Genomic DNA, 71711 nt, shown 5'->3' with positions numbered 1-71711 from the left:
AACGAGGTCGCCCTGACCGGCTGCTCTTTTGCAATGCCAGAATAAACAAGTTGTTCTGTTGCCAGTCGACTCATCCTTTGCCGGGACCGTCGGATGTTTCCAGCTGTGCCCCAGGCCGCCAGGCCAAAGCTACCCTTGGGGCTTGCAACCCATTTGCAACAACTGGTTACCAGCGGTGGGATCGCGACAACGGAGGCCAGCAGCGAAGATATGCGGTCAACTGTATGCTGAGCAGCACAACGACCATCCGGGAGCAGTGCAACGAGCCCTGTGTGATGACTGGTTGCCTGCAGCGGAACGACTGCGCTGAATTCTTGGCTGCGAGGTTTGGTGAGTGCGGGACTTTCTTCTTCTGAGCTTTGCGAGGCTTTTGTTAGTGTCAGAAACAGAGCTGGTAATTGTGGTTGTCGTTGCTGCCGGGTTAGTTTGCGGCAAGACAATAGTAGGCAGTAGAGAAAGCAGCATTCGGAGCAGCCATGGATTTGAAGTCGTTGCGCAAACCGAAATTGCTGGAGCTTGCAAGAGAGTTGGGTCTGGATGTCTCAGACAAACTCAGAAAACCAGAACTGCTAAGGGCTATTCTTGAGTTGGAGGCTGAGGATGACGAGCTGTCGGAATGCCTTGAGACCATTGAGGAGAGGGAGCAAAAAGAGGAGCGCGAACGTAAAGAGCAAAAAGAGGAGCGCGAACGTAACGAGCAAAAAGAGAAAGACGAGCGCGAACGTAAAGAACAAAAAGATAAAGACGAGCGCGACCGTCAACACGCTTTGGAAATGAAGCGTCTCGAGGTAGAGATGGAACGCGCTCGTAATGGAAGTCAGGCACACGGTGCAGGAGAACGGGTATCGTTCAAAATGACTGACCTGATGCGGCCGTTTAAGCTTGGAGAGGACATTGGTTTGTTCCTGGTTAACTTTGAGCGAACGTGCGAGAAGCAGGGGTTCTCTCGGGAAACGTGGCCACAGCGCTTGCTCACTTTGTTACACGGCGAGGCGGCCGACGTAGTCGCTCGCTTGAAGAGAGAGGAGGCAGAGGATTTCGACCAAGTGAAATCGAGTCTGCTAAAAAAGTACAGGCTGTCAGCGGAGGCGTTCCGTCGGAAGTTTCGGGAAAATGAAAAAGGCAGAAGTGAGTCATATACAGAGTTTGCCTACAGGCTTATGTCAAACATGCAGGAGTGGCTCAAAGAAGAGAAAGCGTTTGGTGACCACGAGAAAATTCTGCAGTGTTTCGGGCTGGAACAGTTTTATAGTCGGTTACTTGAGAACGTGCGGTACTGGGTCTTGGATAGGCCAGACGTTAGTACAGTGGCTAAAGCCGCCGAGCTAGCCGAGGAGTTTGTGACGCGTCGGGCTCGCGGAGGTAAGGACGGTCAAAAGGGTGAATTTGGCTCCAAGTCTGAGAGGCCGAAGTTCACACCCATGAGAGCAAGGGGGGACACACGTAGTGCGGATGCGAGTGAAAGCAGTCCGACCGAACGTAAGGAGACGGCGGCAGCCGAAGCCGAACGCAGAAAGCGGTTCGAGAGGAGGCAAGCGCGCGTGTGTTATACGTGCCAGAAGCCGGGTCAATTTTCGGCGCAGTGTCCAGAAACAAAAAGAAAAGTCGTGTGTTTGTCATTATGTAGCACTGACGAGAACATGAAGCTTCTCGAGCCTTACATGCGAGACTTCCTCGTGAACGGGAAAGAGTGCCGGGTGCTTCGTGATTCCGCAGCTACAATGGATGTAGTTCACCCCTCTTACGTAGAACCCGATATGTTCACGGGCGAGTGCGCATGGATCAAGTAAGCCGTGGAAGCTCGTAGCGTGTGTCTGCCCGTAGCAAAAGTGCTTATTGAAGGACCTTTCGGAGCACTTGAGACGGAGGCCGTAGTGTCATCTATGCTGCCCCCCCCCCCAGTACCCGTACCTATTTTCGAACAGGTCCGATCACCTCCTGCGCGAGAAGGGGCTTTTGTTTGGTGAGGCTAGCGTTCAGGCCTTAACCAGATCGAGAGTTCGGGAGCTCGCTGCAAAGGCGGTAGTTGCGGGGCCGACGTTGTCGAACAATGAAAAAGGGTCGGAGGCGCAGCAAGCTGATATTCAGAGCACGTCCGAACTGAATAAAATTGAGCCTGTAGCGTTGAAGGCACCAGGTACTGGAGAGGAAATGCCCGACACGGGAAAGTTAGAAGAGCTACCGGTCGAGCTTCCGGGACTAGGCTCAGTGACGAACAGGGAAGACACTGATCAGGTCATTAGTGACTTAATCATTAAAGCACCGCTGTCGGCTGAGCAGAAAACCGAACTACACCAACTCTTACAAGAGTTTCAAGGTCAGTTCTCTGAGAGGCCTGGTAGGACTTCTGTCCTTACTCATGATATAGAACTTACCTCCCCAGAGCCAGTACGATCCAAGGCGTACCGGGTGTCACCCCGCCAGCGCGATATTATGGAGGCTGAGGTAAAGAAAATGCTACAGCTCGGTGTTGTTGAGGCGAGTGAGAGTGATTATACCTCCCCTTTGATTTTAGTTGAGGTACCGGGCAAGGAACCTCGTCCTTGCGTCGACTACCGCAGGCTTAATTCCATCACTAAGGATCAAATTTATCCGATCCCTAACATCGAGGAGCGCCTTGAGAAAGTTAGTAGCGCTCAGTTTATTTCCACCATAGATCTTGTCAGGGGTTATTGGCAGGTTCCACTTACAGAAGAGGCTAGTAGGTATGCGGCGTTCATTTCACCAATGGGAACATTCCGTCCTAAAGTTTTGAGTTTTGGTTTGAAGAACGCGCCATACTGCTTTTCAAGCCTCATGGACAAAGTGTTGCGGGGACAGGAAGAATTCGCTTTACCGTATTTAGACGACGTAGCGATATTCTCCGCATCCTGGTCTGAGCATATGGCACACTTGCGGGCAGTGCTAACCCGCCTGCGCGAAGCGGGCTTGACAGTCAAGGCTCCCAAGTGCCAATTAGCACAGGCCGAGGTTGTCTACCTCGGTCACGTGATTGGACAGGGTCGTCGCCGCCCCTCTGAAATAAAGGTTGCCGCTGTGCGAGACTTCCCGCAACCGCGCACGAAGACCGATATTCGGTCGTTCTTAGGTGTCGCCGGCTACTATCAGAGGTACATCCCCAGGTACTCCGATATCGCGGCTCCCCTGACGGACGCTCTAAGAAAAACAGAGCCCCAAACAGTCGTCTGGAGCGAGACAAAGGAAAGAGCTTTTAGCGCCCTAAAGAGCGCCCTAACAAGCCAGCCTGTGCTACGATCGCCAGACTACACAAAAGGGTTCGTTGTTCAGTGCGATGCTAGTGAGCGAGGCATGGGCGTTGTACTGTGCCAACGGGAAAATGGAGAAGTGGAACACCCCGTCCTTTATGCTAGTCGTAAGCTGAACTGTCGTGAGCAGGCGTACAGCGCCACCGAGAAAGAGTGTGCGTGTCTCGTGTGGGCCGTTCAGAAATTGTCATGCTACCTAGCCGGCTCGAGGTTTATCATTGAGACGGATCACTGCCCTCTCCAATGGCTGCAGACCATCTCTCCCAAAAATGGCCGCCTCCTGCGCTGGAGCCTCGCTTTGCAACAATATTCCTTTGAGGTGCGTTACAAAAAGGGGAGTCTCAACGGTAACGCCGATGGCTTAAGTCGAAGCCCCTAACGTAGGAATCCGCCTCAAAGTTGTTTGTTACTGATGTTTTCTTCCTGAGGCAGGGTTTTTAACATATTGCTTTTGTTTAGTGTTTCAAAGTGATTATGTGCTTTCTAGTGCAATTTTACAATTTGTGGACGCGTTCTGAGTGCTGCTTGACTACTGTAAGGAACTAGGCAGTAGTATAAAAGGGGAAAGAGCCTGGCAGAGCTTAGTGAGGGTTGTCTCGTGCTTGCTGACTGAGCGGTTGTGTTTCGGCGTAGTTCTAACGCTTGCTGGGAACGAGCACAAAAATGGCAACTCTCCCGAAGTCACTTTGCAGTGTCCTGTGTGATCCTGAACCTGAGAACGAGGCCTTCTCTGTGCGCTGCGCTCAAGCAACGTCGAGGGACGACCGGTTTCGATTACGAGCACCATCGAGCGACATCCCTCCGGACAGCGGATGCAGTCCCCTGACCATCGGGATCTCCTTCTCCCGGCGGGGCGGTCTGTTACGTTTCGTCTACGACGCGCGGTATAGCCGGCGCGGATGCAACGGACGCCGGGGCTTCGTTCAAAGTGGCGGTCATTTGGACCCGTTTAGTGCTGCCGTAACGCCTCCCGCCAAGCGCGTCCAGGCAGGTTTCAATGCCACGTATCGTCGTGCGTGCGTGTGTGTGTGTGTGCATGTTGGTGCCCACGCTTGTCAAAGCGCGGCAGCCGGGGAGAGGAGCTCCCCAACTCGGAGGCGAGGAGGTCTGACCGGCGCCGGCCCGGCGGACGCGTCACTTCACGTCTCAACATGACCGTGCGTCGCCGTCTAGTGCGACTCATCCCGAGCGGTTCCTTCTTGCCCTCGACTCCGTGGGTATAAAAGCAGCTGCCCCGGACGCCAAAAGGAGACTTCGATTTCTTCCTTCGAGTAACGAGGTCGCCCTGACCGGCTGCTCTTTTGCAATGCCAGAATAAACAAGTTGTTCTGTTGCCAGTCGACTCATCCTTTGCCGGGACCTTCGGATGTTTCCAGCTGTGCCCCAGGCCGCCAGGCCAACGCTACCCTTGGGGCTTGCAACCCATTTGCAACAACCTCATAAACCAAACCAATCATTTTTTTTTCTGACCACTTCAGAACTTCCTTCTCGCTGTTCCTCGCATACGACACTACCGCATACGGCCCTACTCGCTGCCCTGCTCTCTAGCACTCAGGCTCTTCACAGCTCCCCTTGGTCATCGGGTACTGCCTTTTAGCTTCTTCGGGTGCCTGTCAATATTGTCGCGTTAATTCGACGCAGCACTTTGCTCGCTAGGCGCTTATGAAAGCTGCATTGCAAAAACCCGTCAAAATATATTCCGGCCTTCGAGGTATCCTTAAACGGAGATTAGTGCCTTATCATTGGAACACAGTTACGTCTAAACTGAAGGCTACGGCTACTTTTGCAAAGCTTTAGGCAACAAAGAATCATCAGGCTAGGACTGCGACGGTACGGCGCAGTGGACACGCAGGGAATTGAATGAGGCTGCTCTGGCACCCCCCAATAGGACACTCGCATCTGCCACTTTCCGAGCGCTGCACGGAATCTGGCCACCAGACTCGTCACTGGCCAATATTCCTCGCGACCCTGTTCGCTCTTGCCTTAGCTTCTCGGGCGCGGGCCTCTGTTATTGCGTATACGGCCACGCGCGGTGCCTTCGCCTTTCTCCTGTTTGCTCGGGCCGGACGTGCGGGCGACGGACGTCCCTTTGTGTTGACACCGACCCCTCGCGCCAGCTGACCACCGTCGACCAGGCGGAGCAGATATCGAGGCGCCTTCCCGGTATACGTGTGTCTGCCTGTCTGCCCGTTCCTGCCTCCCGAGCCCACGGTGCCGCTTTCTTGTTGTTCGTGTGTGCCCACGTCCGTTGGCATGCGCATTTATTCTTGGGATATAAGCAGCAGCAGCAGCGAAAGAGACGTGGCTGCCTACCTAGATCCACTTTGTGCTTGCGGACGAGCGTGCGCATGCGCAGTTTCAATGAGTCGGTGGTCCACATTGGAAGCCGTCGGCTGTCAGCGAACGTCACCTCGCCACTCCTATTTTTTGCCGCGTCGCGCTTCTGCCCCGAGGAGCGTGCACAGACGGGGCCGAGTGATTGTCAGCTCGTCATTTTGGCCGTCATCGACCTTGTGTTCCCCAGTCGGAGGGAGGGCGGTTCCTGGAATGACGCAGGCTATTCTCGTTTGGAGTGGCTGCTCATCGCCTCGTTGTTGGCGGCTCGATGCCGGAAAGTCTTATTGCTCTCCGCCCGAACCGAGCAGCTTGCTAGTGGGGCAGAGGTGGGTGCCACAATAGCAAGAGCGAGCCGATACCGTATCGATCTTTCTTTAGCAAACGACACTCCACACTGTTTGAAGGAGTGGACCATTGGACAGAGAAACACTCTCAGAAGAACGCTTACTCTTCTCTCCCTCTCTGCCTTTCATGACTCGGCCCGACCTTGTGGACTTCATCCATCGTCAACGAGAAACTTATTTCAAGTGGACATCATAACGTATAAAGCCCAAAACTTCCGATAGTTGCTGACTTACATCTCATTCGGTCCTTTGCTTCAACGTTTCTTATATGATGTGGCAGAATATACGCCTGTCTGCAGAGCAATAATTTACATTTCTGTTCATTGACATATTACTTCGGCTGCTAAACTGAACATCGAGAATGTAAACTTTGACACACACAAGCAGTGAATACTGCTAATTATCAACTTCTAGGGAATACAAATGCCGAAAACAACCAGAAAACTTGTCAGTAAATGTCTCTGCGTGGCCATGCGTGGCAGTTGCTTCGGTGATTCGAAACCACGCGGCAAATCGAGTCTGAGCAGCAGGCAGAACGGAATGAACGCATGAAAAACAATTGCACGCTTCGGGGATGTGCATCCCTACGCAAAATGATTTCGTTATATTGAAAAAGTAACGATAGCTTTAACAAGATGAAAAGTTGGGCTGGTTAGTGCAGGATCTTGTGGCGAAAAACGGCGCCTATACAGAGAGAGAAGAGAGAGGGGACACGACGCTGATTAACAACCAGATTTAAAGGAACGCTCGTCCCGTTCTTGTTCGTACAAGAAAGGAAAGGCAAGATAAACAAATACGTAGAAACACATGAGGTGTAAACGTGGTATAAGATTATGACGCCGCATGCAGATAATAAATTTCGCTGTCGCGAAGTGCTATCGAAGTTACGCGGACGCATACGTCACTCTTGCCAAATGCTGATGGCGCTTCTTCAGTTTCCCGGGTCCGTTGATCCATGTATGATGAGATGACATTGGTGTTGCTAAATTGGGGAACACATGCATGCTCTAGGCAGCGTTTAGCTAGTTCACTGTTGATGGCACCCTTGAGGGATCTCTTGTGCTCTAAGAGCCATTCGTTAAAACAGCGCCCTGTTTGACCGATGCAGGTGTGCCCGCACGAAAGTGGTATTTCATACAGCTCATTCTTTACACACTTCACGTGCTTGGTCTGGTGCTTTTTTGGCATTTATTTCTTCTTCTTCGCTCTCTCTGCTGACCTTGGTGCACAGGCTGCTGAACTTGTCAGGCGCTGACAAGAGCGCTTTTACGCCAGTTCTAGCTTCTATCTTCTTGAGGTTGTGGGAAATGCCGTGAAGGTATGGAATCACTGCAAACGGCTTCCTTTTTTTCTGATGGGTTCATCATATTTTTCCCGCTTTTAAGTTCTTGTAGTAGCACTTCTGCGACACTGGATAAACGTCGGGTAGCCTGCTGCTTTCATCTGACAGTTCTGGGCGTCGCAGCTGGATTGAACATCATGGTGGCGCGATATTGTCAATGTGGCTCTCATTACTGCTTAAAATTACTATTCCCCGCTTGATGATCTTGACGCGCGCCGAGGGGAATGGGAGCAGTACCTTCTTGCTTCGTGGTCCGTACCGCAAGCATACATGACTGTCTAAAGAGGTAAGCGACGAGTCAAGAAACCACGTAACATTGTTTCCCTGGAGGTCGCTCCTTATTTCCAGTCCTTTCAGTTCTTCTTTGGAAATGTCAATGATCTCGCCAGCGTGCTGTCGCTATCGTTCTGTCTTGTCCACTTTGCAGAGTACAATATAGGCATCCACGTAGCGGAACACCTTAACGATGCTTGTCACTTCAATAGCAGTCATTAGACGTCTGTCAATACGCGCAAGAAATAAGTCACTTGGAATAAGGGCGAGCGAAGACGCGATGCATATTCACTCCCATTGAATGTACAGTCTCCCTCTATGGCTGATGACGATGGAATGCAAATAGCTGGCTAGTAATTCCATAAAAAACTTCGTTCGACAGGCCACTAGAGTTTTGAAATTTCTCTACGTCGTGTCGGCCAATTCATTTTTCGACTTCTCTGCACACCATGTTCTGTGGAGGACAGTAGTATAAGTTTTTCGCATCTATCGAAAAGCCAATCACGTGGGGCGGATAGGCTCCTTGAAGAAAGTCGGCCACACTTTGAGGCTTGCGTATGGGTAACGGGTCATATACGAAGAGATCGGATAGGGCCCTTTGTAGAAAACCGCCCACAATCCGCTGCCAGGTTCCTCTTTCTGACACAATGGCGGTCAATGGACACTTTGTGGATTTTGGCTGTAACCTGGCTCTTAGTCAGCCCCCTGTCCCCTGTGTCCTCTGTCTCGTGCAAGCTCTGTTTTTGGCCACAAGACCGCTAACTTGCCTGACATATTGACATGTCACCCTAGAGAAACAGAATAAAAGCTCTCCGCAGTACGCAGGAGCAAGACACCGGACAACACAAAATGGCATACGCCAGAGCCCTGCAAGTTAGTAGTATTAGAGGTTTACTGAAAGCAAATATAAAAAGGAAGAGATGCTGCCGGCTGCGGAAATTTTATTTATTTAGTGGATGCATCGCCTTGATGGCATAAAAGCCCGGAGAGAAAATTCAGACACACCTGTTCAATGAACATAATGCGCCAACAAGGACATACGTGCATACTTTGCTAAATTAGGCGCTCAACGCTTGGAAAAATGAATTGTTCGATAAGGTTGAAACAATTTCAAGCGATAAAGAATTCCATTCACGAATTCCTAGATCGAAAATCAGATAACGCAAAGTCTCACACTTAAATGAAAAGTCCTTGACTTTGAAGACGTGGTGTGTTCTCTGTGATACGTTTGAATGGTTTAATATACTAATCTCGATCTATACCTGTTTGGCAACCGCAAATACAATGAATGTACTTGAGGCGAAGATGTTGTTGTCGTCGATCCTCTAAGTGAGGTCAGCCGAGTGCCTGTTTGGTATTAGTCATAATTAGTCGCCCGCCATAGCTACCAGATGCAAACCGGAAAACCTTATCTTGAATTTCTTGCAAGATACTGACATGCAGAGGTGGGCAACCTCATGAGGTTGACCTCAAGCTCAAAATTACCTCAACCTCACGTCGTGAGGTGAGGTTGAGGTGAGGTTGTCGACGGCTCGAAATTTTGTGAGTGAGGTCAGCAAATCTGACCTCAACCTCACGCGTGAGTTTGAGGTTGAGTGAGGTCGTCATTAAATGAGGTCTAAATTTTGAGGTCGAGACTTTTTGAAGTTGCCACTTCTTACTCTGACGAGTGCCGCTTCCGAAGCGGAGTTGCAGCGCATCACCGCATTGTTCATGCAATGACGCTTGGTGTTCGGTTTCTCCTGTTGAATTGGACAACCGGATGCCACGACATATTTTATTCCGCTAGCAGATACAGAGCAGCATGTTAATGGCGCACGTTACTTTCCAGCCTATTCAACATGCCTTGTCTAAATATTTGCTTATCCAAGGAATCGATGTCGGCACAGAAACTATTTTCCTGAGCTCCTTGATAACCTCGTGAATGCCTTGTGAAGTATCTGGTCATTCACCGCTGCTGTGAAAAGGCGACATGACGGGGAAGACACTCATTACTAACTATCAGAACACATGAGGGGAAATATTACGCGCGCAAGGAAATAATAAATGCAAGAATCATGAGGCTGAACGCTGCGAGCAATGCCCCTGTTAACAAACAGTCCTCACTGCTCTGGTGTGGCAGTACGTGTCTTAAAGGGCACGTTTGCCGAGGCCCCAAATAACTCTAGAAGACCTGCAAAAAAAAAGTGCGAGATGCCGACAAGTTCGGCGCGTCCCCGTAAGTTACTCTGCGTATATCTCTGAAGTTTGGCCCATGACTCCCTTTCCGACACGCTTTTCATTTCGACTAGCCTTTTGTTTATAACCTCATTCCCTGGGCTCTTGCTTCGGTAGAGCTGAAATTCACTCTGCTCCCAGCATTACAATTTGTGACGATAGACACGGAGCAAAATAAAAATAAGAGAACAGGAGAGATCCAATGTTGCTAGCATTTACAATAGCCACTCGAGTCTTTTTCCTTTGCCGCTGTTTTGTTGCTAACCTCGTTATCACCTTGCTGGCAGCCTGCAGGGACGCTGACGGTGCCAGGTGGCCTGCTGCGATTGCAATCGGATCGCAGGGCTTGTGGGGAAAGACGCTCCTGAATCGGGAGCAACCAGGGGAAGCATCAGAGGGAAAGCGGCGTCCGCCGACCCTCTCTGTTGCTGAGGGCCTGGTTTTGCCGAAGCTGGCACAGGCGATGGGGCGAGCCTTGCTATGAAGTATCCTTCTTTGCAGGAGGGGAAGAGGATTGACGGGATAGCGCATTCTGTTCTCCCTTACTTTACGTTGTCATCTTTTTCTGCTGTCCTGTCGGAGGCAGCATTAAGCCCTGTTTGGCTACAATTTCATACATACATACATACATACATACATACATACATACATACATACATACATACATACATACATACATACATACATACATACATACATACATACATACATACATACATACATACATACATACATACATACATACATACATACATACATACATACATACATACATACATACATACATACATACATACATACATACATACATACATGCAACCACAACCATTTAACACAGTGCGTGGGCTGTTTGGTCGAACTACGACATGTGTTTTTTCTTGCATTCGAATCAACGCAACAATCAACTTTCAAAGCTCCCAGTTCATCCTCATCACCAGTTTGACTACACCCACTTCAGGGCAAAGGCCTCTCCCATATCTCTCCAATTAACCTTGCCCTGTGCCAGCGGCGGCCACTGTATTCCTGGAAACCTTTTTAATCTCATCCGCCCACCTAACATTCTGCGGCTCCCTGCTACGCTTGCCTTATGTTTTTCTGAAGCTACCTGTTCTCGTACTGCATTGTTTGAATTGAATTTTCATAACATCAGTAGATAAAGAAGCTAATATGGGATTATCGAAAAAGGCTTACAAATATAATGTACGTAAAATGCGCTTACACGATCCACTCTCGCTTTGGCAGGTATTCCATTTTCGCGACAAAACCTCCACTAATACCATGAGCATCGCCATCGCCAAACATGCTATACGTCCGCTCTAGACAAAGGCCTCTCACACTGTCCCGCATTATCGCTTACCTTTCGCCAGCGGCGGCAACATTTTATACTGCAAATTTCGTGTCGTCGTTGTAATATCACAAGCCGCTAGGAAATAGCTTTTATTTTTACAGCGACAGCTGTTATACGGAGTCATACTCGATAAATTCTGAGGAATATCCCGTGTACATGCGCTCATGGGTCCTATCGTGACACACATATACGGTCACGTGACCCCCAAGGACTTGGAACCTTCAACTTTTGGCCACTGGAAGCTTCGAACCTTGGAGAGATTTGAAATGTCAGCGTTTCCAAATCCCTTAGCGGTCAGAACGCTCTAGTTCTCACCCCTATGGATTTATGGACTTCCATGTGCGATGCAAGCATCTCCATAAGCGTCTTACAAGCAAATGTGAACACTCAGGGTGAGGAAATAAAAGTGGACGAATAATAGAAAAAAAACAGTACACGAGTCCCGTTGTTGTTGTCCTCGATATATAATGGCACATACTACACGAGGGCTATACACCACACAGAACATTTTTATTCTCGTCTTCATCCTTGTGGCTAGCTGCGCTGTGAAGGTTTACATAGATTTCGAACTAGCCCGAGCCCTCATACCACCAAATTACAAGCAAATAATGGTTCTTTTTTTACAGAGGGAAATCTTAGTACTACTACCACTGGATTCGTCTGCGGGGTGTGCGACGAAGCAATGACACGACTGCCATTATTTTTGCTTTCTTTGGTACCGGAAGGTTGCCTTTTTGTCGTGATCCATCCATAGGTAGACCAACGCAGCGTTCGAGGTGCACGCTTGTGCTCGTGCACAAGCGGCAACGAACTTCTTGAAAATGAATGACAGTGGCGACAAGGTATGCGCAAACTTTCACCACAAAATAGAACAGATGCGGAAGCGTCTTATCAGAACGTTGTCAGAAGTGATCGCTGGGAATATTAGGGACCAGAAAACGCTGATTGCTGCCTCTCACAATGAATGCAGCAGTGCGCAAGAAATACTATTCATTCGCGCACCGTCAGGGTTGTTTCATTTACTTTCAGAGTGCTCGTGGCGCACAAACATCGAAGACTGCATGTCGAGGGGTGTAGCTTCTGCTCTAACCCTTCTTCTCACGCTCACTTCGCGATTTTTCTGCTGCCGCGGTTACGCGATAACACGGTAACCTCTTGTTCTCGAACAGGTCCACCGATAGCATGGGTGCTGCTTAAGTTTGTCAAACGAAGCCCACCTATATATTACCTGATTTGTACCGTTGGCGCCTCGATTAAATTCCGTCTATGATGACAGGAAAGTGGCAAGTTGTTCGCCGGCAACGGGCAATGAAAATTTCATTTCATGTGGCCAGTGAGCGCCGCAAGGTTTTGAGGAAGTGAGCTAAATTTTGCAACACACAGGTAGTGCTGTTTATTAATCCTTAACGACAATGCTACATTACCACATTAGCCACGTTAATGAATGTGGGTTTACCGGCCAATGCAAAATTCGTTTACTTACATTTCCGCAATTTTTTGGTTCCATTGAATGTCACTAACACTTACGGTCTGTTCATTTTATACTGTACCTTGTATGTAGTTCTATGTATGTATGCCAGCATGAATCAACATATATACTCTACTGCTTACCATGTATCCTATAGTCCCACTCAAGCCGCCGCGGTGGCTGAGTGGTTATGGTGCTGGGCTGCTGTCTCGGAAGACGCGGGTTCGATCCCGGCCGTGGCAGTCGAATTTCTATGGAGGCGAAATTCTAGAGGCCCGTGTACTGTGCTATGTAAGTGCACGTTAACGAACCCCAGGTGGTAGATATTCCCGGAGCCGCTCACTACGGCGTCTCCCATAGACTTAGTCGCTTTGGGACGTTAAACCCCCATAAACCCTATAGCCCCACTCCTGTGATAGCCGCATGTGGGGCTGCAGTATAAATAAAGAAATGTGAAGCTGTAAAGTTAATAGAGAATACGGTGTGCTCTAAATATTCCCACTCCTATAGGTGGCTCAGAGGCGAAAGTACATCAGAAGATCGCCACCAGACCTTGTTTGTCTTTGCTCTCCGACGCTTTATCTTTTTTCCTAACCCTTGCGCACCAGGAACCTTCACGCGACCCGTTATATGTTACACGGTCCTCTTTCAACTTCGGCAACATATAGTTCGTAATGGCCACGGTTTTTTTCTTTTCTGCCGTCGGTGCTGTGTCTCAACGCTTCCAGCTTCCTCCCCTATCTCGCGTGCCAGCGCCCCGAGGGGAGCGAATCCCCGGAGCCTAAGCCCTAATCCCCTCTTTCTGTCTCCCCTGTTGGCTGCCGTTAAGACCGGGGGCTCAGGCGGGAGCCAAAGCCCTCGTGTATGTGGCAGCGGCTCAGGCAAGGATGGCAGTCGGGGATGTATCGGTAGGTAGAATATCCGAGCATCCTACGCCATCACCCCCATCCTTCTCCCGCCTTTCGCCCTCTCTGCTGCACCCCAGTGAGCTGTGCCCGTCCCCAAACACGACGCGCTCTGGCGTTGCATTTTCGGGACCTGGACACGCGGATAAAAAAAATGAAGCAAGAGGAAGAGAGCGAAGAAAAGAAAGAAAAAGAAAGAAGGAAGAAAAGACCGCGACGGCGTCCCTTGTAGTCACGAAAGGGGTCGACCCAGTGGGACTGTGTTCGCTCAACACTCCCGCGTTGTTGCCTTTCGCAACTCCCTTTATTACTTCATTACTACTTTTTTTTTAGCGAGGGGATCACAGTGGGGGACATGGTCCCCTTTCGTCCCCTGATCATCGCTAGCCGCGAAAAACTTTCTGTAGCCTCGTGATGTGGCCCATGGCGCTACGCCTACCGTGTTTTCCACTGTATTATAGAAACTGCTTCTGATTTTCGTCTAGAGAATCCACGTACAGTTGTGGCCAGAATAATATGAACCACGATTACTGCCAAATAAGCATCTCACCATTTTTCAGTAAGGTCATTGAAAGGCTATAATACATGCTTAAGAAATAATCTGCGTTCAATATTCTCTCCTTGTCTCTTTATGGTTTTCGGCCTGGTTGTTCCACCGATGTTGCTTTCATCTGCTTCAATGATATTTTGAAGAAAGCTATTGAAGTATGTTTCGGCGGTTTGTTTTTTATTGATCTTAGCAGAACATTCGATAAAATGAATTATAACCTATTGTTTTTGAAATTGTATGCTTCAGGTATAACTGGCCCAACACTAATCTTATACTGGAGTTCTCTGCAAGGTTAGCTTAATGTAATTAAAATTTGAATGTTGCCTTTGAAGCTAATGTTACTAATCTAGAAGTCTCATAATGTTCCATCTCTGGATCTTTACTATTTTCGATTTACATAATCGATTTGCCGGACTATTTGCTGCCTGACAATTTGCCTCCATGACTAAATATTGACGGAGATAAGGATACAAATTGGTGTTATAATAAGAATCATTATTATTCATAAGAAAAAAAAAAACAGGTTTATGGTGTTCAAGCTGACCCAAAAATCACCTCGTTTGATTCCAGCGCTTAATCTGGGTTTTCATGTAATCCCTGCTAGCGCACATTACTCATTTTTATAGGAGTTAAATTGAGCCGTAACATCCCTATTTCATTGCCATGTCCCTAGTATTGAAAAAAAAAAATTTGCGGTACGGTATTTGTTTGCTAAATAAATCCCACCAATACCTCAACAGTGGAGCACATCTCTTTCGCTATATTACGATATTATTTATTCTCACTTTAACTACTGCATAAAGTATCAGGGGAATACATACCATGCTCGCGTTAGTTTAATTCATTAATTAAAAGAGTAGAGCATGTAACGAGGACACAGATATAGAAGACAGGACGAGCGCTAAGCATCAACTGAGGTTTTACTGCGACAAAAAGGTACATGAATGCACTTCGGTGGCGCACGCGCACACTGGGTCGTAACAATACAAGCACCGACGAATCAAAATGTGGCAAACTGTTCCTGAGGTACATTTCTTCTCTTTTGGACAAGGCAAGTGAAGTCGTGCTTACACAGTTATCACCTTCCCTGTTAATGTGATAGGCCTCACACATCTCACGGTCTAACCTTGTTCCTCCCCTACCAAGAACACACGTCCCGCACCGCTTACAATGCTTGGCCAAATGGCCGCTCCCCGCCAACGAATCTACCAGCGTGCGGTGCTCCCGTAGCAGTTCGCTTAAGCAGCGTCCAGACTGCCCCACGTAGCATCTACCCCAGGAGAGGTGTATGCGGTATACGACGCCAGCAGTGCAAGGTACAAACTTGCACTCGTGTTTTATGGTGCAGAGAGGTTTTTCTTTTCATTGACGGCTTTGCACATGCGCACCAGCTTTTCGGGGGCTGGGAACATCACGTCCACGGCGCACTTCTCTCCAACTTTTCTCAGCCGGTGCGATAACTGGTGCCCGCACGGTACAGCTGTTCTCCTCAGCCTTTTGCAGCTTTCTTCGGCTGCTACGCCAGGGCGGCCACCTGCCCTGATTTAATGATGACACACCAACTAGCCCAGCTTTCCGCCTTGATCGCATTGAAGTTTAATTCCGTGTGCACAAAACTAAGCTATCTGAATAGTCATATCTAGGAGCTATAATGCTACGACCATTAAGTTACTACATACGAGCCGCATTCTGTCTGTCAGAGAGGCTGATTATAGCCTAGGCACGAAAGCAAATTGCCGGCACTGCATAGTGTTGCATGGAAAGAAGAAAGGGAGAGGTGTCGTAAAAGCATGCAGCGCCTGCGGTATAATCCAGTGTTAAACAACCAACTAGCCCGAACACAAGCTATACATGACCTCGGCATATCTATTTCTAGGTTAATCATTAATCAAGGTCCTTCTGTCTATAATTCCAAAACATCTCTGGTAAGCAGTAATGTCACCAGATTTGAGTGAAGAGTAATTTTATTTTAGCCAAAGTACACATCTACGGTAAAGAAACGCTTAATTTTTGAACATTTTATAATTGAAATACGGTACCACGCTGTATAAAAACATTCCCCTCCAACATCCGAATTCCAAAAAGAATGAAAGTATTTTATCGCAACCACGCATGATTAGTACTCATTGCTTTTTACTTGTACTACTGTTTTAAATACTGCCTTTTTTATGGAGGATTTTGTGTAGCCTTGTAAACCTTTTCTGGGTTGTTTATGTAGTGCCGTGTGAATTCTCTCCTTCTATTTCAATTGGTCCGTTCAGCTTCGAATTTCTGTTATTCTTTGCGTTTGCATTATGTTTTCTGATTATGAAAAAAAAAATGACAGCTCCAACTCATGCAACCTCAGAACGAGAAGCAGCACACTATATAGGCAGAAACGCTGATTTTTTGTAAACACGAACTTGCCGCCACAGTTCCGACCGCATTAATTTTCCCAGCCTTTTAACGTGTCACCAAGACGGCTTAGCGGGTCCGAATGGAGCACTTACTTCTTTTGCTATGAACCCTTTGCAGATACAGAAGGCGTAGCGTATTTCCCGGCATGTTGCGTCCACGATTTATTGAATCAGGACGCACCAACTCACCCAGAAACACGTTTTAATGAATCATAATGTTTTCTGAACTAGATGATATCATCACTTCTAAACACACAATTTTCTCGTCTTTATTTTGTATGCTGCGATGTCCTTCCTTTTTTTCCCTATTTTGTGTGGCTGAAATGCGTCGCTGCTTGTTTTATTAAATGGTTATTTACAAGTAGCAGGAGGTCCCGATAGTCAGTGACTCTGGGGACTTCTTTCGAGTACAATTTTTGTAACCATGTAACTGTGTTATGAATGGAACCATTAAATTATTTTACATAATTCTGCAATTCCAGCTGTCGCACCCCATTGCAGAGCGGAATTAGAAAGGTCTGTTACCATTACGCGCAAGTGTACCAGCCGCATAGACTTATGTATCTAACGCTCATTAAATTTCTCTAGGTAACGCATGAGGAGAGTATGACCGCCGAAGAAAAATACATTTTATTCTGTCCGCGAATTTAAGTACGTATGTATAAACTGTTCATCCAAAACATGGTATTTGGATGAAACATGGTATTAGGGTGAAACAGGGTATACTGGGGTTAAAAATCCACTCTTCAATGAGCGAGAATTAAAGCTTAGCAGTGACCTAGTAGTAATCTTGGCGGTCACAAAGTTCAGAAGCAAGAGCGTATCTTCATTTTATCAGTAAAGATTGATCGTATGTACTTGCTGAGAAAACGTGAACGGCTTCAATTTGATCGCTGAAAAGCGTCACGAGAAAAACTTAACACTTCAGTCAGCGACAAACAAGCCCAGCCTACTTATTAACTTTAGGCCAACTATTAGGCTAACCATGCGAGAACCCAAAAGTGCTCGGAATTAAGGGTGCGTGGTCTCGCTGATAATCATAGCCAGAATGGACGCATCAGGGGATAATATGAGCATCCATTGGAAGCCAACGGTAGCTGCTGCAGCCAAGCACGGTAAATGCTACAGAAAACGAACATAGGCGGAGAAAGAAGAACCAGCGCTTGTCCTTGTTCCCTGAGTTCGTCTTTTATTGTGCTCAGCATGTAAAGAGGAAAAAAAGAAGCGGTTGGTTGCAGACTAAAAGCTCGCAATGAAAATGGGATGAAAGACACGTCAAAGACAGACAGTTGAGCAAAACGCACCTATCAGTCCTGGACAAAACCAATTTTCAACGGGAAATTGTTTATGAAAGCAGTTTTTCATGCATTAAAACATCTCACTATAACAATATCTCTGCAGGCCTCCCCTTTGTAGGCGTGCATTTTTTGTGGAGAAAGCTACCCTGGCCACGAACTTGCGATTTCGCTGAGGCGGTGCTCCGAGAAGGCACACAGACAGACCTTGAGCCGTTGCCTAGCAACCGCCGCAGCTTGGCAGATGCCGCGCGCTCGCCGCGCCATCTGGTATGACGTCACACCGCGTGCCTTGCCGCGGAGCCGCCCTTACCGTTACCCGCCCTTACGCGCTTAAGCGCTAATCAGCGTATTCGGTGGCGGCATCAATGAGAGCCACTGAAACCCTCGCACACTCACTTAATAAAAAAGGAAACCTGTGTCGAGGCTGGCAATCGAACCAGGGCCTTCGGCGTTTGAGGCGGAGACGCTGCCACTCCGCCACGACGGCTATTTCTTTTTCTTCGTTGCATGGAAATAGTGCCGAAAAGGAAAGTCGAAGCACGCTTACGCCACAAAACAGCAGGCCACAATATTCCTGCATGACCCCTCCTTCCGCCACGACGACTCAAGGTTTAATTATGAATAAAGGTGCATCTAGTCAATGCACGGGTTTCATATAATAACTTTTCCGATCCAGAAGTCTCCGCGTTTTTGCTACGTATATCCTGCCCTAACAGAGATAGGCTATCAGGAATTTTTTCCTGTTAACGTTTATGCTGAAAAACGTTGCCCATTGGTTTTCCGTGACAGTGTTAATCGCTGAATACGAGCGATGGAGAAACGTTAAAAAAAAGTTTTGCTACGCGTCGCAAGACTGCACCATTACCTGCAATATATCCATAACAGTGCCATACAGTATTCCATTATTAAAAATTGGGTCCAAGAATGCTGGACTCGAAATCATTTTCGACTTTCAGCTCCCAGGATTTGTGGATTTCGAATGTATATGTGCCAGATAAATTTAAACGCTCCTATTTAGGTAAATGCTAGTGGTGACATTTAGCCTGCACTTCATTCGGCGCTTTGGCCCCTTTTCTCAGGCTTTAACAAGCGACGGCGTCAGCTCGGCGTGCGCCGACAGCGCACGTCGACGAGAGCACCAGACACAGCGAGGAAGAAAGAATTAAACGCGGGAAGGGTAACTAGGAGCTTTTGATTGGCTTAACTTCAATGAGGAAACAATGGCTTCTGTTCAATGTGGCTTGAACCTAGTTATACGAGCGATAGCTCTGTTAAACATGATCTCCACTGTCTCAAATCAAATGTCAAAATCAAGGGTGAAGGTCAAGTTTGAAGGTCAGGTACCCAATGCTCATAGCCATATGATCACGTGGTCATACTACCATAACATGGGCCGTACTACCTCGCAGTTATGTTCGGTTCGACCTTATGAGGAATTGGAGGTCATTGTCTCATCCACATCGAAATCGGAAGTTGTACCCCGAAGAGCATAGACCTCTCGCCCTAAAACAAGTTGGGGCATGGAGGGAAAAGGGTAAGGTGAAGTCGATTAAAGACGCGCGCCATAACACGTCACGCAAGCACAACGCCTTCAGGAAGCCGCAATAATGCCTGAGAAGCGTTCGTGACGGATGATCGGTTTGACGATGTACCCACGACAAATCGGGCGCTTGGGCTTATTCAAGCTGTAGTTACACAATTTTTTTTGGCTATGTAACAATTGCAAAATCATGTAAACGTCTGGAAGAAATAAATTGAACTGATATGGGGCAACGAACAAGGGCTGAAATGGTCTAGATTAGGGCTTGTTCTTTCGTCTCATCACAGCAGCAAACCCCACAGGCAGCCTGTAGGCTATAACCATAAGTGAGTACCAGAATGTGAAAGAACCACCCAACAACGGACAGCACAGCAAACAGCGAATCTGCACCACGTCGCGGTACGCAGACTGAACGACACAGCTTGTCGAACTCCAGGGAAAGTAGATGCGAGTGGCATTAGTGGCGCGACTCCTACGAGATAAGCAGTCCCACAGGCGCAAGTTTTGGAAGCACTGATATCCAAACCATGCAGGCATTAACGGTGTGGACACTGAGTTACGACAGCAAGATTCAGATGTTTCTTTCTCGTCTTATGAATACCAAAATGACACAGTGGGAAATGGTCATTAACAGCAGCATGATTCTGAATACGGCGAGGAAAATGTCGAACGTAAACAAAAGCGCTCACTGAATGGGCCACAAACGGCATGTGTGTAGATACACCACGAGAGCAAAAAAAAAAAATTGAAACAAGAAAGAACCGCCACAGCATCAGAAACATATTTTCTGGGAAGAACCAGGATAACTGAGCTGCCATGTTGACTGTGGATATCTTTGTTTAGTATGTGCGCTGCTGTCAACAATGCTGTGGCCACAAGTAGCACAGCAGGGTGTGTTACACTATGAAAATGCTTATGCGTGAATCTGCAAGTTTACAGGTTACAGTTTTTGCGTTCTTTCGGTGAGTAGAAACTAACCATTCTGGCTAATTCTTGGGGTAATTATTCATTGCTACGAACCAACCCCTAAGTGCACCAGGCTACGGTCGAAAATACTGTTTCACTTCCACCATAACTTAAAACTGAGTTTACGGTAAGTGAAATAGTATGTATACATACGTTCAGCGAATCCCGTTTCCAAGATATAGCTTGTTGGGCAAATAACACAAGTGATGTTGGCCAACTTTTCGCATGCGAACGCGGGCCACTTACGCAAGTGCAGATGCAGTGCCTGCGACCTAAACATAATTACTCTCAGCGGGCTTGCATAACCGGCCCGCTAACTGCTTCGCAAGGCATACACTATTCCGCACACAACTCTGCCGTTTGGATAACGCACGAACTCGGCAAAGAGAAGAGCGGGCAGAAAGATTAAAAGAAAGAAGGAAATGCTGCCTAGTACCGTGTGGGTAACATGCGCCTGCATTTCGCAACACATGGAGTCACGTGATGATTAACGGCTTTTGCCGCACACGCGAGAAAGCTTCAGGGCTCAGGCGTACGCGACCCGAAACAATTGTCGCTATGGCGACAATGTTTGATGTTAAGCGAGAGATCGCGTTCTTTGCAAGCCGCAGGTTACCATTGCAGCTGGCAGCAACGCCAGTGCATGAAAATTTGAAGTCAGGATGTGCTAAGGACTACCGTGTCATTTGTTGACCGGGAATGCTCCGACTCATAATCATCATCAGCTGACTACGCCCACTGTAGGTTAAAGGACTCCTCCATGTCGATCCAATTAGCCCTGTCCCTGTGCGAGTTGCGGCCACCGTATCTCCGCAAATTCCTTAGTCTCATCCCCCCCCCCCCCCCTAACTTTATGGTGCCCACTGCTGATTATGCGTGCATTATTGACGTCCGTTTCACTAAGTCCCAGCGTCTCTCGGATGGACAGTGGTGACCGCCTGGGCGGCGGACGCCGACGGTGCGGCCCCTTGAGTGGCCATGGTTGAAGAGCTGGCGAGCTGACGACCGCTGCGGAGTTCAGTGCTTGCTGTGGCTTTACCCAGCACGTCTAGCACAAACAATGAATATATTTACAAAGGGAAAGCAACCGAACAATCGGGTAAAGGGTGCCAGCACCACCAATGCACTTTGTTCTCTTCACCTCACTTCGTTCTATTCGTGTTACACGCACGAGCGTAGCATGTGGCTCACGTCTACGGCGGTAAAAATATGTTCAACACTTTTGCGAGCAAATCATGAAATGGTTAAGCGTTAACCTAATCACAGTTAAGGATAAAAAGACTAATTATGTTTCCATAATCATGCAAAGCTAATTTGTCATGATTGACCAATGTTTCTGCACAAACCAGTGTACATTCTAAATGTTCTCCAGTCATGCCTGCCTTCTCGGTCAAATATTTGGTGTACTCTTTGACCCTCACATGTCTTGGAATAGCCATATGTCTTTCGTGTCTTCGAAGCTCTGTAAAGCCGCGTGTTTGCTGTGTTATATTAATATATTAAGAACCTTTGCCGTTTGCATGTTAGTAAGCAAACTGTATACGCCTTTGTCTACGCTGTGTTAGGGTACGGCATATCTTGCTTTTACTTTTGCTCGGCCTTTTGGAAAAAGAAGGTCAACTGTATATTGAAACCCGCCCTTAAATACGTAATGCATGGTTTGTCACTGGATCTAGAACAGTTTTTTTTTTCATTTTTACTTTAGTCTGACCTTCCCGTGTCTTCAATAAAACTGTAATATTTAAATAGATCTGAACAAAAGATTTTTGTACACCACATGCTCCCGTTCTTATTCTTATCAATTGTGATCGCTTTATATTGACTAAAGTAGGTACTAGATATGTTAAACGCCTTCGCAAGTGTTATGTTCCTCTAGTCTTTAAACAAACACATGATACAAATGATAAGGCGCGGGACCTGGTGCTGAAAGGTAAGGGCTGCCTTGTCCAGCCGTGAGCAACAAGGTGGAAAATTCGGCATGTATTGCGAGTACGGCGCCTTGGTTCCCTCCTCGATACGTTATCCTGGCTCCCAGAGGTGCGAAGGGCTTCGAGGGTGCCCGAGGAGCGGCCCTCACCTCTCGTGCACCACTAGACAGCTTGGAAATCTCCATGGCCGAGGCAATAGACAAAGTCGGCAACAGGCCGCTTCTGCAACCCTCGCGAAACACGTATACTAACAAAGAGATCACCGCCATACACGAAAGCAAGCACCGAGCAGTGACTCGCACAGGGCGAGAACAGAGGCTCGGAGAGAGAGCGACAAACAGAAGAGCGCGCGCCTGCACACTCCCGGCTGACCTGTAGAGTCCCCCAGGGAAATAAGTGAGTCGGAGACCGGCGCCGGGAACCGGAAGATGGAAAAGGTTTTCACGCTGGGATTTCCGGCCAATGCCAGGCCACACGCACACACCTCCACGCGACACCGCAGCGCTGTAAGTTGATATCACTGCGTGGCTGTGTACGTGCGCTGTGACCGACCGCAGGGTCCTGAGGGTGGTGGAAGCCCTTCCCGCCGCAATCCGTCTTTCCACGCCGTGTCTTCACTAAGAACCGGCCAAAGCTCAGTTCACGCGCGGAGAGAAGTACACGAACTTCGGTGGAACTTCTTCGCCCAATCCTTTTCTACTTAATCTCTTTGGTTCGAAGTTTCGGTCTGACCTACTTTCGTTACCATTGAAGTCAAAGTGTTTACTATTAGAAAGTCTGACTCTCGGCTTGCTGCACGTATTCTAACACCTAGACAGTAGGAGAGAAAAAAGTTTTTGAGGAAGAAAACCCTCCAGGCGTGAAAAAACAAACAAACAACAAGTCGAAATACTTATGTTAATGCATTTTATTTCTTCTGCATTAGGCTACCCTAACTTTCACGAATAAACGTTCAGTTGAGAGTGAGCGCCTGTGTAGTGTTATAGTCTTCTTCGTCGTCGTCATTTGGCGCTCGTTAACCATGAGCACGAACCAACGGACTCAAATGCGTTACTGCTCGTCATCATCAGCCTTACTACACCCACTGCAGGGGAAAGGCCGCTCCCATGTCTCTCCAATTGACTCTGTCCTTTGCCAGCCGCGGCCACCGTATCGCCGCAAACTTCTGAATCTCATCCGCCCACCTAACTTTCTGCCACCCCCTGACACGCTTACTTTCTCTTGAAATCCACTCCGTTACCCTTAAGGACCAGCGGTTATCTCGCCTTCCCACTACATGCTCTGCCCAAGCCCATTTCTTCCCCTTGATTTCGACTAGGATGTCATTAACGCGCGTTTGTTCCCTCAGCCACTCTGCCCGCTTCTGGGCTCTTAACGTTGCACCTATCATTTTTAAGAGGGTTAACTCTAACTACTCGCATTCGAACGTTTCTTGTCCGTCAGATATTTCAAAATGGCGGCCGCAAATTCAAAGTCAGAAAAATGTGACCCCTCCACGTGACCGCGCGCGCAGTCGTCAGGCTAGCACAGCAACTATAGCTACCTCCACCGAGTACTTTAACGGCTGGGCCCCTCTGGGTCCGCTCAGGTATAACATTATTTAAGTGTATCGACCCGTAAAGTCCTTGACGTCTCCTTTTTTATGAATTTAGATAATGTTAGCGTTCTTCGAATCCTCTGGCTTGCTCGAAGTCATAAGGCACCGTGTATACCGGTTGGCCAACCCTCCTTGCACAATCTCAACTCCATCTTTCAAGAGATTTGCTGTTACCTGATTCTCACCAGCTGCTTCGCCCCCTTTGCATTGCTCCTAAGGGTTTCCTTGCTTAATCTTTCGTTACTAGCGGGATGTCCCATTGCTGTGCGCTAGCGCCTCTCTCATTAACGTTCTGATTGCTTTGGCTACTGTATAGATTTGCGTAGAGCTCTTCGGCTACTGTAACTATCTTATACATATTGCTAATCACATTGCTCTCTTTGTCTCTTAGCGCATACATCTGGTTTTTACCTATGCGTAGTTTCCTCTTCACTGCTTTTAGGGTTCCTCCTTTCTTTAGAGCATGCTCGATTCACTCCATATTAAACCTCCCTATGTCGGCTATCTTGCGCTTATTTATTAGCTTCGATAGCGCTGCTGGTTATATTCTGTCTGTAGCGTTAGACGTATTCATGCTTTGACGTTTCTTAATCAGATCTTTCGTCTCCTCAGATAGCTTGCCGGTATCCTGTCGAACCGTCCTACCGCCTACTTCTACTGTGCACTCCGTAATGATAGCTGTGAGATTATCGTTCATTGTATGAACATTAAGATCGTCTTCCTCAGTTAAAGCCGAATATCTGTTCTGCAGCGATATCATGAATTCCTGTACTTTCCCTCTTACCGCTAGCTCGTTAATGGACCTCCTATTCACTAGCTTCTTCCGTTCCCTCTTGAAGTCTAAGCTAATTCGAGACCTTACCATTCTGTGCTCACTGCGGCGCACCTTTCCGAGGACGTCCACATCCTGAATGATGCCAGGGTGAGCGCATAGTGTGAAGTCGATTTCATTTTCAGTCTCACCATAAGGGCTCTTCCACATCCACTTCCTGTTCTCTCGTTTCAAGAATGCGTTTCATTTTTTTCTGCATGAGGCTTCCTTTACTTTCACGAATATACGTTCAGTTGAGAGTTAGCGCTTTAATTGTGCTGTCGACTTCTGCGTCATGCTTTTGCGTCGTTTCGCACCTCCGTTTATTTCCATCCCTCCGTTCCTTAGAACCGCCTCGATTCTCTCCTCATTAAACTTCCTAATGTTGTTAAGGGATGAGAGCATACAAAGCCGAATGAGGAAAAGGAGATAAGGGGAATATGAGATCAGTAAGCAGTTAGCGTTAAGCCAAGTCAAAACCTGCCTCAAAACCAGAGCAGTGCCTGAGAGGCCTACACGTCCGACGATCGGCGCGACCACGACTGAGAATATGTGCTACGGTCTCGTCACACCTGTTTTAGCGCTTGCGTGGTCATCAGCCACACCGATAACGAAGGAGTAGTGGTTCCAAGCCACAAATCCACCAAGCAAAGCCAGAGGCGACGCAGCAAAGTTACTACCCTTCGTGATAGGCCGTGTGAAAGTGAATCGCCGCGGCCGATTTTCGAAATTCTAGAGGCCCGCGTGCTGTGCGATGTCAGTGCACGTTATGGAACCGCAGGTGGACGAAATTTCCGGAGCCCTCCAGTACAGCGTCCCTCATAACCTGGGACGTTAAACGCACACAAGCCGATAAAAGAAGGAAGCTTTTGCCTATACCCCTTTACTTTGAGTCAGAAAAAAAAAACACCTAAACAAAGCCAAACAGTCGGGTAGAAAAGCTGTGTAAATACACAAAAAAGTCTTTTGCTTGCTCTATGTTACTTCGAGGCCAACAGAATGAAGATGCGTCGGGAAAAGTCAGATCTAAGCGAGCTTCTTTTTGACAGTAGTAGTAAAGCACACTGAACCAAGGAAAAGGTGCAGTGGAAAAGCATGCAACCACACAAGAATAAAGGACAAGACACAAGCGCTGTTGTCCTTTCTTCTTTTGTGGTTGCATGCTTTTTGCAATGCACCTTTTCCTGGGTTCAAAATGCACCAACTAGCCCAAAAAGAAGGTTTACAGAAAGCACACTGAGTTTGTTTGTGTGTGTTACATGCCTTCGCACTTCATCTTTGAATAAGCTTTTTCACACTTGAACAAGTTTCGTTTGAGTATACAGCATAGTCCTGTATAGAAGGAAGTACACATCCTTCCTTCCTGTGTCCTCGAGAAAACGGAGGAGCACTTTACTGACAAATAAGTTGGTACGTAAAAACGAAAATAAATACCGCTATTTGCGGCACGTAAACTGAAATATATATGCATGAAGGCACACAATGAGGGAATAAAAAAATATGCACAGCTGGCTCTATCGCAGGCTCCGTATGTAGTGCGTAAGACAACGAGTACAAGGGCGCCGCCTTAGGCCATATCCTGTGCGCAAACTGCGGAAAAGAAATGAAAAGCGCGCAGAAAAGTAGCGGCGACAAGCAGTGAACCAACGTGTTAAACAAATAAACCAGAGCCCGTTTCCTACTGTTTCTTCCGCGTTCTTTATTTGGAACTGTTTCATACACTACATACCAAATAGTCCAGATGTCGACTGTGCTGAGCATAAATTATAGTTCAGATGATTACTCTTTCGACTCCTGATTTCACTTTTCCTTTATTAACCAAAATATATGCGAGCCGCCGCGGTGGCTCTGTGGTTATGGCACTCGGCTGCTGACCCGAAAGACGCCGGTTCGATCCCGGCCGCGGCGGTCCAATTTCGATGGAGGCAAAATTCTAGAGGCCCGTGTGCTGTGCGTTGTCAGTGCACGGTAAAGAACCCCAGGTGGTCGAAATTTCCGGAGCCCTTCACTACGGCGTATCTCATAGCCTGAGTCGATTTGGGACGTTAAACCCCCATAAACCAAAATTTATGCCGTTTTTTGTTGTGAAAAAATTTATTCAGATCCTATTTGTGGGAAATTAACATGAAAATGTGGAAATTAGCAGGAAGTTGAAACGAATGATGTTCAAACTTAATATGAGGGCTGTTTCCAATTTTTGATTCCAAGAAAGTTCAAATGAAATTGCCTCATATTTGCTTTGTGCGGCACATTTATATATGTTCATAATGGGCTGCTGTTTGCTGTTTATTCTCGCGACCCGTGTTTTGTGGCTGCATGAGGTGACAACAAAGAAATAAAAGCTGAACCTCTCTGGACAATCAGTGTAACGCTCTGTGCAATCTGAGTTCGAGCCTGCGGGCACTCTTGGTATACACGATAAGTTGTTATGCATCGCAAAATGCACAATTACGCTGTGAAAGTGTGCAGCAATAACTTTTTTTTTTGTGCACAGTCTAGCTGTAACAGCAGCAGTTAGAACGTCAGCTCCCGCGCGACGTGCACATCTAACGGCTGAGCGCTTAAGCGCGACTTTGCGACAGGCGGCATGCATGTATCGGGCGCCTCTTTCACAACGCTCGTCCATTTGACTACAACGCTAAGCCTGCGCTCGCAAGTTGTTGCGGCTCATTTATGTGCATTTTTAGCCCTTTTCAGCCGCATTATCTTAATTGGCAAAGCGCCAGGCACGTTTGGGCCGCTCAGTGGATGCGAATAGAAAGAAGAAAGGAGAAGAAAAAACAAACAGTGCAAGGTCGTTTCGCGCAAACGGAGGGGGATGCCAAACGCCAGCTGTAAACTGCGCTTTCCGCCGAGGCCGCGTCACGTCAGGAAGCCAAAGCGCCTGCTCGACGCCCGGGATCAAAGGCGCGGCGACGGACTGAAAAATTGTACCGCCTCACCCGTTCGCTTTATGTAATCTCTCATAAGCGGGGCAGATATTTAAGCCCCTCCCCCCCTCTTTTTCCCGCGCGTTCCGCATGGTGTCCTCTTGGCGCGTTAGCACGGGAGGCGAGACGGCGAAACGAAGAAATAGTGGAGCAAAAGAGGCAAAAATTTGTGCAGTCGTCGCGGCTTTGAGCTGCCGCACCGAGCGGGGCGATGGGCGTCACGTTTTGCGGCATGCAAATTTTGTGCCTCCGTTAGGGAGCAGTGGCGAAGCGAAGCGCTATCGTTCTGCTGCTAGTCGCTCTCCACTATGGCAGCATGCACGAACGGCAAAGCCCGGGACCTGCGCGACAGCGAATATTGGGCTTTCGTCCGTAATCGGCCCTACATGACAGCGCATGTCGGAGAAACGCGGGGAGAAAGAAGACTCAACTAAGTGAGGCGAAGATGAGGTGCGTTGGGGATAAAGGGAGTGAGCAGCACTGAGAGAAAGCGGGAAATCTCTGTGTTAGCGAGAAATTGGCCTCGAGCAGCAAAGCCTGCGCACGGAACATGCGGTAGATGTAGTCTCACAAGAGAGATATAGAGAATGAGAGAGAGAAGTACTGTATTTTCTTAAAACAACGTAGAAAAAACGACGCGGCAGCTACTGCTTGCGATACCGTGCTCATTTGTCTGCATTGCGCCGTCGAAAAGGTTATTTTATATTTACAAAAAGCAGGCTCAATGTTATTGCTGTCATAAGCAATAGTAATGGAATAAGCTGAGAAGTAACGTCCTTCTTTTCCAAAAAGAAAACAGCTGACGAAGTGTACCCTAAGTTCACTGAGGCTGATTTTTCTGCTAGGCCCTGTGCAGTTGTCAAACTTCGTAACAAGTGGCTAAATAAAAGTAGTCTAGATACTTGTGTTATTTATCGAAAGTTTAAAAGCACAGGATCAATGCTCGAAATTAAGGGAGCTTCGTTACAGACGCTCCGGGACGTATATACGTTGGGGGAACATAACCTCCCCACGTTTGCACGGCACCCACCAAACACTGAGTGCCATAACCTATAAGTTGCCCTGAAAGTAATCTGCTGATTTGTTGTACAAGTCCGGGGACTCAACAAAAGTAAACTTTCATCTGCGTTTCAGACACCGCGGTTTGCATCGAGTTAACAACCAAGTGTAGGTGCATTTTGAACGAAAGAACCCCGTCAACATAGCGTAGTGGGAGAGTTGGTGTTGCATCTGGAAAGAAAAAAACAGCGCAACTCAAACGAGAGAACATTGAAAGAAAAGACAAGTACAAACGCTGAGCTGACCAACGTCCGTTTAATCGGAACGAAAGTTAAAAACCTAACCAGCCCGCGAATAAACAGCCAGTGGTTAGTTCAGCGCTTGTACGTGTCTTTCCTGGCCCTGGTCCTTTGTTTTAATTGCATTGTCTCATTTTTTCTACACAGTCAAAGGGCGCATACCTCAAACATTCTCTGCAGGAGCCTGTGAGCAGTGTGAGTGTCATACAGCTGCAGTTTCGTAATGATTTTGTACACTGACTAGATCCATGCAATGACCTAAAGATGCGTACCGGCCGTTTTGGCGCCTTGAAAGCAGCAACACATGCGGCATTCTGGCTAACATCATGTTCGTTGGTTGGATTAAGCAAGTGCGGTCTTGAGAAACTTAGTTTTGAAGATATCTTGCTCGACAAATGGCAGTCAGCTTGAAGAACAGGTTTGGCGGCTGTCGCAGCTTTGCTGGCCCATTTGATTCAGCACATGTTTTGAGTTAAGAACCAACCGGCGCCTTTGACTCACTTGCATTCTCTTACATGAAAGAATTTGCTTAACCAAATTAGCCAAATAGCAGCGCATGGAACACACGTCAACTGAAAGATCAGTGTAACATTGAGGTTACTTGCGATAACATTTAATTAAATCAAGAACGTTGTCCGGCAGTAGTGTGAATAGCAGGCTTCTGCGACGATCCTTCCCTGAAGAAACTTCCTTGCTCAGTTTGTGCCTTGAAAGCTCACAATTGAAGACGTTCGTAATCCGCAGGACACTAAATGTCTAATCAAAGGAATCATAGACGGAACGCTCAAGTATCCGCCTCAGCAGTCGTTGTCAACGCCGTTCAGCACACTCAAATTCTGCTGGAAATATTGACGAGGAAAGGTAATCCCCACGGGTGCATGCAGAACTCCGCTGCAGAGAGCTTCTCCTCAGCTTGTCGATGCACTGGTTCAATGACAACGAAGTTTGGAATGTTTGCGCCAGCGGTCATCACCCGGAGATCATGGTTTCCAACGTTTTAAGGGGCCGCCACGAACATCTGAGAAACTACGTCCAGAGAAAGACAGACCTGCTAAAGGCTAAGGAGGCCACCGTCTAAGAGAGAAAACTACAAACTTCCAAACAAACCCCAATCGACAGTCATCCATTACGGTGCCAATATAAAAACACTGTTTACAGGTCTTCTTATGCCTGCCTTCTTTTCCTGTTACAAAATGAAAACGAGCATTGTACACTGACTAGTTTTTGTTACTGCATCGCGGTTTAAGCCGCTTTTTATTAAAGAGCAAACGTTTCGAGCTCGCGGGCGCTGCACATGGTCAGCCCGCTTTCACACATGGAATAAGTGAAGGTGGCAGGTGCTTTTCCGCACTGCTCGATCAAGGCATGTGCTGTCACGGAGGGAGTGCACAGGCCTGGCTTGAAGTTACTACGAGGTTTAAGCGTGAAACTCTGCGGGTCTGCATCGCTATGGGCAGTCTTACCATACTTTGGCGGCGAGCTTTTCACCGATAACAGGGAAAGGTGAGCTAGTTGGTGGTTCGAACTTGTATGCATACTGTAACCGCGGTAACGACAAAGTACGAGGAAAAATATAGACAGAATGAAGCGCGGGACTTGAAATGAGTGTTAACTATCATATCTATATCCGTGCCACATACGCCGGCATGACAGTGTTTTGTGATGATTGTTTGTTTGATTGATTACTACGAACGTATAAATGTGACGTGTCTTTGAAGCAAAACTCGGCTGAAGTTTCGTGCTCCGTCCTGCCTGTTTCTTTCTTCGTCCCTGGTCGTTCGCGCGGTTTATGCATACAAGTTTTTCATCCTCTTCCATCCTTTCCTGTTCATGCCCATCGTCGCTTCATCGTTCCCATCGCTAACCTCAAATCAGAACGCTTGGTCTTCACCCCAGGATAATGTGACAGAAGATGAGGCGGCAGTGGCGCAGGCCACCAAATCATTCCTTCCCCGTAACAATATCAATAATAAATAGCAGGCACATTTCGGTAAGTCACTAAGAACCCGTTTAGGTCTATCAGCTTCGCTTGCATGGGTCGACAGTAACCTATACATTGTTGTGCGGGAATTTACTGAGCATTCAAGCAAACGAAAGCTCCTGCAGCTGGACTCCTGCTAAATCCAAAGAAGGTGCTAACAAGAACAACATGACCCATCTTGCCGCTCCTCGCGAGAGGAATACACGCCGAGAGTGGCTGCGATGGATGGGAACCACCGCTGAAGCTGCAGAGCCCGGGTGAGGCAATCCATGGAGCAGCGCTCTCAAATGTGCGTCCCGCCCGGCACTCCGAGCATATCGGAGAATTTCGGCATGCAAACCGTTTCGGAGGGTAAAAGATGAAGGGCACACCGTAATCAGTAGACAAATGCGGAGTTTTGGTATTTCCTCCAGACAGGCCTTTGCACATTTCATTAGTCCATCGCTCTCTCCAGATTCCACAAGTGGAATCCGTAAAATACCTGGGTGTTACTTATCACCCAGCATTAGATTGGAGCCTTCATATAAAGAACAATGCGTTTAAAGGAGAACGCGCTCTAGGCCGGCTGACAAGAATCGCCAATAAAAAGTTTGGGATGCGCCACGACACGTTATTGTGACTAGACAAAGCCTACGTGAGAGCTATACTTGAATTTGGTTGCATTCTGTTCTCTGGTAGCGCAAGCTACAAGATTCAACCCTTAATCTTACTGGAAAGGCGCGCTCTCCGCCTCTGCCTTGGTCTCCCAAAATCAGTTTCAAACGCCCTGCTTTATCTGGAAGCCGGTATCCCTGATCTAACTTCCCGTTTTCAAATACTCACGGTGCGAACTTTCTTCAGGTCGATGGACCCACTGACTGATGTCAGTACTCCTATTTTTGTGTCTCAGCCGGCCTAATTCTTTTCTCATCATTGGCCACGGTATCAAATGCCACAAATTATGTTAACGCAGAACCTTTTAACACCGATTGGTGTTGATCTCAGTTCTTTGCAGTGGGTTGATGACACGCCGGCAGCAGTGGAATTCCATTTCGACCACATCTTCCCATCTCATGCGAAACACCTGCCAGCAAACATTTTAAACGGTATTCTCAGATCACATAGAGAAATACCCCCATCATACGGTGCTTGCTACCGATGCCTCCGTCAACTGCCAAAAAGCTGCAGTCAAGGACTCCGGAACAGGGGGGGCAGGGGGGTGGTCGCCCCCCCCCCCAACATTTATCCAGGGGGGGCGCCGCCCCCCCCCCCCCCCCCCCCCACCTCCTCACTTTCCGACCGCTTACGCTGAAATCGAATTTTCGATAAGTGCTGAAGTTCTAGTGCTTTATAATTTTAAAGAATATTGACATAGTACAGAGATGGCCAACAAACAAACAAATATCATTCAGCACACACAAATGCCAAATTCCCATCATAGGAAACAAATGTAACCTTCCCCCCCCCCCCCCCCCCGGCCCGGACGAACAGTAACGTACGCACCTTACGCTGTCTCGGAGGGGTCTCTCTCACTCTGGGATGGATGGATGAATGGATACGGCTGAACCCTTTACATCGGGCGGTGGCTCAAGCCACCTAGCCATGTCTTGTGAAATTTTACTCCTGTCTTGCTTTTAGCCACCAATCAGATAACCTTCGACTGGTTAATTCTAACATCTTAAAATCCACTTTCCCTTCACTATCCCTAAACCCCAATGCCTTGGGTAAGTCATCCCCGCTGCCTTGCACTGTAGGGTGAAGCCCTTTACAGAAAAGTATCAAGTGTTCAGCTGTTTCCTCCTCCTCTCCGCACGCAATGCACAAAGTGTCTATCTCCTGGTACCTGACTCTATACGTCTTAGTCCGCAAAACTCCAGTCCTGGCCTCAAACAACAAAGAACTTCCCCGACAATTATCATAGATATTTTCTTTGATAATTTCCTGTTTAAAGGTCCGGTATGTTTCTAGTGCCGATTTCGTCAGCATCCCTGGTTTCCACAAAGCTCTCTCTGTTCCTTTAACCTTTTTCTTAACCGATAATTGCTGATTTTCCCCCTTACTGCTGTCCAGATATTTGCTTGTCAATTTTCTAGTTCGCTTTCTCCATTTCGTGTCAACATTCTTTATATACAGGTATCTGAAAACTTTCCTAGCCCACCGCTTTTCCTCCATCCTTCTCAATCGTTCCTCAAATGCTATCTTACTGCTAGCCTCTCTGCTCTCGAAAGACGCCCATCCCATATCACCCTGTGCCCCCTGATTAGGTGTATTGCCATGTGCTCCCAAAGCTAACCTCCCTACTCCCCGTTGCCTAATTTCCAGCCTTGCTTGAACATCTGGCCTCATACACAGGACCGCATTCCCGAAGGTCAGGCTAGGGACCATCACCCCTTTCCAGATCCCTCTTACCACCTCATACCTATTGTAATTCCACAGTGCCCTATTTTTCATGACAGCTGCATTCCTACTAGCTTTATTCCTTACATATTTTTCATGCTCTGTCAGATACTCAACACTGTTATTTATCCACACCCCAAGATACTTGTACTCATTCACTACTTTTAGCACGAACTCCTGTATTCTATGCTCGCCGCCCTCTTCATTAAATGTCATGACTGCAGATTTTTCCTTACTATACTTGAAGCCTAATCTATCTCCCTCTGTACTGCATATGTCTAACAACTTCTGCAGGTCTTCCTTGTTGTCAGCCATTATCACTATATCGTCCGCATATATTAGTCCCGGTAATGTCCGTTTAATCAATTCCCCTTGCTTGAAAAAAGATAGGTTGAAACCTAGTCCGCTCCCCTCTAGCTTGGCCTCCAAACCTTGCAGGTACAACATGAACAACAAAGGGGACAGAGGACATTCTTGTCTAAGCCCCCGCTGTATCTCTACAGGCCCTGATACATTTTTTTCCCATTTTATGAGCACTCTGTTACCTCTATATATATCTTTTAAAAGATTAATTACTCCATTTTCCACATCCAATGTGCCCGATATGTCCCACAAATGCTCCTGAGTAACGTTGTCATAGGCTCCCCTAATATCCAGAAATGCTAGCAATAAGGGCCTATGTTCCTTTTCCGCAATTTCTATACACTGTGTCAATGAAAATAGATTGTCCTCCAACCTCCTTTGTTTCCGGAACCCATTCTGTAGTTCCCCTAACATCCCCTCGTTCTCCACCCAAGCCTGCAGTCTATCCTTTATAATTTGCATCACCACCCTGTAAACCACAGATGTCACTGTTATGGGGCGATAGTTACTTACGTCTGCTTTGTCCCCCTTTCCCTTATATATCATGTTCATTCTACTTAATCGCCATTCATCGGGGACTTTCTCATCCACTATCGTTTTGTTCACTACCTGTATTAATGTTTGCTTGGATTTTGGTCCTAACTTCTTTATCAACATAATCGGGATACCATCTGGTCCTGTTGATGTGCCACTAGGAACCTTCTTCTCTGCCCTTTCCCACTCTCCTTGCTCAAGTGAAGCTATTGCTGTAACCGGTCTATCCTCCTTCGATAAATTGTGTACCACGTGCTTTGCTGAAAATTTTTCCGTCATCCTTGTTCCTATGTGTTTTATTGCTTCATCCCCTTCTAGTCGAATACCCTCGTCTGTAACAATAAACCTTTGTTCTAGCCTAGTTTTATTACTCATTGCATTTAGATGTTTCCAGAATTTTTGGGCTGCTTTTCTATCCTTTTTATTTACTTTTGACATCCATTGGGCACCCTTTCTTCTAATTTTCTCATTAATCAAATAGGATGCGTTCCTTCTATACTTTATGAAGGTATCCCATTTTCTGTCTACTTCGGGTTTTGGTTCCCCCCTCTTCTTGGAATATCTGTGTTCCCTGGATGCTTCCTTGCGCTTTTCTATTGCCCTCTTGACCGTCGCGCGCCGCGCGACCACCCCAAACGGGTCCCGAATTCCCGCCAAAAGTCACCAATGGCAAAGGCCCTTGGGAAGCCGGGGGCGGAGCTGCGGCCGAATGACAGCGATTAGCCACCAGCCGTCTCTCCGCCGCCGGAGGCGGGAGAAAGGGAAAGAGAGCGACGCGGGATGCCGCGCAGACGCTACGGCGGGAATCTAGCAGGCTTCCCACATCCTCCTCTCCTTAAATGCCCTCCTACCCATCGGCGAAAGCGTGCGGCAAAATAAAAAAAACAAAAAAAATAATCCATATAAAACTACCACACTTCAGTTCCAGCCATAAACTCAAAAGACAAACAAACAAGAACAGAAAACAAACAACACTTGCATACGTTTCAAGGAGACAAAACTAACTACACTGTACACTGTACACAAGGCCAGCTGACAGGTGGCCTGCAGCCTCATAATGTTCGGTGGCGCGACCCATTGGGCCTGTTGGCGGCCAACTCACGCTTTTGCTGCCTTCCGGGTCCCGGTGGACGATTTATTGACGGCGGTCCCATGTCCTCCACAAGGTCATCAAAGTTGAGCATGAGGAGGTCGACGACGCTCGACGATGCCGAAGAGGACCCGCACGGGAAAGGGTGCTGTCCTTCCTGCCCCCTTCTCGGCGTTGCCTTTGATCTTGGGAACACGCACATCATCCCAGGCACGCACCGGCACAGAAGCGGACATTGATCAGTCACAACGACCAGCTTGTCGGAATCGTTCCGAGGCGCCGTGGCAGGGGTCAAAGGACACACTCTTCAGACGCACTCTTCACGCTCCCCATAGCCACACAAAGACCATGCCGCGAGACACTCGCTCCTTAACGAGCAAACCATTCCCCAGCCGGAAGGGGAGACTTTCGCCGACCCCTCCGCGAACCAGCCGGTCCCGTGTTCGCGAGGCAGGCCGCACCAGTGAGAACGTAAATGAAAAGAAGGCGCGCTGTACAAAAGAAGGCCATCACAAGAAAAGTGCAATCGCGAGTAGGCTGAACTTTACATATGTACAAGTCTGGTTTAAAAAAACTGAACGCCAACGCAAACGTATATTACATATGTACAGATCTCGGAACGTTAGAAGAAACAACGAATAAACTGGAAACAAAAACATGCTACAGACTGACTAAAACAAACAAACGACTAAATAACTGCACAAGGCTGGAACTGAGCATGCGGCAAACAAACAAAAAAAGAAACCGCCGTGCTTCACCTGGGGTAGGGCCCGGCGAGAAAGCTCGCCAGCTAGCTGAGGCTGCGTGCCTTCGGTTGCGGAAGAGTCCGCCATCCGGCATCAATCACATCGGTGACCGTCGCCTCAGATTGTACCGGTGCTCGGTACGGTTGCGTTCCGCAGCACCAGTTGTGCCTTTGCGCTTGCTTGTGATACCAATGGGTACCGACGCAAACTCGTCAGACCGTGACGCATAGGCCTTCAGGTCTGCGATGTGGGCACGGCTGGTTTTCCCCGTAAGGGGATCCTCCAGCAGGTACGCGAGCGGCGACCAGACTCTGACCACTCGGTACGGACCAAGCCACCTAGGAGCGAGCGAGGCTGAGAACCCCTTGCTCGCATCACTAAGAGCGGGGTTGCGCTTCAGGACAAGATCGCCCGCCTGAAAAGTCAGGCTGCGGTGCTTGCAGTCATACTGAGCCTTCTGTTGGGCTCTGGCTGCCGCCAAACTCTGCCTTGCTCTGTTGAAAGCCCGACCAAGCCGGTCCCGAAGCGTCGACGCATAAGCAGAGCAGCCTGCCCGCGTCTGCTCATCCCCGAGCTGGCTCTGCACGACGTTTGACATCGGATTCGCCAGCTCCCTCCCGAAATTGAGGAAGGCGGGAGAGAAACCAGTTGAGCGATTCTCAGCGGTTCGAATGGCGAACGCAAATTCGCTCAAATGGTCTGCCCAGTCCTTTTGACACTCGGCAAAGGCCGACAGCATTGGCTTGAGCGTTCGGTTGATTCGCTCGGTCAAGTTGGACTGGGGATGGTAGGGTGAAGTGGTGTAGTGCTCGATTCCGAGGGAACGGCACGTGTTACCGAACACCCGAGCGGTGAAATAGGACGCATTGTCCGTGATCAGTCTTTCCGGAAAGCCGAACCGACAGAACACTTCCTGGAGTTTATCCAGCACCGCTCGTGCTGACACTTTCCGAAGCGGGTACAACTCGACCCAGTTGGAAAAATGGTCAGCTACTACCATCAGGTGAATGAACCCCTGCTTACTCCTGGGGAAAGGCCCCATCAGATCGCAGGTGGCCATCTGCCACGGACGCACACTGTCAATTGGTTTCATCATTCCGGGCGGCTTGCCGCCCCTTGACTTCACCGCTTGACAGACATAGCAGGAACGGCAATAGCGGAAAATGTCACGCTTCATGCCGGGCCACGTCACCGATTGACTCAGTTTTGCAAAAACTTTGGAGCCACTCAGGTGACCGGCCAGTGGTTCGTCATGAGAAAATCGCAACAGTGCGCCTCTCAGACTTTTGGGGATAACCACCTTGAACGGGTCAATGGACTCATCATCGGTGGCTATGTATTTCAGCACGAGCCCGTCATGGTCCAGCAAATATGAATCCCCCGGGGCACGCCGCGACACACGCTGGCTTTTACCCCCTGCGCCCGCTACAATACAAGTAGCGTCCCGGCGCTCCGTCTCCCTGAGACCGTCGCTCATCTCGCGACACATGGGGTCATTTTGCTGGGCTTTCAGCAGCTCTTTCCGGCTGAAAACGATTCCAGTTACCCCAGAGGGGGGCCTGGTTTCGTCCTCCTTCAGGTTTGCAGCCAAAATTTCCGCTCGTGACGGCGTCTCCGAGGCGCTCACGCGGAGCTTTGCCTCTCGCCCGCTTTGCGAAGCGCTGCTTGCCTGGTTAGCGGAATGGGTTAGCCCGTTTGCGGGCTCCCCCTCCTTGCCGCCCGGCGGCTCGTCCGCTTTTTCGCCCGCTCCGCCTGCTGGCGTCAAGGCGCCGCTGGCGAGTGGGGCACGGGATAGCGCGTCAGCTACCACGTTCGTGCTCCCCTTTCGATACTGCACCGAAAAGTCGTAATGCTGTATCAGGAGAGCCCAGCGCGCCAGCCGACCCGCAGGCTCGCGGAGCCGCATCAGCCAACTGAGCGCACTGTGGTCTGTCTGCACCACGAATTGCGTTCCGTCAAGGTAGACGTCGAATTTCCGCAGTGCAAACACGATGGCGAGGCACTCCTTCTCGGTCACGGAATAATTCCTCTCCGAGGGCAGCAAGGAGCGGCTTGCAAAGGCCAGCGGCTGCAGCACGCCATCGAAATCCTGTAAGAGAACTGCTCCTAAACCCAGATCGCTCGCGTCAGTCTGGACTACGAACTGTCTGGTCAGGTCGGGTAGCCTGAGCTGCGCTGTCTCGGCAATGGCACTAGACAGGAGGCGAAAGGATCGCTCTTGCTCGGGCCCCCATCGCCACGCGGCAGTCTTTCCCAAGAGCTTGGTCAAGGGTGCCTGCACGCGGGCACAGGACGGGATGAACGACCGATAGAAATTGGCCATTCCCAGAAAACGGTGGAGGCCGCGTACGTCCTTGAGCACGGGAAACTCGAGTATGGCTCGGAGTTTGTCCGCATCGGGCTCAATGGAGCCCTCGCCCAGCGTGAACCCTAGCAACTGAACTCGGGTCCGCGCTATTTGGGCTTTCGCAGGATTCAAAGTCATACCAGCAGCCCGTACCCTCGCGAACACGTCGGCAATGTGGCCTAAGTGCTCATCGAAGGTTCGTGAATAAATCACGATATCGTCCAGGTAGCACATGGCATGAGACCATTTCGCTTCCCCTAGGACGCGGTCCATGAGCCTCTGAAAAGTCGCAGGACCATTGCAGAGACCAAAGGGCATGCGAGTGAACTCAAACAGCCCTCTGTGGCACGTGAACGCGGTCTTAGACCGGTCAGCGTCCGCCATCTCGACCAGTAGTTAAACTTTGGAGGCATCTGGCGTGAAAAAGTACCGCGCACTGCCCAGGTTTCCTACGATTGAGCTGATCGTCGGGAGCGGATAGGCATCCTTTCGAGTCAGCGCATTCAGACGGCGATAATCCACACACAACCGGTGGCTGCCATCTTTCTTAGGCACCAACACAACCGGAGACGCCCAGGCGCTGGACGAGCGACGGATAATGTCCGCCGACAGCATCTCATCCAGCAACCCATCGATCACCTGCCTTTTCGCAAGGCTGACGGGTCTGGGGTTGTACTTCAAAGGAAGCGCATCTCCGGTATGGATCTTGTGGCTCACTAAATTAGTACAGCCAGGTTGATCCGTGAAGAGCTCATCGTACTGACACAACAGTGCTGTCAAACGAGCCTTCTGAGTGTCATCCAACGTTACCGCAAAGGCGGCCAGCGGATGTGGTGCCTGGTCGTGCCGCGCCGCTCGGTCCCAAAGGGGAGCGTGAACGACGGAACGCTCGACACAAGGGCTTGGCCCTGGTCGCTGAGCGTGGCACTCTCCGAACGCCTTCACTGCGCTGGCAGTTATTGACGCCGGTGGGCAGATGAACGGCTTCAGCTGGGAAAATGGTCCGTCGCGATAGCCGCCATTCGCAATGTCGACCACGATCCCGGTTTTCAGGAGAAAGTCCCTTCCGAGAATCACGGGCACACTGAGCCCTGGGAGGTGGATGAAACGCGTGCGTCTCGTCCGTTCTCCCCACCTGACAGTCAGCCTCGCGGCGCCAGCCGAATGGGCTACGCCTTTCGCAAGGTTGAATGTCGTACGGCAGTCCCGCAAGCGCACCGAGTGCTTTTGCAAGTGGGACAACACCTCTTCACCGAACAAGGAGGCAGTGGCTCCCGTATCCAGTAACGCCAAAAATTCGCGGCCAGCAGTGGTGACCGGAATAAACGGCGCGTGCGCATTAGCAAGGCAGCTTGCTCTGTACGCAGAGGGGATTAGCAAGGATTGGGCCGGTCGTTCCTTTACGACCTACCCGCGCCGCCATTTCCCCGCCTCAAAGGAGACCTGGTTACGGGGCATTCTCTCGCTAAGTGCCCCGTCTCTTGACAGCTGAAACAGCGCACACCGCCGCGAGCTTGGTCGCGGAACAATGGCGCCTCTCCCTGCCTGGTTCCGCCCGTTGCACGACCAAAGGGCTGGCTGATTCGGGCCTCCCCCTCCGCTGTGCGTTGGGGCGCTTGGCGTCCCTCGGCCGGCGGTCCAGAAAATGGTGCAGCGCAGGCTGTCCGTCTCCTGTAGGAGTAGGGATCGAGAGCTCGTTCGCTCAACTCCCATACTTCGTTTTGCCCGCTAACGGCTGCAGAGGCAGCGTGTGCGGGTGGTCGCCGGTTGGGTAGGGGCATGGCCCCTCTCCATGCAGTGCGTGGCTCGAGGGCCTCGCTTGCCGGCGGTGGCGGACGATGGGCGCGCGCGGCGAGAATGTCGCCTTGAATGCGCTTTGCCTCGGCGGCCAGCTCCTCAAAATCTCGGAACCGGCCTCCGCGCAGGTATGCCGAAAAAGTCGGATGTGCCTGCCTGATCGTCCTTTCCACACGTTCCTCGTTCGAGGCTCTGGACTCGGCGATTGAGAAAAGGTCCTCCATCGCACGTACGTACTCCAGGAGTGACTCATCCGGAGCCTGTGTACGGAGCTCCAACTCTCGCCGCATCCAACGCTCATAGTCAGCGGGCAGGAATTCGCGCAAGAATGCTGCACGGAACTCCTCAAGAGTCGCTGCCCGGTGGCCGGAAAGCCGATGCCACCTAGCTGCGGTGTCAGTCAGTGCTGCGGGGATGATGTGTGCAAGCACAACCTGATCAGTGAGACCCATAGCTCTGTGGTAATGGGTGAGGGACTCAAGGAAATCCCGGGCACTGAGGAGGTCATCATGCCCGCGGAATGTTGGCATGGGCAACTTGACCGCGGGGTGAGACACCTTCGGCGCGGCCAAAAGCGTCTCAACCGCCCCTGACAGCGACTGAATCATCTGGGCAGCACTTCTTAGCAGCGACTGCGCCCCGGCCTCAGAGGAGGCTTGGGCGGGCTGCACGAACGCAGGAGGCAAGGCGCCCAGTTCGATGAGCGGCGCGGTTTCCACAGGGAGCCGGGCCAGCGCCTCGCCGTTCCCAGAGCAGAATTGACTGCTCGCGGGGCACGGCTGCTGCTGTGCAGGACGGCCGGTTGCGGCAGCGTCGCACGCACCGCTTTCGCACTGGGTGCAAAGCACGCACAGCGGAGGCATGTGATTGACGGGTGCACCGCAGGGTGCTCCCGATACAGCTCCAATGGGAGCTGCGTGATCGACGTTGGGGGTTGTACCGCCGCATGCCCCAATGGGGGCCGCGGCGAACAACGGTGTTTGGCTATTCGAAGAAACAGCCGCCAAGGGATCAAAGAACGCTACGACTCCTAAGGGAGCCGACACGTAGCTGCCGAGTGCCCCGATGGGGTTGGCAGACATGGTGCGCAAGCGTGATCGTCAAGGCGACCTGCTCGGCAAATGTGCTATCAAAGGCTAAGAGCCAGTGACTTAGCACGTTGGGCGCCAGTTGTGGGTTTCTCAGTAGGCACACGCCACTACCCACCGCGGGTTCGAGCTTCGTGCGAGCCAAGGGCCCCGATCAGCCGTCACCACACGCACCCTGGGGCACCGCTGCGGCGGCGTTCAACCTCTGCAGAGAGGATAGCGGCTCGCCGCAAGCAACAGGCCTCCAAGTTCGCAAACGAGATGTTTATTGACGCCGTCCTCCAGCGGTACATACACACACTCAACAGTCACCCCGTCCCGGGGCGCGCTCAGAGCAAGGCTCCGGTGCGCGCTCGGGGCAACAAGAGAAATGCGCGCCGCTAGCACGCCGCTGCAGGAGATTGTCCCCGCGGCAGTGCTGTGATCTCTCTCGTGTCGGTCGTTGAACCGTTTGCGAGAGAGAGTGGGCAGTCAACGCAAGGTGCGCCTGTCAGAGGTCGTTGGACCCCTGGACAGGCTCGAGCCGCGGCGGATGGAGGACCCACGCTGGCGAGCTCGAGTATGAACTGGTCCGAACGGCAGAGGCCGGCCCGGACGAACAGTAACGTACGCACCTTACGCTGTCTCGGAGGGGTCTCTCTCACTCTGGGCCCCGCTCGGACCGTCGCGCGCCGCGCGACCACCCCAAACGGCTCCCGAATTCCCGCCAAAAGTCACCAATGGCAAAGGCCCTAGGGAAGCCGGGGGCGGAGCTGCGGCCGAATAACAGCGATTAGCCACCAGCCGTTTCTCCGCCGCCGGAGGCGGGAGAAAGGGAAAGAGAGCGAAGCGGGATGCCGCGCAGACGCTACGGCGGGAATCTAGCAGGCTTCCCACAAGGTAAAAGAGTTCTATATTTGTTGATGATACCGAAGGACCTTGAGAGGCTATTTTAAGTTCGCTACGTGGGCATTGGAATGCACGTGGCACCAGTTTCTGCGGGCGCCAGGCGACGCGCTTAAAGGCGCGCTCACATTAGCGGGAAAACGCGCAACGCAGGGCGTTTTCCGCGTGCCGCTTCCCGCCCAAGCCGGTTTTTCTCCCGCGGACAGCCTGCTGTGCCGTCCCGCAGAGCGATGGGTCCGGTACCTATTTTTCCCGTGCCGCTGACGAGAACAGCCAATGGGCGCCGACCGTGAACCGTGACGTCGGTCCCAGTTCAGTGACCCCGTCGGCGGAGGCGGAGGCAAGGGTGTGACATTCCCGTAGAGCCAATGGGGACGATTTTGAAATGCGACGGTGGCGGTGCCTGGGAGTTGGCGGTAAAAACATAAATTGCTCAAAACTTTGCTCGCTATGCTTGCGCCGGTCGCTGTCGTCTGCTGCCACTGCGCTGCAGCGTTGCCCGCGGCGGCACTGGCGGCGCAGACGCGTTGTGTCATTGACTCCAGCCGCGTTTGCTGCCAGATACCAGGATCGCTGCAATCGTTCCGACCGTGGCGACACTTATGGCGCGGACGCGCAACTTGCAACATGCCACAGCACTGGCGGAGGCTGCGTCCGGCCGGCCGGCCGGGCACTCGGCGGCTGCTTTGCCAGGGCGACGGGAGGGGAGCTAGCAGACGATCAAGACGACGACGCCAGAAAAGGGTGCGCTTTCCAGTCTTCTCGGGTGTCACGTGACTATCCCCTTCTCTTTCTGCTCGTTCGGGTCCTCCCTCAGCGCCTCCTCTCTCCACATTCCAAGACAACCGCAGCGAGAAAACGCGCGTAGTGTGAGCGTCATTCCGAGGAGCTGCGAGGCAGCGTCGACGTTGACGCTGTGCCCAACGCGCTCGGGCGATGCGGCTGCATGCATACGAGCGGTGCGTTGTAGACGGAGCGGCGAGCGCCGCTGTTCCGTCGGCTAGCCAGAGAGACCCATTCTTGGGGACAAAACAGGTTGTTGACCCTACGGTGGTGGCGGGACGTGCTCTTCTGGGAACAGGGGGACGGAAAGGACGCAAGGGAGAAGATGAGGTTGTAGAGACAAGGTCCGATGTCATTCATCACACCCGACCGCAATGTCTCCACCAGACGAGCGAGTAACAACGAAGAGTGTACGAAGAGATCAGCTCGCGAGGGTCAGGGGCGCCGCACCGCCATGCCAATACGCAGCCGTCGACAGATGCTCTACGAGGAGCGTACAACCTCAGACAGCCGCCATATCTGCACTTTGACCAAGTGGGGATGCAATTACCGTGGAGCGTGGTTGACAGGGGTGGGGTCTGCTGGCTTTGCGCCCCCCCCCCCCCTCCCCTCTTTCCGTTGACTCGAACGTGGGAAGCACACGTGCGTGTAGGCGCAGAGACGCGCCCCGGGCGTAGAAAAGGAATTTTGTTCTATTTTTCTTTTACCTTGAGAAAGGGTTGAAAACACGTAGTAACCAACAATTTTGGTTGTTCATTCTGATTGAATGCTGGTTGGAATGTAGCCTGGACACAGAGGCCAGCAGTGCCAGCACGCTACGCTTCCACGCGGTTGCGCTTTCTGTTTGTGGTTGTTTGTTCCTTTACGCTCACGTGTGCGCGCGCACAGTGTAGAACGCCCGCAGTGGAGAGGAGGCGCGGGACTAAAGAGAAAAAAAAATACGCTAGCCTAGGGGGCTTAACAGTGGCGCGTTTCATTTTTATGGCACCTTTTTTTTTTCTACAGCGGCGCGCGGGCAGCGGCGGGCTGCTGTGCGCGTAGCTCCGCTTCTTTTTCGTTTGTTTGTGTACAGCGTGCGCCCAAGTGGAAGCCTTTTTTTTTATCGTGCGCCTGCCTGCTGATTTAACTGCAGATTTACAATGCCGTTGCCTCGGAAGATGCCGGGGTCTCAAAAGAAGATCGACAACTTCTTCGTGCCGGCACAGAAGCGTTTATGCCTTGGAATTGAGGGTTCACAAGGTATATTGCGCCACATTTTTGTCGCCATTTTGTTTATTGATATGTTTCTAATGCCCCTTTGTATTTGTCTTCGGGCTGGCAGCGGGAAACGATTCTCACGAAAGTCAGCCAGCTGACCGTGCGATAGGAGCAACAAGTATTACCGGTACGTCTTTGCAATATTTTGTTTATACCATGCTCTTCATGAGCAGTTCATGAACATTTAGCGCTTGATGCATTTTTTAACTTCTCTTACTATTTCTTTGAAGGGATAATAAAAATAAAAGATCCATACAGTGGTCGGCTAAGAATTCCTTTTATCTCACTTATTGCAGAGAACCCAGCAGAGGTTGTACTAGATGGAGAGCCCTCCTTCACAACAGACTTGGACCGGACTACATCGAATTCCGGCGCCTGCGCTCCGGTGGAAACCGCAAGACGCGACGACTCGCCCCAGGATGTCCCATCACTGCCTCCCAAGGGCTACAAATTTCCAAGCAACCAAACCGTAAGGTCCTGTAAATATGCATGGTTCCAGAAATTCACATGGTTGTCGTACGACTATGAGCGCGACGTCGTCTTTTGCACTGTGTGCCTCATGACCTTCAAGGAAAGAGGAGGAAACGTTGCAGGAGTGGAACCATGTTTTATTCGCGCTGGTTTCAATAACTGGAAAAAGGCTATCGAAAAGTTTCAGTGCCACGAGAAGAGCCAATTTCACTGCGTCTCCGCAAGTCGCCAACTGTCGAGAGAAAAAGGAATGCACGTAGTGCAGCTATTATCTTAACACAGCAGCAGACAGCAAGAGGAAGCCAGGTAGGCACTGCGCGCTATAGTAAGCTCAGTCCGCTACTTATGCCGCACAGGCCAAGCTTTGCAAAGGCAAACAAAGGATGACGGAAACCTTCTTGATCTGCTAGATGAACGATCACAAGACGTGCCTGCTTTGAAGAGATGGATGGAGCAGCGAGATAGATGGCTGAGCAGCGACATACAGCACGAGCTCATAGAAATTATGGCTCACAGCGTTCAGCGGGGCATCATAAGAGACGTCAGATGTATTCCCTTCTATGGGATAATTGCTGACGGCACTACCGATGTAACAGGGAATGAGCAATTCACATTTTGTGTGCGGTGGATAGATGGGATTACACTGGAAGTTCGTGAGGAATTTCTTGGCATGTACAATGCACCAGACAGTAGAGCTGAGACCTTGTATAGAGCCGTAAAGGACATGATTTTGCGTTTAGGTCTGGACTTCGATAACCTAAGGGGACACTGTTTTGATGGGGCCGCGAATATGGCAGGTAGACTTACCGGCGTGCAGAAAAGGATCACGGACTCTGAACCGCAGTCAATATTTGTACCCTGCAGTAACCAATGTCTAGACTTGGCACTCCAGGAGGTCGCAAGGAACTGCGAGGTTGTCGGCGATGCTCTGAACATTGTAAAGGATGTTTCCCATGCAATACTCGAATCTAAAAACAGGAATACTGTTTATTCGAACGTTGTCCTTCCTTCGGGTAATGATGCCAATGAGCAGGATTGTTCCAGGCCGAACACTTTGCTACCATTGTGTCCAACGAGGTGGACAGTAAGAGTGAAATCAATGGAAAGGTTTATCGAGAACTATGAAAGGGTGCCGGCGACATTGCAGGAACTGGTACAAGTTCAAAGCTCTCTCATTGGCACCAGCAAGACAGCACTGAAAGGATATGAGAAAGTATTGGGGAAGTTCGAAACTTTATTGGGCATCAACCTTTCTATAGCCCTATTTGGCCCATGCGAGGAGCTAGCGAGGATGCTTCAACGCCCAGTTTATCGCGCTGCAGGAGCAAAAGAGGCAGCAGAGGCTCTTTGTGACAGCTTGTGCAGGCTACGGTCTGACGCCGCATTTGGCGTCCTATGGCAGCGGACGCACTCAAGAGCAACACAGTTAGGGCTAAAGGAGCCTCGAGTGCCCCGAGTCTCGCAGCCGCCGAGAAGGATTCAATTCACAGACAAGCCTCAGGAGCCTGCAGTGCTTGACTGCAAGTCGTTACATAGAAAAGAGTTTTTTGCCGCTATCAATCGGATTACCAGCGAGATCCGAAGGCGATTCGAACAGCCTGGCATGGAGCAGCTGATTAGTCTGGAGCGCATTCTGACTGACGCTGCTGGAGGTCGAAACTTCGCGGCACACGACTTAAATGAGCTTTTAGGAGCACACGCTGCAGATTTTGACACCAGTAGACTTTCAGCGCAACTCGTGCTTCTCCCAACGCTCCTGCGTAACCAGGGCCCGGCCGCAAGCGAACGCATTTTGCAAATTCTACAGGGGAAGTCTGCAGACATGCGTGAAATGATGGATCAAGTTGTACGGTACCTGCAACTCGTGTTCTCTGTACCTGCGTCAGCTGCTTCAGGAGAGCGCTCTTTCAGTGCCCTGAGGCGAGTAAAAACATTTTTGCGCAGTCGAATGACGCAGAGGAGGCTGACGCACCTTCTCCTGCTGCACGTGCACAAGAGGAGAGCTGCGGACCTGCAACTGGATGTCATTATGAAAGAGTTCGTGTCCAGAACGGCAGAACGAACAGCAACTTTTGGCCTCCTTTGATATCCTCTCCTGCCCGACACCCCCTTGTCATACCAGCCACGAAGCTCATCAATGCGTGGGAATATTCTTGTACTTAGTGCCTAAGCTTTACCTTACTGTGGGAGCGAATGCAGAAACAAATAAAAGACTTTTTTCAGCTTTCGCACCCGTTCCTTTTTCGTTTCGAACGCGTCATTTGCTTAGTCTGCGCATGGTTTGGGAACTTCAGAAATTTCAAACCATTTTTAAAGTGCATGATAATGCAGAATAAGCAAGAATGCAAATATCTAAAATTTAATACTGTTGAAATTACTCATTAAATTAATAATATTATTAATTAATGATAATATTAACATTATCATTAATGAAATGTAACATAAATATACAACAATAGAATATTATAATTATAAAATATTGACACAAAAATAAATACATAAGTAAATACGACATAGAAACACGACCAGGCTTGCCCCCCCCCCCCCCCCCCCACTCCCAAAAAAGTTCCGGAGTCCCTGGCTGCAGTCGGCATCTTTTCGCCGGATTTGTCATGGAGCTATTTCGTCGGCATCCCAGATTATATTCCTATATTCTTTGCGGAATTTTTGGCTCTTGGAATGGCCCTTCACAAAATTCCATGCCATGTGTCTCATGTTATTATTATCGCTGATTGTTTGTCAGTGTTAGTCTCCCTTGACACTTCACAAGAAGATTTTTTGAGCCGTATCCTGCGATTTTTTGTCCCATGCACTTTGAAGGTGGTCTGTTTTGTCTGGGTCCCTGGCCATAGAGGTATTCATTCAAATGAGGTGGCTGATTACTTAGCAAGGTCGGCTCTTGACGGGTCAGTGACACATCCTGTCCCGAATTTCAGCCTGTTGGCGATGTCCAGGTTTCAGCGGTTCCTACATAAATCAGCCAGGTTACGACATCCCTTACTAAATACCACTGACTATCAGCACTTAGCATATAATTGGAACGTCCGTTCGTGTAACTCCAGGCTGTGTGAGGTAACAATGACGCGGTTGCGGTGCAGGATTCCAAGTTTGAATTTATATCTATGCAGGTGTGGGTTGACACCCACGAACCTATGTGACGCATTTGGGAAAGTTGAATCTTTAGACCATTTTCTCCTCTACTGCCCAAAGTTCGCACTTCAGAGAAAGATTTACCTGGAGGTCCCTCTCTCCAGGTTAGGGCTCCCTTTATCTTTGCCAGTATTATTATCGTTTGGTGCGAACGCCAAGGGATTTGCATTGGGTTCTATTTGTGGGTTTCTTCACGATTACATAATTGCAACTGGCAGGTTGATGTGCTAATTCTTTTAAAGTTCTACGAGCTCTTCGTTTTCACCAAAATGCTGTCTGTTATTTAACTGTCAATATTGTTCTCTTGTTTTTGTTCATTGATTTTTCGAAATTCACGATTGGTGCTACATTTTTGTCATCATATTCCATGGAAACTTCTTTGTTTATTCAACTACACCTTGGCCAATCCCCCCGCGTGGGTATGTGCCATATGCCCGGGGTGAAGAAGAAGGAGAAGAAGAAGAAGAACCATTGTGTGAGGTCAACAACAACAACAACAAATCAGTAAACCGCTCACAGCCAAAGAATAAAACCAAGGTTGGAGCTTGACTGCTTAACCGCGCTTAATCGACGGTAAATATCAAGAGTGCGGCGTACCCTGCAAAGCGTACAAGATATACTGTGCATCCAAAAATAGCAAGATGTGCATCTCTAGCAATGGTTAGCAGCAATGAGTGCATCCGCTGCCGAGATATGCCGGAGCGTCCTTGTTACGCGAAAGGGGCGATGAAAATGAAGGCTACATCGTAACATCAAAGTGCTTATAACGGACGGTTAAAATAAAGGTTACACCGTGACTTCTGAACAATCTGCGATATAGATGAAGGGCATAGTGTAGCCTTTTAAGTGTAAAAGGTACAAAGTGCTTTCAAAAATAGCGGTGCGCACTGCTTTGAAAATATGCGCCTCTTGTAAATCTTTCCAGGATGAAGGTGCAACGCTGCCGACCTTCTTTAACACCAGAGGTTTGCCTAGATAAACAATCTAGAGTTATACGCAAGCCTGCGTGTATAACTCAGGTGTATATGCCTGGTAGGTGCCACTTTCCTTTTACGGGGAGCCACATATAGCATTAATGCTTCATATCTGTTTCAAAGTGAGTGACGAATGTTTTTTTTCTTATATAAATTTATTCGTAGGGTGGAGTAACGGGCTAAAACTGAATATGAAAGCAAAAAGTACGATGCTTTACCAAGTAGCACAGCCACGTGCACTGCTTGAAACTACAAAAGTGACTCTCCTAATAAGATAAATAATCCGCGATAGACTTTCAATTCTCGATCGGGAATGCGAAAATTTTCCTATTATTCAATTGCGAGGGTTATCGGGGAGTTCGAAATGGCACCAGTTGGTGGCATGACGAAAGGCAAGAAAATGAAGCTTACATGTCGACTGCAAGCGAGGCGTTGGCGCTGACAGTATACCTTCAGTTCTGCAGCAGAATGGCTAACCGCCTATACACGATTCGAAATCACCTTTTCCCCGCACAAATCAACTACACTCTAAAAACAAAGGAGTAAAAAGAGAGTAAACTGTCCTGTAGCGCACACCCTGTTATAAAATTGGCTGTGGTTTAGCTCCGGTTAAATCTAGAGGGACGCGATAGCTACAGCTGGCGGAGTGGAACTCGCTCAGTCGAATTCCGAAGTCAGTTTTTCGCCGCTCCGTTCCGCTGGGCGTTCCTTCTTCATCTTCGTCCCTGGATGTGGATTCAATCTCTCCCCTCTCCTCTTCTCCACTCCTTCCCCCCTCGGTTTCGCCGGCGCGCCGCGCCGCCGGTAGCTGCTCCGCACCACATGACCAACATCGTGACCAACCACGGCGCCACCACAGTAGCCACGGGGTGGCCACGCTGAAGGCTCGAAATACTAGCGTAATGTAGCTATCGCTACAAAAGGGTGTGCGGTAGAGGGCATTTACTCTTTTTACTCCCATATAGGCGTATTCGTGTTTAGAGTGTAGCGAAAGAAGACTCTTCCATGCTTTCCCTACCACGCTGCGCCTCCTTCATTCCTTTTATTAGGTCCTCAGTTCGATAGGCACCTAAGTTCTTCATCGTGCACCTAGGACAAAAGGAAAGCAGCAAATGAGGTCTTAGAAATGCCGTCAATTTATTTCGCATTCTTGGAGACATTCGTTGAACTAAAACGTGGCAGCCGTGCTCAAGGCAGCTGAATAAAGCAGTAGAATGTAGCAAGTTTTAGATATGCAGCTTTAAATAAAAGGAGCCATGTCTTTCTGGTAGAAAGACCCAAAATGTTTCAAACGCACACGAAATTGGAGGTACTGATTATCACATCCGGTGACTAAAAAGGAACGGTTGAGGGACGGTATGCTTCAAAAGCGGGCATGAGCGAGGCAGTCCTTCACCAGAACTTGCATTTAACCTCGCGGTTCATAAGCGCCCTCGGGGGACATTTGAAGGCAGCCGCGAAGCTTTCGCTGTGCATAAGAGGAACGTTGCACAGGCGTTCGCCACTGGCCGAGCGTCCTGGAAAAACACCGTCGGCCACCTGGCTCCCGCACAGCGCGAAACAGAACGCCGCGAAGAATATTTGCTCGCCCTGCAGCGTAGCGAGCCCTGGCAACCGCATCTCAGCACTCGACACGTCCGGAATAGAGGTGTTGGCAGCGAGGAACGCACGGCGCATCGGGTCTAGCAGAGCGATCGAAGCCATGGTGTCACTGCAAGAGCAGGAGTTAGGTGTTTTTTAATAGTAGGAGACAAGTGAAGCACGAAGCGGCAGATGCTCCTCAAATGAGTTCCTGTTGTCAATGGCGTCAACCTATCGCTGCGGCCAATCGCCCTTTACTGCGAAAGCATGTACTAGTGTCACCGTGTGAAAAACAGCGTTCGTTTCTGTCGGTAGCCTTGGAAACAAAGGTTTCAACTTCCAGAAGCATCGCACGCCAGCCACGTCCCCACCGCACCGCAATAGCTAGTGGGCTGCCCACCCGCGTATCCTCATCATACCGCCGCCCACCTTCGCGCTCCAGAAGCGCCATCCCCCTCCCACCACCCAAATCTACCCCTTAGGAGCGCCACCCACTACTCACCATCACTCTTCACACAGCTTACACGCACTAGAAGACAGCTGTTCTCCAGAAGCACCACTTACCAGCCACGTCCGCAGCCCACCCTCTCTCTAGGGGGCTACACACCTATACCCGTCTTCACCCTTTATCCACGTCCGCCCTTCAGCGTCCAGAAAAGTACTACAGAAAAGTACTCCAGAAAAAAACTACAATAGTACATAAAATGGTACAAAACTATGGACAAACTTGTCGCTACAACAAAACTGCAAAATATTTCGTCTCATTTTTGACACGGTTCTGTCGTTCTTTTTTGACTGCCTTGTAGTAATGAAAAGGACCCCGAACTCGGGCGACTCTCCACGGAGGCGGCAGCTAGGTCGCTGGCTGACCAATATAAGATCCGTATTGAATGCTGGAAGGCGTGCGCAGGTAGGGAAACGTATCCCCCTCTACTCCACCGGAATGTAACGCACAGAGCAAAGCAGCAACCGCCAGAACCGAGAAAACTGTGGAGAGTCCCAAGTGGTCCGAACATGCGAGTGGTAGGCAACCACCTCCTACCTCTTCGAATGCATGTATCGCTTCTACCTCTGCTGATGCATGCAGCACTTCTACTAATGCATGCTTCAAAACAGAAAGTTGCGCAGCAGGCCGCAGTTCGAAACAAACGCACCCAACTTGGTGTCCTTCGTCGGACACGTACCTGGACATCGAGTTGCTCTCGACGTCTGGCTCTAAGCAAACCCGGAGTCTATCGTGCCTCTTTTTGGCTGTCTCAGAGGCGAGCCAATGGCCATGGAAGAAGTATCGTGCGACCTGTGGAAAGGGGCGGAATGCTTCAATTGACGACGACGCCGTTCTATGAATTATTGGATAATATTTCAGTCAGCTATGTTTCAGTGCACAGATCAAAGTTCTGTTTGTTCCAAATTTATTTTTTCCAAATGTCTTTAACAGCCAATGCTTTAGAATGTCAGAAGCACTGATGAAGTCATGCCATCAATATTAAAGCGCAGGTCCTCTTCAGTGACAGCGAAACACTCAATGCGCGAATTCCTATTGATAAGCGCACATAAAGGGGATGAGCATTTCAGTGTTTGTGCCCATGAAAAATCCCAGGAAAGCCCCTTTTGATGCATGGCGGATAGCACTGAAGATACGTCTGCTCGTGCTACCAAAGCGAAAGGGCGAATTGCAGACGTGCGTGGTTGCATGGAGAGAGACTTGGCAGAGAGCATAAAGTCATGCGGCAGGTCTCCGCAGCATAATTCTCTTGAAGGAGTTGACCTCACTTTTTTCGCTTGGCGCCACACCAAAGTCGGCTCTACATTGTGGCCGAGACTGGGCCTTCAGCATTAAAACAAGCCACAGCCTGTCACATGGGGGTCGATTTCCTCCCCTTTATTCGCCTGGTTGTCCGGGCGACCTCGTTTATTTTTTTTTATCACAAGGCTTCCGAGCTTCCACGTGATGCTTCCTCTTGAATTTTCTTTCTCAATGCCGGGTCACCTATTTTAAAATTTTTGCTAGTACAGGACGCAACTGCAGCGTCGACAGTGGTAACGACAGGATATAAAACCCTCCTCTACCACGTAGCGCTGTGACTTGGTGAACCTAGAGCTGCCTCTTGAGGAGGCATGCATTGCTTCGATGGCCAAGTCCTTCAAAATTATGAGTTGTTTTTGGCGCTGATAACTTTTTATATATCTTCCACTGCCTGGTAAAAATTTGCAGCCACGATATGCTTCAAAGCCATTTTCGCGGCCTTATTGTCGCTATTGTGAGCTTCAGTAGCCACAGTGCCGAAGCAAGAAGGACAAATGCTGTACTAGTCCCGGTTTGCAAGCTTGCTGCCAAGCGCCTACCGATTGCATGTGAGCTCAGTCCCTACTCACTCGAAGATTATCCCACGCAGTGCTTTCTCACTGAAACTTTGCGCAGAATGCAGTGGGAGATTTGTGCGCATGTCAGACATAAAAGCAGTACACTAAATGACGGTAGCACCAGTGCCATCCCCCCCCCCCCCTCCTGAAAAAACGCCAATGCTCAGGTGCAGAGAGATAACGTGCACACAGATGGAGATATCTTTTGGCCAGCGGGTAGAGCCAGCAATGTCACAGCCTTACTGATCGGAAGCTGATGTCGTGGGGAATGAATCAATTAGTTATTTCATTACACAAGGAGTATTATGAACATATACATCGTATACAGAAGGAAGTAAGTCGAAGACTGTTGGAAGGAAGGAAAGGAAGCAAAAATCTGATTAATTGTTAAGGAGGAGCCAAAACACATTATACAATCAGTTTTTGGGCTGTAAAAACGAAACGATTCAAATTTCCCTCAGTCAGTGAACGATTCTCGAGTTTTTTTTATCAAGGAACACAAGAGCTTTTAAACGCGATAGCGTTAAGGGCCCCGTACTCCAGAAAAATTCCGCGTGGGCGTTGTGAGCGGAAAACCACGGGCATGACTTTGACAGGTGATCCCCAGAGAGCCACCTATGAGGCAGGTGGGCCACACATCACGTGACCTTGCGGCGTCATCACAACCTGCCCTCGGGACAGTGGGGAAGCTGTCCACCGGGGCAGGTGGCAGGTAAATTAAAGATTGGTCAGTTGGGAAGAGCAACCTGGGCCGCACAAGGCCCACCGCTGGGGTCACCTGCCATCGCATGGCAATGGCGCATCGCTTAACCGCTGCACCACGGCGCCAGGAGGGGTACATGGCTCCCAGGGATCTTTGAATGTAAAGTAAAGAATGACGTTCTGCATATATGGGGATTAACCAATTACAGTATACCCCCGACCCTAAAGGTGAAGGTTATGTTTCCGCTAGAGTCTTTAACTAATGCCAGGATTCCCACTCCGGCTCCGCAAGTCCTGGATAGCGTTCTGACGCGCAGCTTTTGTACAGAAACCAGTGATAGGCCACATAGAAGGCACGCTGACAGGCGTGTATTTTAAACCGATTCTACGCAGCGAAAAAGGAAAATTGGAACAGCGAAAAGTCGCTCAATTTTCGTACCACCTAGCAGTAGCTTTCCTGCTTCTAACTTCACTTTTCTACAATAAAATGCTAGCTGCTGTTCAGCGCATGTGCTGTGCGTCTACTTCTTCATACTGGATGGAAATGTGCAGCGCAAATAATGTGGAGGACACAAGGAAGGCATATGGAACGTGCGAGCGCTGTTTGTGTTTGCGTGTCAGCTGCTTACCAAGAATGCTCTGTTATCGCCAAAAACCGTTGCCAACGCACTCGAGAGATAATAGAGGCTGAAATGATAGACCGGTTGGGTGGGTCCTGCGTGGCCATGCCATCTATTGCTCTTACTAGTAAGGAGCTGTTATATCTGCGCCAACATATGAATGGTTCACCTACTGCGCATGTGTGATAATTGCCTGTTTTTTCAGCTATTAATACTGGTCCGCGTTTCGAAATAAACTGTTGCAAGTACAGCGCTCGTGTGTTCCATGTGTCTTCCTTGAGTCCTCGCCTTTATTTGCGCCGTACATTTTCATCATGAATCACCAACATGCCCAGACTGCCACCTTAGTGAACAATACTTCTTCATACTGTCTACACAGTGCTGTTCCCAGTAATTATGTCGCTCAGTTACAAGCGAACTCCGTTTGCTGTCCGGATGTTTCCGGAAGAAATGGGTTGCGCAACACTGTACAGTAGTTCTCAGTTTGCTGTCCTGACGTTTCCTGAAAAAAATGGGTTGTGCAACACTGTACAACAGTTCAAACCTGTCTAGCGAACCAGGAGCCCAGAAGAGCCACGGCGACGCTGGGCTCTTGCAGCCCGTCGAACAGAGGCGGCTGCAGGCGGGCCACGGGAACGGTCAGTCGGTGAGTGTCAAAGTTTAGGCGACCGTCCTCGCTGATCACATAGTAGCGAGCGTTGGTGGCCAGAATGGTCGAACGGACGACCCTCCTTGTCTGCGCGAGCCTCTTCCAGTTGGTCACAAACGAGTCTTGCTCCATGGCTGGGACAACGGAGTACAGCTGTTCCACTGGCACCAGATCGCTGACTGTCCACGTCAGCTGGAAACCGGAGCAGAAGGAACACGTTCATGGTTAAGAAACTGAAGCGCCCGCGTGGCTTGTTGCAGCCGATGAACACCGACACCGCTTTCTCTTAAAAAAGGGAGACTTCATTTGAACAGTATGCCATGACCGTTTTTCTTCCCTCAGTAGCTTAGATATCTTCGGTCTTTGGCGCAATCGCAGAGCCTCGTATTCTCAGAGCCCCTGTCGAATGCTATACCTTGTAGCCGTATAGCAACCACATCGCCGAAGCATTTGGCTCTCGGACTGAGAGAGAGAACGTTGTTGGGCGAGTCGGTCAGGCACTTCAGCAAAGGGTACTGCGCACACACAGACAAGGACGTGATGGACAAGGACAAGATTTTCGAGGGTATAAAACGTGTTTTTCCTGTAGAATAAATCAGTCGCGAGTCTGCGCTTGTCGTGTTAACCTTCTCGTCGTTGTCTGTGTGTGCGCAGTACGCTTTGTTGGAACTCTCGGATTTGTTTGAAATAGGCGTCGCAGATTACGGCGGAGCACACCTGATACCAGTTGCTCACCCTACCACTGGACTTGTTAAGCGAGATATCAGTAATTTAAACAAACCAGCAATGTGAGATCTCTTTTCTCTCCTCCGCGGGTTAGAAATGTCAATGATAGTTTTGCGTCCTCCCGGGCAACGTCTCCCCCCTTTCCCCGCCTGTCATATCATGTCCAAGATACCCGGACAAAATTTTGAAAATAGGAACATTGTAAGACATTGTTATGAAAACATTGAAGTTAATGGTGCATTATTGTGATATGTAGCAAAAACTTTCTTTTAAAGTGTTTACATCGATCGCATGGAACAGTTAAGACAGCCATAGAAAACCAATGGGTAACGCTTTTGACGGGAGCAAAAACGTTAATAGAAAAAAAAACTGCACGATTGCGGTCTGGTGATCTGCGGTTATATTCATTGTTATAGTGGTTCAGACGCTGACCGACGATTGTAAGTAGCGGCGAAACTCTCAAGCATACCTTCTCCGCATCCTTGCTAACCGGGACGGCTGAGATTATTGAAAGTATTTCTGCAAGCCGACCACTTTTATTCGACAAAATATCACAGTGTACTAAAGTAGCAATGTCAGTCTTGTACCTATAACTTACATGCAACGTTTCTGCAGTGCTCTACAGCGGTAACTGTAATTGCGAAGGTTTCCAGGGAAAGCGTGCTTGTAGTCATAGTAATCCTTGAGCCAGTAGCAGTCAAAAAGCGTCCGTACAGCCTTCTGTGGGCACGTGCCCACCCCGTGCCCATAGCCCGTGGTTTGTGCCTCGACCTAACTCTCCCAAAACGGATCAAGGTTCGCGGTCATGTGTTCTTAGTCACTGCGCGTTGATCCAACCGGCCATGACCGAGCAGAGAAGGCGGGGGCAGGTAACTGGCCCGGTTAGATCTATTTGTAAGAAATAATTGGTGCGTACGAGCCAGTGCTGATTTTGCTTATTACAAGTTGCTTAATCAGCATTAAATTTAAGAACGCGTTACCATTAGAACCCACATTAGCGCATAAGGAGTCAGGGGTTGGCAACGTGTGAAGCCCCTGAGAGAGGGGTCAAAGTAGAGAAAGGGAAAGAAGATAGAGAGAGGGCAGGGAGAAGTGGGGAGAGGGCGAGTTTTTCGGAGGCGACGGGTGGTAAGAGAGAAACCGCGGGCACCAATCAGAATCCAGGGGAGGTGAGAGTGGTGAGGGAGCACGGCGTGACGCACAGTGATTGCTGAATTGGAATGGGTGAATGAAAAGGGTGTATGGCATGTCACACGGTGATTGATGAGCTTGATCACACCACCCGTAACTGTCAAGGGAGGAACACTGATGCTAACACATACCCTGCCTCATTAATTGCATTGGTCGTCACTGAAATTTCTCTTATGGTGCTCAGAAGTAAAATCATGCTGTCGTCAGATTTCAATGCTTCTTGAAGCAATGAGCTAGCTTCGTACCTGTTTATCTGTACCTGTTTATCTGATTATCTGGTGCATAATTTTCATGTTTTTGGAGCCAAAAGCTCCTCTTCTCGCATGCAAAGCTGAAGGTCAAATTGCGCTTGGATTTGAACTCTAACTGTAGGCTCGCCGCAGATGTGGCTGTGAAGCCATACACCGTGACTAGCAGCATTTGCCACTCGCTTTCGCCAGTTGTGTCAGGTGACTAACCACGTGATTCGATCTTGCTGAAGAAAAGTTAGCAATCCCCACCCAAACACCGCGGTGGCATTGGGGTGTATGTTCATAGAACTGGCGCCGTGCTTCCGGGGACGCGCTTTTGCGACCCGCGTCTCTTTCAATCTTTCCTGTCAGGACTCTTTTAACCCTCCTCTGTCTGCACGTGGCAGCGATTGTGGCTCAGCTAGAGCCAGTGGGCAGGCCAGTGCATTTTTCTCTCCAATCTTCTTTCAGTCAAACCACCAACAACGCATAGACACCGCAGAGACATGGAACCAGAACCGGTCACCGGAACGAGTTCTTCGACTGAGCATTGGAGGCGCCGGGCTGCTTTTAGCGATCCCTACGACAGAGTGCGTCACGAAGCTATATTGGCTAGAGGTAAGCTTCCCATTAATTGCACGTTTCTATGTTCTACGGTGTCGGTATTGCCGTAACCTGACACGCAAGTTCGTGCGAGGATTCCAAGGATTCCAAGTGAGTGGATTCCAAGAGAAGGCAAGCGTAGGAGGGGGCGGCAGAAAGATAGGTGGGCGGATGAGATTAGGAAGTTTGAAGGCATACGGTGGGCTCAGCTGGCAAAGGGCAGGGTTAATTGGAGAGACATGGGAGAGGCCTTTGCCCTGCAGTGGGCGTAGTCAGGCTGATGATGATGACAATGAAGCCACGAAAGCGGGCTCGTCGAGTCGATGATACCGATGAAGAACAGGGGGTATGTCTGCAGCAGCAACGACACAGGCAACAAGAAAATCTCAAGCGGAAAAGGGCAGCGGATGCTGCCAACGTCTCCGCGTCTAAATCGGCCACTGGTTTGGTTGCCTTTCGCTCCGTGTACCCTTGCTCAGTCGAGTTGAGCCGCAACCATTTTTTGAGTGATTAAAAGATCGGAGCTCTGAGTGCCTTGCTTTCGTTCTTTGTCCCGTCTTGTGCACTTAATTTTTGCACTCCTTGTATATATCAGTGAATCCGAAATTATTATTTGAGTGATGATAATTCTTTACAAAGGTTCTATTTATTTAAGGAAGGTGACATTATTGCACGCTAAAAATTGGCACCTTTCCAGGTGCTTACAATATATAACTTTTACGTGTCTGCAGATGTCCACATCATGATAAACAGCTCTTAAGGTCTCACTTGTACTTTTATTTACCTGCCGGAACAAGTCATGACATAAAGAAATGAGTAAATTTGGTGGGTTTCGAGGCGCATGTTAGAAAAAGAAGTCACCGAAAGCAAACTCTCACCAGGACCATGCCAGAACTACCAGAAACGCGTGCTTTAATTTTAAAAGGATTATCTTGCGTACATTTTGAATGTTTGACTTTTTAAATAAAAAAAAGTGGTGTTATTCAACGAGAGAATGATACTGTGATTATTTTGTCACTTAACAACAATTATTGTAAGGCAGAAGAAAACAACTACCCACGACCTCCGAATTCCGCGTCCGGTTCTGTACCAGCTTAGCTACGGCAACGGCTGTCCTGTCTTCTGCTTTCGGAGGTACTTACGTTTTTGCGTGCTACCGAACCTTCAGGGTGTTGACCAGCGCCACCCTCGTCCATAGCGGCGGACGTAGTATACGTACGGTTCCGTAAGACTAGTCGTACAAGGCTCCGGAAGCATCCCCAGGCATCCAGATCCAATTATGTCCCAGGCGTAACCGAAACCGACCTCCTAACAAGTGATGTGGTTATGTGGTGACACCGTGACCGAAGAGTCACTGTGCGGTAACGTGACTGCGGCTGGTAGTTATGTGCGCCAGGTTAGCCTGGGCCAAGAAGACATTCCATTTTAACTCCGATAGGGGTTAACGGCGTTGCAACTCTGCCACATTTAATATTATTTTACTCGCTTTTCCCTTGGAGCGAGAAGTGGGTGTCGTCATAGATTGCGCGGTTGATGGAAGAGCTGTACGCCAGTAAACAGCTACGATTTCCACTTTTGGCCCCCCCGAGAACAGCGAGGCGCCTTAAGATGCCTGTCCATCAGTGACGTCACCTGAAGGTCGTCGAGGCGCTGAAAGGCGCGCTCTTTAGTTGCCTCGTCCAGCCAGGAAGAGCCTTCGAGGGCGCGACGGATGTGGCTTCGGCTGGAGGCGTACACGGCTTCCGCGGCGCGCTTCCGGTCGGCGTCCAAGCTTTCCCTCAGCACCGGCGTGGTGAGCGCGAATCCCAGCAGGTGCTCTGTAAGCTGGAAGCAGTAGTCGGCCATATCCTCCTCCGGGTTAGCCCAGCCATGGATCGCGGCGGCCACTGCAGGAGGCCCGGAGAAGCAAGAAGGCAGAAAACAACACTCGAATGTCCGCGTTCGCATGCTACAAATCAGAGACACTGAGCAGGAGACCATGAGCATGCTATCTCCCACGAAGAGGCAACACAAAAACCTCCAAAGCCACGCTATAAATGACTCTGAAAGTGAGGGCAAGAATATGCCGGAACCATCTGAGCTTCCTTTTACTTCCGTACATTGCAAATCTTCGCTCCAAGGGAACGAGGTGCAACATAATGCACCACAGGTCGCGAAGCAGCTGTTTTGCTTCTTGATAAAAATGAAAAATAAAGAAAGAGAGCAGGGCGGTTATTGCTTTACATTGAAATGCGAAACTCAGTGACAGCTGCCTGCCGCGGCGAATGTAGTTTTGTTCATTGATTATTATTTATCTTCTATGTCACTATGTCATCTTTAGTCACGTCGCTGTCCTCGGACCACTCAGCAAAGCGCGTTCGCAGGAAGACAATCCATGCTGACGAACTAGCATGCGAGGTTACGTCAACGCCGGCACCGTAGAACCGGGAAACGTGCAATTAAAGGGAGACTGAGGAAAAATAGAAGTTGGTCTCTATTGATAGGATACCGCGTTCTGATCACAAAAAGATCACAGTCGCTAAAAACAGAAAATTTAAAGCAAGAAAAGGCCAAAAAAAAAGGAAAAACAGTTGTCGCCATTAGCGGACGATTTTGCAACATGCGTGCGTCGACACCGTCCTCATGCGCTCATGATGTGCCCATGAATATAAAATCTACGCTATGTTTATTTGCAGATGACTTTCGTTATTTACATCTCTCTCATCCGCGCTAGAGAACTGACCCCACTTAACAGAGCCCAGCTCCTATTGCAACGTAGTGCGATAGTTGGCACATGCCTCTTAATCTAAACAAATGGAAATCTATATCATTCTCCAGAAAACGCAGGCAACTCAGAGCCCCTACAACAGTAAATCAATACCATTAACACAACGGCATTTAATAAATACCCATCAGTGCACAATGGGTCATCACTATCATGGACAACACACATTCACACCATTTCCTCTGAGTCCTCGGGCACACTTGGTTTTCTACTACGCAATCTAAAATCAGCACCAGCATAATTAAAAAATTTGCATGCATGATATTTATCTTCCCGAAGGTAAAATACGTTTCATCTGCCAGTCTGGCGTCCTTCGCAAGCATGCCTGACCTCAGACCTTGAAGGCATTCAAAACAGTGTCGTCCGTCTCAAAACAACGCAATAATAAAAAAAATACCACGGTCACTTTGCTACAACGATCCCTTGGCCTTCAAACGCTCGCAAGTTACCACATAATTTCACGGCTCTACCTTTTTCACTGTTTCCTCTTTTGTTAGCAAGTGCATTCTTTGGCGAAACCACTCGCGAGAAAGGTCATCCCGCTTAAACCAGAGTCGCCCCATCGCACGCACTGATGCCCGCACTTCTGCCAAGAGCAGTTCACTTCTCTGTGGTGTCATAGTGCTTTAGAGCGACCTTTCCGATAACATAATCGCATGCAATGACCGCGATTTAGTCCGCAACAAATTGGCTAGTCACTTTTCGTAATATGGTTAACTAATTCTTCACCCTTCACACAACAGCGCGGCAAAATCACGGACGAAGAAGGAGCACGACGACACAAGCACTTCCATTTAAGCGCCTATGTCGTCGTGCTCCTTCTTTGTCCGTGTTTTTGCCGCGCTGCTGTGTGATGATTTGTTACCCCCCGCCCACTCTTCAGTCCTCATGAATTTCTATTCTTCATCATGGGGCCTTACCGTATAACTCAGACTTGTTAAAACCGTACTTTGATGTTGAAGTGCGTACTGTATAATATTTTAAATCTTTGAAAGCGTGCTTTGCATGGTATTTTATTGTTTCCCTCTTGTTGTCGAACATTGCGATCCTTTTTTCCTCTGCTACTGTATGCACGCTCGGCCCCCTACCACATAACTTATTCAATGCCTCATGCCCTTTAGAAGACAAATAAACGAAATCAAATAAAAGATAAAGTCACTAGTTTCCATCATTCCTTCCCCAAGCTTCTGACGGACATGTGGATCGGAAAATTTTCTCAAAGAAAACAAGGACGAAGGGAGGCGCAAGCACACAGAGCGCAGGTTTTGTTATCCATACAGCCATGAACTAACTAGCCCGCTAAAGTGTCCTTTCCTTATGTCGCGATGATATCAATTTGTTGAGCCGTTGCCACTTGGTAACATTCTCTCGATTCAGGAGAACAGCGTGCAAGCTCTGCAAATATTAGGGCCTGGTTGCAGGAGCCATTATGTTGAGCGTATTTGTAGGGTTTCCTTTGGTGTGGAAGGCATAATATAACGCGATTTCGCTATTAAAGCTATTGCCAAGGTGCAAATATGTAAATTTCACGGTTTAACAAATCGAAGTGACATATTGTGCATGAGCAACGCCGCAGTTGACAACTCTTGATCAACTTAGACCGGCTGGGGTTCTTCAACGTGCGCTAACATCGCACCGCACAAGCGCGTTTTTGCATTTCGCCTCGAGTGAAATAAGGCCACAGTGGCAGCGATCTAACCCATGACCTTGAGATAAGCAGCTGATCGACAAAGCCCCTGGCCACCGAGGTGCCACCAGGTGAACATGAGGCAAAAGTCCTCCTTGCCTTCGCGGGACAACACCTGTCCCATGGACAGCTCGAAGTCCCAGCCAAGGTGCAGCAGCAAGGCGTCGGTGTTCAGCTCCAGAAGCATTGTGTTCAGGGTGGGCATGAACGGACCTCCGATGACCACCACCGGCGTGTCGTCCACGGTTACGGGCAGCTCGAACGCCGCGGACAGGACGTCGGCCCAAGCTTGAGCGTTTATGTTGGCGGTCAGGTTGGCCGCAAACGATTTTAGGTTGTCAAACCGCAGCGTGTCGCGGGCCTTGTTGGCCTCTCTGAGAAAGCTTTGTATATACCTGCGCAACCAAACTGTCACTGAGCAGCAACCTCGGACATGGGATAGATAGCACCACCTGAGCCACCTCTGTGGAACAAACGTTGACTCTGTCCTTCACCAAAAACAATGCCAACTGTGTAGCGTAATTATCTCAAACCATTGGCAGTCTTGTCGGTCGGAACGCCACTGCGCGAGGTGGCAAGTGCGCCGCGTGTGTTCATCTCATTCCTCGTACATGTCTTCAATGCGCCACAGCTTGGAAATATGGACCAACTATCCCAAGTCTCGACTTTATTGAAGTGCGTTTGAGATCGCAACACCGAATCATGGGCTAGACGGCCATCAAAGCGTAAACAGAAAGAAACAGCAGAAGTTGTTATTTCCAGAAAATAATTCAGAATTTTTCTTGCCGTACGGGCAGAGCTTATATAAGAAAGAAGAGCAAAGTGACAATGGCCTAGAATGGCATCAAAGCGTATAGCAAAAATCGTTACATACCTGGCTGAAAAATTCACATCCGTCAAATTTCCGCGAAATAAATCAGATTATGGAACTCAAGTTAGACGCAAAGATGTGTTCAGAAAAACGATTGCTTGATTCTGGAGGGCACATTTTTCCAAATTTTGACACCAGCAAATTGTGCTTGCCGTTCGGCATAAATATCAGTAGGACAAGGATTTAAATTACCCACAGAAGCCTGACGTGAAATCGATGGTTAAAGGTCAATAATTCGCATAGGTTCTCTGATTCTATTGGTATCATAGTTGACCGAAAGATACGATTTTTACCTTGTAAAGCAAGTTCTTGATCGAAGATGCGGAATTAAAATGAGCCCGTATTCTAAACGCGCATTTCCGGAATTTTCTGATGAAATCAATGTATGTATGTGTTCTACAGCTAGTATGCAAACCCAGCGCGAAAACAGTGTGAATAAATGCAAAATACGTAACGTGCGTTATACTATGTTCAAAGAGTTCCATGTATAAAAAAGCCATAGCATACTGGTGGTATTTTGGTGGTGTTGTGTGACTGAGCCAAACCAGTCGATTCCATTATTGTTATTGAGTGCAGATGCCGACATTAAGGAGACATTTATCACAGGCTACGCGCTGCGAATATTTCATACTTTTGCTGCAGTTTTTTTTTTGTGAACCCACTATGTTGGCACAGATGACAATGTGTTGCCACACAGACGCATGGGCTATACCCAACATTAAATCTGAGCAGAGCTCTAGGCCGGCCGGGAGGAGACCCCTAAATCAGCTGAGAAAACGCTGTAGCCCAGCTCAACTCCCCTTATCTCCCTCCTCGAGATGACAGGCTATCAGTACACAGCATCGCAATTAGGTACCTGCGGTCAGCGCGGTAGAGACAATCGGTAGAAACGATGTGAATGTTGGCTTTGACCTCCTGTGCTGAGTGCGACACCACTCAGATCGGACACTTAGGTGCTTTTTACCTTGTACTGACCCAGCCTTAAAGACATGAGGTGGCATGTCATGGCTCTTCAAAATTTGTCGAATCGGCGGGTTTCAAGTTTGAAGTTGGAAGTTTATCCTCAGTTAGCTCATACAGAAACTAAAACACCCCGAAAAACAGCTGCTTCCTTGCACCTGACTAGGTTCAGGGCCCCATACAACCTGTACACAGGGGAAGAGCATGGTAAAGTGATGAAATTGTTTTCTGCACTCAGATAAAAACTAAAAATGGATAAATACAACAGTAATAAGCACACAAAAGGCTGAAAGTAATTTTTGACGTTGAGGACAGTTTTAATTAGAAGCAATTAGTTATACATTTTGGCCAGTGTACGCTTGAATTCACCATGTGATGTGTGCCGTTCAATTACGGTAACAAGATCCTTATTTCGGTTCAAAGGCATGGGTATTTGGGATTGTAGGCTTTGCCCACCGTAATTTGTTCCCAGCTTTGGTAGCCTGTATTGCTTTTTCATGAGGTCTCAATGCGGCGGCGCCTCCAAACAGTCTAAGTAGGATCAGCAGCGCGCGGAACCATTCTTTTGCTCCTTTGCGAGTGTTTCGTCGGCCATTCAGATGTTTCCATAGTTTTGTATTGAATATTCGAGATTTTCACGACATCAAAGCTACACTGCGCCCGCGTCGCGATCCTGTCCATGGAGAGCTAGCCAGACAGTTTCGCGCTGCGTACTGCTGGTGATGCGCAGCAAGCACTTTTGGATGTCGTGCCCGGAAAGTAGTGGCAAGAAGAAAGCTCGGCAAAACTGCTGCGCGCGCTTTTGTACGCCAACGAGATGGAAAGGCAGGGCGGTATTGTTGCGTTGCTTAAACTGCTAGCAGCCCCAACCGGAGGAAGCTGAAGGAAGCCAGTCACAGCGTCGACGGTCGTGTGCTCGTCTCATTTTCAGGAAGATGAATACTTTCCTTTTCAGGTCAGAACTCGGTGCCATTACAGCTTTCATTTGTTCGAAATGAACGACCAGAGTGATACTCGTGGCTGCTCGTTTTAATTGCTGTCGCGATGCAACCGTAATGCTCGCAAAATTGTACAGCCTCGTAACGCAAGGGGCAATTAAAGCGCCGGCGTTTTATGTTTTCCTCTCTTCGCTTTATATTATTGTATGGGTGTCCGTTCATTATAAAGACTCATGGTCAATGGTTCATAAAATTAAACGTCAATGCGAATGGACCCGCGCCACTCGCGCCGTCGCACCACCGAGGGTGCGCCACGACTCGATCGTATCCAGTTCACGCCGCAACGTAAAGACGTTAGCAGATTCGCACCGGAGTGCTCGAGTGGTCCTCTGCAAAGCAAACGCAACGGAATTTTACAGCAGGCACTGGGCTTTACAGCCAGTGCTCGTGCTGAAGCAAAGCTGCATAGAAATAAAAGAAGAAACCAGCACATTGCCCCTTAATACAGCTCTTGTGCACTAGGTTTTCTTCCAAAGCATACCGCTCCAGTGCTAAAAACAAGTATTCTCACAAATGTACACACAAGGGCGTTGCTTGTTGAGCTGAACTAATGGACACACGAAAATGGTGGTAGCGTTCAGCTTGCTGAGCTGAAATCCAAGCACACGACGCACGGTCGAAAGCGAAACTATTGAGAACCGCTCTAGCTCTCAACGTTATGCAATGATTTCGCAAAGCCCTGCTTACCTTAACAATGAAACAGTGGACCCATGACGTGTTTTGATTTTTCTGCCTCCCGCCTTGTAGGAACACTAAGCACTGGCGATATTGAGGTCGCTAACAACGCCCTGAAGGGGGCGACGACCGTGTGTGGTTCCGCTTGCACGGCGGACGTTTCCAGGTACAGGACGACGATCTCTAGTTTACACCGACTAATAAAAAATGTTTAGCTAAAAATAGGTGCTAACCGTCAAGAAAATATATGACTTAATCGTGCAATAAACGAAACTTGTTAATGCGCCCCGGCTGATCATAGACGAAGTCCTTTTTACGGCTGCCATCTTGGCTCGATTGCGGCGCCGCCTAGTGTTCGTGAAAATCGTCACTAAATTTGGCGTGTATGAAAATACACGACGCGGTGATGCCGCAAGGAGGGGGCGCTAGAAATTGCTGTCAGTAAGTGTTATCCAGCACGTCCTTGGGAAGTGTCTTGCGCGTTTTAATACTGACAGCACTGAATGTGCATGCTGCCAATTTTGAAAATACGCGCACACTTGGAGAGTGCCTTACCAGTGGGACCTGAGGAAGGGTTCGATGGTGTCGTATATGACGTCGCTGTTGGTGAAGAGCTTGTACATGGCTCGCACGAGCTTTTCGAACTGAGCGCGCATGCCGTGCACTCGGGCCGAGGCTTCATTCTGTATCGGGTGCGGGAAGCTGGGGAGCGTCTCGATCACCACAGTCCTGGATACAGGGACAGATAGGTAGAAAACGTGTCGCGCTAATGCATCGTACCTAAAAACAGACAGAGTGCTACGCAGAATAAAACTTCTGCGACGATGAAGAGTATTTCTCATTAATTTATGAAGCAGCGAGACTGATCGCTACTTGATTCCAACCCGTTCTGTGACGTGGTTTCTGCAAGATCACGTGACGACTTACACCGCTTCTGTCTTAAACGTTCTAACACTGAACCTTCAGTTGGAGTGGTAAGGAAGTTATCAGGCTATGCCAGATAATCTTATCGACCAGCGCGCCTTGGTTCTATGTAGAGATTATCTTCTCAGCGTTTAGACTGCCGGTATTAAATAGAGTACCGTTGTCTGTCACTCGGCGGCTGGAGGCCACACTTGTGGAGATGAAAGGACAAAAGTTTGACTTTCACTTTCCGAAGTGTGGTCTTCTGCTGCTGGTTAACAGAAGAGCTCTCGGCTTCGTTTGAGGAACACGTTATACAGAGACTTTTGTCCCCGACTGTGCGTAGTTGAACGACTTGGCTGCTGAACATAGCGCAAATAAACGGGACAGAAGAGAAGAGACACACGAGTGCTGAGGCTCCGGCTAGTTGAGTCTACTGCAGGCACAGAGCCCGTATCAAAGGCATCAATTTTCTCGTGTTTTCACCGGCGACATGAACCTGGTATCAACAAATTTGCTAAGCTCGTCATTTCGTACCTCTCTCTGCCGCACCGATGAGCACTGCACTTGGCTTGGCATCCAACGGACATCACTGCCAAGCATTGCCCATATTAAATTACAACTTTAAATTCAGCACAAATGTCCTCCATTCTCATGGGCTACACCCGGTATTAGTTCTTCAATAAGAGAAGACTTTCTGGGATGAACGCCGTCAGATCAGCCGTCGTATGTCTTAACCAAGCAAAGACTGCATCCTGGCTGTTGACAAACAGCACAGGGCCGTGGGCATTACCAACATGTGGACGGCGATGTGATCGAGCCGGCTGCGGTATAGCTGCGACACGGAAGTACGCTGCTTGCTTCGAATGTACCGTCGCGATGAAAAAAGGTTAGCACAATGACGTCACCGATGCGACGAGATCTCATGGTGAGGCTGGCGCAGTGCCGTGCTTCGCGAACACGACTGGCACTTTTGCAATCGGTACGTTGGTAACTGCAGCGCTGATCGTTGCTATCTTCCGCTCCGGTGGTACGTCACAGTGCTAATCGTTTTTGTCGCGACTGTAGTACATGTGGTGTGAAAAGGCTGCGCATATGCTATCTGTCTTTCTTGCCGGCGTTTATGCCATATAACAACGTCATGTTCGTCCGCGGTGGAGAGAGGGCAAGAAAGATGGGGTTCTTCGAAAAAAAAAAAAAACGGGTGGGAGAGGAGCCATTATTCGCTTGCTAACCCTTCGACAAGACTTTTCTTTTGTGCCCTGCCAGTCTAAGACGTCCCTGACAAAATGTTAGCTAGCGAAGTGAGGCGCCCCTCCCGCCCCTTGTTCATTTTGTCATAAGCTAAAATTCCGGACAAAAGCATTTTTGAGCGGAAAACAGTTTATGGATGCTTCTTCATAGATGCAAGATTTCAGTATAACAATCAATACATCCCCAGTCCACCCGATGGCATTATTGCCTTTTTTTTCGCTATTAATGCTTTTGCTCTCCTCAAAAGCGCCCCCTATTGGTTTTCTGCGGCAGTCTCAACTGCCGATGCGGTAAATAGAACCATGTTAAAAGAGAGTTATAGTTACACACCAGAAGAATGAACCATTATACTTCATTATTTCCTTACACTATCTTAGAATTTTTCATGATCAAAATTTTTGTCCGAGAATGTTGGACATGTGGCCGTTAAAAACTAAGCGAAGGTGATGAGACAAGCACGCAGAAGGGTCACCTTGGCTTGGAGAGGTTCACCGCCACGTCGAACCAGAGCGGGAAGCCCCAGCGCGCAGACGCGTTGACGAGCACCTCGAGGACCAGCCGCGGTCCGTCGGCCGCCGCGTCTTCGCTCTGGCGGCGCTGCCGACGCACCGGGTAGAGGAAGGGCCACGAGAGGCCCATCTCTCGACGCACGGCATGCAGGTAGCCCAGCTCGCGGTCGGCGTGCGCCGGCGCCAGCACGCAGCTCCGGTAGAAGAGCGCCGCCTTGTCGCCGGCGGCCTCCTCGGTGGGGTCCCTGTGCGGCCCCTGCGAAAGCTTGGCGGCCACCTCGAGCGCGTCGTGGCCGATGCGGACGCGGAGGTGGTAGGCGATCTCGTCGAACACGCTCAGCCCCTGCGGCAATTGCAGTCGGTGATTGCAGTCAGTGATTGAACCATAATGGTGCCCTTTTAAATAGGCGATAATAATAATAATAATTTCCTTTCCCCAAAGGGAAAGGAAATAATGGCGCAGTATCTGTCTCATATATCTTTGGACACCTGAACCGCGCCGTAAGGGAAGGGATAAAGGAGAGAGTGAAAGAAAGGAAGAATAGGTGCCGTAGTGGAGGGCTCCGGAATAATTTTGACCACCTGGGGATCTTTAACGTGCACTGACATCGCACAGCACACGGGCGCCTTAGCGTTTTTCCTCCATAAAAACGCAGCCGCCGCGGTCGGGTTCGAACCCGGGAACTCCGGATCAGTAGTCGAGCGCCCTAACCACTGAGCCACCGCGGCGGGGCTAAATAGGCGATGATGATTATGAATTTTTATGGCGCAAATGCATCTACGGCCAAAGAGCGTCATGGCACAAGGTATGTTCGTCTCTCAAGGTGGGGGTCAAAGACCCATTTCCCAAGCGTTTCACCCTGTAAAAAAGCCGAGCACCAGGGCTGAGGAAAGCTTGTACCCATTGTATCACCGGTGGGTACCCGGCGGCACTGGGGATCGAACCCGCACCTCCCGCATGCGAGGCGGATGCTCTGACCACTAGGCCATCGCTGCTTTTCTTTCTTTATTATTAGGCCACCGCTGCGGTTCTTTTAAAGAGGGCGGCAGCGGAGGCTACCAGACATGGTATTTTTACAGCGGTAGGTTCATTATCTTCTAAACTTTGAAGTAGTACGGCGTCACAATTAACAGCACCGCTCTAGGGCTCGAGCGTCGTTATTGTTTTTAACCAACAGAAGGTGCATGGCTGCGTAGGAGTTATAAGGAAAGGTGTTGTAGTATTCCACGGTGCCAGTGTGGATCGACTCTAGGACTGCACCCTGAAGGAAGAGATTAAGGGTTGAAAGATCACAGATGTAAAAAAAAACAACAAATATTTCCCTACTCTCATGACCCGAAGGTATTGCAAAAGCATGTGGATTCATTTGCTGGGAAACATGGAATAAGCTCGAAAGAGTCGATAGCGACGCGTCCGCTCGGCGGCGAACCTAGTCAGAATGGCCACTTTTGGCGATCACGAAGAACGCAACGCTCCGAGGACTGCGTAGAGCAGTGTGGATTGCGGGTGCACGTCTTGGCGGGAAAGGAAAGAAGGGAGATGTCCTTGAGAAGCGAATGAAGTTCTCTACGAGAAATTCTTTGTGCTGGCAGAATGGGGACTGAAAGCTAGAGACGGTCCAGTAGCCTTGCGTTCCATGCACTGGATGGGGCGTTGTCGCCAGCTGAACGCCCGAGCGTTGCTGTTGGGCGAAACTAATCGTTATGATGGCTGCTAAGACGTCGCCTTTGCCACTGTGTCGACACGGGCTCAGGACAAGCAGACTGCGTCGGAGTGCTTGCGCCCTAACTTATGTCGTACGGTTCAGTCAGTGGCGTAACTATGGTCGGCTGAACCCGGTGCGGCAGCGAGCAGGTCACCCTCCTCCTTTTTTTCCAGTGCACGGCGCTATCGCCGTTCTCCGCTTAAGTGTTCAGCTCGCGCCGTACCACACGACAGATAATTCAGTAAACATTCGTATGAAAACCCACTTAACGAAAATGGTGGACCTCAGCGAATTCACGTTCGACTTACGATGACTTCAGCTCCAAAGCTTATGCGCTGTCATTTCTTGTGTATTTGCTCTTCCTGGTAGAGTTAAACCACTTTGCTAATCCACTTGGAATATTTCAGATTAGATACTGACAAATTTTTACGTTAATAGCATCGAAGAGTGCATCTATCCACTAGTGCACCAACATGTATGTATGCGTGTGCGTGTGCGTGTGTGCGCGCGCGCGCGTGTGTGTGTGTGTGTGTGTGTGCGTGTGTGTGTGTGTGGGGGGGGGGGGGCTCAGCTTGAGCCAGCGGGCAGGCCCGTGCATTTTCCTTTTCATTCTTCCTGACAGCAATAGCAGCACAGCAATAGCTCTACACTTCCGTTTAACACAGTAAACTCAGGCTTTACCAAGCGATACGGTTTTCGCAAGGTGATTATTATAGAATTTATAAGCACCAGAAGTCTTTTGATTGGTCTCTAGTGTTTGATTTGCCTGATGCGAATATGGCCGTTTCACATCTTACAAACACTGCTGCTGAGGTTATGAATGGACACATTCCCAAAGTTGTTTAAAAAAAGTCTACTATTTTTCGCTCTCAGCGCCGCTTAAGAAACTTCGCCGTATGAAGCTTAAATGCCATTTTGAGAGGAAGAAAAATCCTATTAAGTCTTATATTTGACCAAAACTGATGGATATCAGCAGGGATAACTAGAAACAAGCCAATAATAAACTGATGCAAACATTTTCTTAGTATTTGAAAATGCGCTTATTCATTACGCATAAATGATACCGGACTGCTAGACTAACAAATGGCACAAGGCCCCAGTTGAACACAAAGAAAAGAACTGAACATTGCCGTTGGAATGAGCAAGAGCATAAAAGCAACCATTCAAGAGAGTTTAAACGAAGAGATATTGGAAGACAGCTAAGTTAAATTACATGAACGACAAGGCAACGTTATTTATTACAGCTAAATAAACAACTGCAGAACATCTTGTAAGTCGTTTAATCCAGCATGGTGGAACACTTCTGGTCATGTATACCCTAGCACCTTAGTCCGAATAAAGCACTGGAAGTGACGCGATGGGCTAAACCTAAATTAGAGATTTCGGACTCCGTTAAAGAAATTTATTGAGGAAATTTCAGCTGAAAATATTACGGCAACAGCCATTTAGAATACAGGAGGCAGTTTATTACTAAAATGCACGCCATAGAAGACTATGAGTGGAGGAACATATGCTCCACTAACGAAAACATTACGGGAGAAATCTAACTGAAATGTCATGTCTCGTGACGGCAAGTCTCGTGACGACAATGCACCTATATACAGGTCTCGCAGATGCAAGGGGTCTGGGAACGCGGCTTCATTGACCCTACTGTCAGACCTGTGTGATGGTGATTACTTTCTCTTTCTTAACCCAAATAAAGTTATGCGTGGGCAAAAATTTCCCGAAGATAAAGCAAACAAAGAAGCGACAAGAAGGTTGTCTCCTCTGTTGTGAGGGCAAGCTCGTGATATGAAATCGAATTAGTGTGTTGATGCGAACGAGTATTACATTGATAAGTAGTAATTAAATTCTCTTCGAATATTTTCTTTTCATAATCAGGTAGGCAACTTATCGGCACTTGTGAGCCAAGTCACTCAGAGTTAGTGCGGAGCAAAAGAAAACAGGCAACATTTTTTTTTCTCACTAGCTGCTGATTGTTTCTTCAACTTTGATGATATTTGCCAGTTTGCTTTCAACAGTTAATACTGCAGGGCCTGAGAAGCTACGCGCTTCCATTTTA

The 71711-nt window shown here is 49.1% G+C and overlaps 2 protein-coding genes across 2 annotated transcripts; one reads left to right on the top strand and one right to left on the bottom strand.

Moving 5' to 3' along the window:
• Positions 1-46104: 46104 nt before the first annotated feature.
• LOC144110590 (uncharacterized) lies at positions 46105-46752 on the top strand. Its single transcript, XM_077643609.1, has one exon. It carries the CDS (start codon positions 46136-46138, stop codon positions 46616-46618), a length of 483 nt encoding a protein of 160 aa, XP_077499735.1. The 5' UTR covers positions 46105-46135; the 3' UTR covers positions 46619-46752.
• A 3296-nt stretch (positions 46753-50048) lies between these two features.
• Positions 50049-69276, bottom strand: LOC144109830 (neprilysin-1-like). The gene is made up of 8 exons (XM_077642612.1): positions 69271-69276; positions 67907-68286; positions 65833-66006; positions 61786-62168; positions 58955-59208; positions 54468-54764; positions 51422-51534; positions 50049-50367 (listed from the first exon to the last, which is right to left on the bottom strand). The coding sequence occupies exons 1-8, from the start codon at positions 69274-69276 to the stop codon at positions 50049-50051; spliced, it is 1926 nt and encodes a 641-aa protein (XP_077498738.1).
• Between the last annotated feature and the right edge of the window lie 2435 nt (positions 69277-71711).

The sequence above is a fragment of the Amblyomma americanum genome, chromosome 11 (genome assembly GCF_052857255.1).
Source record: "Amblyomma americanum isolate KBUSLIRL-KWMA chromosome 11, ASM5285725v1, whole genome shotgun sequence".
NCBI classification, from domain to species: Eukaryota; Metazoa; Arthropoda; class Arachnida; order Ixodida; family Ixodidae; genus Amblyomma; species Amblyomma americanum.
This window is presented reverse-complemented; position numbering and strand designations above follow the sequence as displayed.

Bases quoted from the DNA above. Each gene is read 5' to 3' on its own strand.
- LOC144110590 (XM_077643609.1), top strand. From the start codon at position 46,136: ATGGAGCAGCTGATTAGTCTGGAGCGCATTCTGACTGACGCTGCTGGA.
- LOC144109830 (XM_077642612.1), bottom strand. The intron at 59,209-61,785 runs GTTAGATCGCTG...GGCCTCCTGCAG, and splicing joins TGCTTATCTCAAGGTCATGG to TGGCCGCCGCGATCCATGGC. The intron at 50,368-51,421 runs GTACGTGTCCGA...CTGCTCTTGCAG, and splicing joins GAGAGCAACTCGATGTCCAG to TGACACCATGGCTTCGATCG.